The 72,089-nt window shown below is 35.4% G+C and overlaps 2 protein-coding genes across 3 annotated transcripts in view; one reads left to right on the top strand and one right to left on the bottom strand.

The window, feature by feature from the left end:
* Positions 1-20,808: 20,808 nt before the first annotated feature.
* tdrd3 (tudor domain containing 3) lies at positions 20,809-43,254 on the bottom strand. The gene is made up of 14 exons (XM_088913642.1): positions 43,007-43,254; positions 40,972-41,056; positions 40,339-40,404; positions 36,450-36,610; positions 33,823-33,964; positions 33,305-33,376; positions 31,397-31,546; positions 30,192-30,338; positions 27,795-27,951; positions 27,458-27,583; positions 25,554-26,398; positions 24,896-25,021; positions 22,107-22,243; positions 20,809-21,051 (listed from the first exon to the last, which is right to left on the bottom strand). Exons 1-13 carry the CDS (start codon positions 43,042-43,044, stop codon positions 22,127-22,129), a joined length of 2,232 nt encoding a protein of 743 aa, XP_088769768.1. The 5' UTR covers positions 43,045-43,254; the 3' UTR covers positions 20,809-21,051; positions 22,107-22,126.
* Positions 43,255-55,310: 12,056 nt separating this feature from the next.
* Positions 55,311-72,089, top strand: part of diaph3 (diaphanous related formin 3) — a 458,904-nt gene continuing 442,125 nt past the window's right edge. For both annotated transcript variants that reach the window (XM_088913166.1, XM_088913165.1), the window contains exon 1: positions 55,311-55,519. In XM_088913166.1, coding sequence (XP_088769292.1) covers positions 55,367-55,519 — 153 coding nt within the window. In that variant the 5' untranslated portion in view covers positions 55,311-55,366. The remainder of the gene's footprint in view (positions 55,520-72,089) is intronic.

Genomic DNA, 72,089 nt, shown 5'->3' with positions numbered 1-72,089 from the left:
GGTCTCCTAGTCTCCTTCCAGTTTCCCCAATGTAGATAGCTGGGCATTTTTTGAAGAAGATACAGTAAATGAGTCTGCTGGAGGTACAGGATGTTGTCTGTGTGATCCGGAATTGACCTGAGGGCCCCTGAATGAGTGTGTTGTTAGATATGTATTTGCAGGTGATGCAACGAGTTCTGTTTCAGGGGAAGTACATTACCCAGCCCACTTTGCACCTAAAGCCCAAACTGACCTGGCACTTCCAATAAGTGATTACCCCTGAAATATTTCTGCAAAAGTAATATACATGTAGGTGGTGGGGGTGTTGATGGTCTGTTTCTGTAGAAGATTATTTTTTTATCCTGCTCTGAAGTGAGGAACTGGTAGAGTTGGGAGTTGAGGGATCTGATGAGATCCCACCTGAACTTCTCCGCATAAATAATATTCTAATAAATTTAAAGATACAAATAAATCAAAGCAATCTCCATCCCTGATCATCAAAAACACAAATTTTACTGTAACCATAAACCCAGTTCAAATCTAACCTTAAATCTATCCATAACCCAAATTGTAACTTCCAGCTAGCCAGAAGTCTAGCTTTTAGAAGCTAACTTTTAAATTAAACTTTATATTTTATTTGTTATTACATGGGCTTTTTAATAATGACCAATGAAATAAAACCAAAACTAGAAATGAATAGACCTTTCCCAGCTTTCATTTATTTCATTAGTCATTCGTTAAGGATAATATTTATTGTAAGAATTTTTATATTACACAATAGCATTTATTTGCATTTTGGAAGTCACCAAGAATAAATGCGCAACAGGTGAGATCATGTTCAGTTTCACAAAATGAAGAAAATTACTATTACGCATACTTTAAATGTTTTTATACTCCGCAATGCTTAGTGGTGGCTTGTAATTATGCAACGTTTAATACTATAGAGAAAATATTTAACTATTTAAAAGGTGTAAATTTTTAGGATGCCTTTTTGTGCAATAAAAACAAATAAATTTTAAAAACACTCTAAACGTAAAACAATTTGATAATATCCATTGTCCAGTTACATTAATCTATACCTTACCTTTAATATAAAAGACAAAAAAATCTATAAATAATGTAGTTCCTAAAGTCCAAAATAATCCCCTGAAAAGCAAAAGCCTCTTATACATTTTGCTGGGTCTATATGCACTTACTATGCTGTATGAGTTCCAACCAACCTGTTATAACTTGCACAGATGTAGCCTTAAAAGATTAAATGCTTTTAGTTGTTTCATTTTCAGTTCTGCCTTTTAAATTGCATTATTTCTCACTTCAGTTATATTAATAAGCAGTTGAAATATACTATATACTTTACATTCAGAGGAATAAGCATATTTGAACCACTTGGAAATAGGAGAAATCTTAAAACCCATGAAAGTGTAAAAATACCACTAAAGGTTGTGCATACATGTACATTATATGCAATGGAACAAGTAAAGGTTTATTCCATGCTGAAAAGAGAAGAAAAGAAACACAACACAACACAAAATCAATAAACATCCCAATGTCCAGTTTTCTCATGCCTATTAGCTCTGATCGTTCTGCCATTGTCACATAATGAGATTAGATTAGTCATTCTTATCTAAAGTAATCATGTACTGTATAATTTTAAAAAATGCTAATTTCCTTGAACAAACAGTGAGCATTTCTATCTATTTGAAATATACAGTGATATCAGTTTCTGCAACTGCATATAATGAAGTTCAAGTAGCTAGCTGCGTTATCATGCATAGGCTGGAAAGCAACAAGTAAAGGTTTATTCCATGTTGAAAAGAGAAGAAAAGAAACACAACATTTCGTCTGTGGAGTCTTTTTCTTCAGAAAAGTGAGACATGACAAACTTGACTTTCTCCCACTTATGTGCTGTTGTCATTGCTAATTACAGAAGACACACCTGTTGTTCATTTACAACCTGATCTTGGAGTGGTGACAGTATTGTATGGTTGGAGCTGATGATAGTAGTGTATGCACAAATTGTAATTTGGAGGACCCCCAAAAAGCTAAGGCCAGCCCTGTTGACAATGTACAGTTTATTCTAGCCATGTACTACAACGGCCATAATACAGTACATTATTTGCATTACCTTTTGGCATTAGAATGTGATTTTTTAATGTAACTAGAATGTTTACTGATTTGAGGGAATGGGACAAAAAGCTGTTGCACACTCTCATTGCATTATCTCTAAAGAGGTCTTTCAAATTCATAATTTACATACCTGTTATCTTCATCAATCAAGAACAAAGAAATAACCCTGCAATATTTACCCAATCTTTGCATATGTATCTGTATTATGGTTATTATAAATAATGTTAATTTAATTGATCTATTATTGTCTATATTTTTGGCTGCCCTGCGTGTTATTTTTGTTTATTCCATGAGTCTCCATGTGACTCTTTTAAATGCAGGCTTGACCAGGAAGAGCAGTGGGCAGATCTTAGGGCATTTAACCCGGTACTTACAATGTACAGTAGCATGCTAAGCATGTCTTAGTCTTTGTGAAGTGTCCTTATCTGTGTATTATTGCATGGCCTGTGTGATTATAGGCCTGTTTTTTTTAAAATACTACAAATACATTTCTTGGAGAAATCACAATTTTAATGTATGTTTTTTACTTTTGTAAATATTTTTCTTTTACTAGAGAACTTTTTAAGCAAAGAGTCACTTCTTGCACTTGTGTGATCACACCTGGACTTACTGCCAGATGTTATTGTCACACATGTCATACAATGTACTTTCTTAAATGAGTGGCTTGTGTATTATGGAAATAAGTGTATACATGTATATGTTCAAGTGTCTAACATGTAAAGAAACTATGTGTTGCAAAAATTCATAATGCAATCGCTGGACTATTTCAATTCTTGTCCTCCACAATTTTTGAAAACCTGTCAAGAAAATGATGCAACCACCCAGTTCTCTATCATATGTTTTGCATCACAGCCAGAAAGCCCACAGGCAGAAAAGAAGGAACATTCGTTCATTATTATGTTCAATAAAAATGCTCTGGAGATGCTTTATTTTAAGATAGATTAGCATCAAAGGTTTTAACAGGTGACAGTTTTATATTGGATTTCAAACAGCTGTTTATGATATAGAATTTACATATATAACTCTGATATCTTTTTCTTACCTCTGGTAGTTTCTGACATGCTCTGTTTGAACTACATCATGTGTAAACAAAACACTTTCCTTGTTCAGTCACTATTCCATTATATTTAATTTCTAAATTCACCAAGATCCATATAATCCAACTGAAATTTTTGTAAAGTGAAAAGACTTTTATGGAATAAATTACTTATTCTAAAGATATTGTTATTTCTTTGTCTGGTTTTCTCAATTTAGTAGTTCAAGATTCAGAACACTGTAACATCTGAATCAATACAAAAGAGAATAAGGACTTAACTGACATTTGCAGTGTTGAGCCTGTCGTCATCTGACATGCTACAGCCTCCACAGTGTCTCACAGGAGGACTAGCAATGTTTTCTCCCTGATACCACAACAAGTTCACAAGCATTCTGCTACTCATGGGCCATTGTTAGACAGCATGCTAAGGTCTCCTGTCCAACACAAACCTGCCAACAGTCAACCAATTGTTCAGCACCAGTTGACCAGACTGGTCAGTAGGCTAATATGAATAGTAAAAAAACAATAGTATAGTTTTATTTGTGACAGTTTTTTAAGAAATGTTTAACATCACTCATAGGTTAGAATTTGCCAAATCCCATCATTTATTAGTACAAAAAATAACACATTTATTCTGCTTGTCAAGTCATATGCTATCTATCTTTTTATTTCTTGACTTACTGTACAGTACATATTTCAGTTTTAAAAAGTTTACACTTTTAAACTGTAGAGGAATTAGTATATTGGTTTGTGATGTCCCAATTGCTTTTGATGTTTTATCTATAATCTATTAATTGATTACACTGATTAATAAAGTTGTTATGGTTGTGTATTATTACCACATAAACATTCAAGGTAAATTAAATTATTTTAATATTTTCTGCAGTAACCAGCTGTGTTTCAACTTGACTTGATTTAAAGCATTTTAAAGATTTGAAATCCTAACATAAATGGAGAGCACTTCCCTGGTTAAGCATGATTTATGACATTGTCAGATAAGTGCAGTATTCAAATGTTCAGACATGTGAGAAAACCTAATAAATATGAATAATTTAATACTGTTTTATTATGCTACTGACATTATACAAACCTATCTAAGTGTCCTATACCCAGTTCCCATTAAAAGCCATTGTTATATTTCTGAAAATGTAAAAGCACTTAACTTATTTTTAATTAGAAGCAGCTGGGGAGTGACAAATAAACCAGAACAATGTGTGCAATTTAAGCCCTTAAGCCCCAGAATTTATGCAGTTGCTCTAATGTGTTATATGGTTATAACACTGCACCCTTTCATTTAAATTTGACAGTATATCAAAATACATCCTAGCATTGTGTTTGTCTATTTAATTGTTTCCCTACATTGTCCAGAAGATGTAAATGATGTGTCAACATGAATACCTATGTTTTTCATAAGTAGCCTCTGCTTGCTCAGCGTTCTCTGATTTGTATTATTATTTATGTTTTATTACTTGCATGCAGTAATCTGTACTTGTCTACAATGAACATAGTTGTGAATATCTTTTTTAGCTTTTACAGACATGTGCATACTTGACTAGTTTACTAGCTAATCCAGCATCTACATCATTGATATCAATTATGAAGAGCAGTGGTTCTTGTAGGGATCCACTAATAAAGTCACCCCAAATTAAATTGGTCACAAGATGGGGGAATGTCAAAGCCAGCTGCATGCAGTATTTTATGTGATTAGATAAAGGTACTCATTCTTAATGAAGACATCTTGTAAACGTGCACAAAAACAACTACAGTCAGTATCACATCCAAAAAACATCATTTCACATCACATGCATAAGATGTAAAAATCTGAATCGTGAAATATAAGTTGGCAAATTATTTTTAAAAGTATTATACAATTCCTAAAAAAACATTTTAAAAACGAACAAAATTTTTAAAAAGTTGGGACGCTTATACACATTGTAGCTACAAACAATATTTTAGCATGTCAATTTTTTAGGTCTTGAGTCCATTCCTAGTGTACCAAGTTCATGGTTGTCAAGATCAGATAAAAATAAATTATATGCATCTGTTTTGTGTACAGTGCTAAGGTCTCATTGACACAATTGCTCTATTAAAATGGCTAAGGGACTTTATGGAAAGGATGCTGGATAATTAAATCAGCATGAGTCAATGGCTGGCAAGTAAAAGCATTTATGTGATTGTGAATGACTTTATACACATGTATCAAACAGAGTTATGCCATTTACATTTCAAAGAGCCATTCATAACCCTGATTCATTTTCTTGAAAAAGAGATTAAAAGAGAAAAAATCAAAGCAGATTAAATTTACATACCAGAAAAAAACTCAGACAGACTTTGGGAGACTTTTGGTTTCTAACTTGGAGTCCACTGCATGTTAAAAACATAAATTAATTCTAATAAGTGTGCATTTACTTTTAACAGAGTATCAAGAATAAGGCTTCTTCATTTAAGAGGCAAATCATGAACAAATGCTAATTTTATCCTATGTGCTATCATGCCCATTTTTTTTCCAGCCACATCCAGCAGCCATGATGGGGTTTTCTGCATATTTATTGCATACCTTCATTTACCTACAGTATGTTGTCCAGTTTATAGAATTACAATGATCTAGATTCCTTATTTACTTTTGTTTTCTAGAGTAGTTATTTTAGTATACATTTTTTTCATTTTTTTAATTATTGAATATTCTGCACAATTGCAGTGTTAAAATGTCAGGTGAACTGTATATAGCACAGGATTCCAACCTTGTGTAGCGATGCGTTGGTCTGGACCCTATGCAGATGGTATAATCCGGAAGTAAGTGTCTAACATGTAATGACGACTGTGCAGTGGCACTCGGGGGGGGTGTGGCCATGGCGAACAAGTCCAGAGGAGTCCAGGGGGTAATCCAGGGAGAAGTCCAAAAGTCCAGACCTGGGTGATCCATACAAGACAAACAAGACAAGGTTTAAAAACCGGAACAGGATCCGGTGCAGGGACGGGGAATAAAAACAGGTTAACGAGGCCAGGCACTCCGAACCCCGGACCCAGATGGTCAGGACGCCATGGTGAAACCTCTGCTGTCGGGTCACTCCAGGACCCGCTGGTAGGCGGGCTTCTAGGCATCCATCTTCCAATGCAGAGCCCAGAATAGTGTGAGCGTCTGGCTTAAATAAAGAGGGGCAGGATAGAACGTAGGTGCACATAATCAACTAAAAATGTGAAACAGCTGGAGTACCCTTAAGAGGAGGGATTACGATCGTGACACCTTGCACTTTTTTGCACTTGCCAACACATAGCCTCTTATTATCTATGTGACATTCTTGGGGGAGAGAGGGAGCTCGCTCACTGTATTTTGCTATGTTTTTTATCTAAAATGTAATTTCTTTCATACTACAACTGAAACAGATAATTAAACAACACATGACAGTCATGCTTTTGTTTCATGGATTTATGGAGAGTGATAAAACTGGATCTTCTTTATAGAATGTCTACAAATTCATACATTTATGGACAGCTAAACCCTGATCGAGTCCCAGCCTTGGGAGAGACATAAAGGTGGAAGACACTAGAAGCTTGAGATTCATAGAAATTCTTTGTGAAGCTGGACACAGAATACAAATAGTGCAGAGGCATGTAATAAATGGTTTTTGTGAAAGCATGTGTAGCTAAAGTAGTAGCTCGTGCTGGTGAGATACCAAGAGACGAATACTGTATGGTGGCCTTAGGACAGTAGGTGAGAAATTCCTTCACCTTGAGCAAAGAATACAGAAGTCAGAAGGACCTTTGCTAAGGAACAATTTCAATATTTGGGCTCCCAAGCCAGTTCTGTCTTTCAGCATTATTTATTCCATACTATTTATTTTTCCATCATTATATTATTTTGGCAAGGTGGCATGGTGGCACAGTGGTTGGCATTGCTTCCCTTGGGTTCAATTCTGGACCTGGGATGCTGTCTGTGTGGAGTTTGTATGTTCTCCTTTTGTTAGCGTGGGTTTCTTTCGGGTGCTCCCCAGTCCAAAGACATAATACTGATAAGTTAACTGGCTTCTGGGAAAACTGTCCCTTGTACGAGTGTGTGTGCCTTTTGATGGACTGACGTCCCATCCAGGGTGTACCCTACCTTATGCCCATTGCTTTCCCCATGACCCTGTGCTGAATAAAACAGGTAGAACAACTGTTATTTTGACTGTCTGGTCAGTTTTGTTTAAATCTAAATACAAATCTTGTAAAACTGTCTGGAATTCTTCATTGTACAAATCAGCAGCTTCTGCTAAACATTACCTTTTAATAGGCTGAAGGCTGCATAAACATGTGACAGGCTCCTGGATATTGGCCAGGTCTTGTATTTGTACAATCCAGTTCTGTCTCATTTGTCTAGCAGTGCATGTGTACACAACAGAGACTATCAAAGCTTGTCTGAGCCTGGAGTAAGAGGAAATCATTTTTTGTGATAGATTAATGGTTTTGATCATAATTTATGTGACCTTTAAACTTCTTGTTGTCGATGGAAATCTTACTACATACAGTATAACAGCTTCAGATGCTCAACCCACACGTATAGCACCACATCATTGTGATCACTTAATTATTCAGCATGATCATTTTCATTCCCACTTGGAAAGGAAATCTCACAAATTCATGAAATGATCTAGGATGAAACTAGCCTTCCTCATACCTAGACTTTAACATATCAAAAAACTGCTGTGTGAGGAGTTGGTTAGATGCATAAGGTAACTCAGAGTGAATGGAGGACATCAAATTTGACCATCCAGAGGTTTTCTGCCAAGATGTGCCATACTGTTGGCAGGTCTGGGTTTGCAATAACTAAATGATACCAAAGCCAAATGTTACTGAATTATTCTAAATTAACCCTATCTAATGATAATCTGGAGCAGTTTTTCTAACGTTTCCATATATTACACATGATTGCACAGCCTCATAAACAGTAACCAATCCTACAAATACATTTAGTATACAGTAAACTATAGTGATGGCATACATTGAAAATTGGCCTATACATTCACTGTAAAGCAGTACAACATTTTTACCAAACCACAGAAAAAATATCTATGGTATTTATAAATCTGTTAACAGATGTATGACTAACAGACGCCAGGTAATATACAGCTTTACACAATTAAACAAATAATCTGACAATGAAGTGAAAAAACAGGACCAGCTGCATTCTGTACCATTCAGCAGATCATACAATTAAAAATGTATAAATGAAAGGATCTAACATTTCCTTAAGGTTAAACTTTAATCTAATTAGTCCAGCGATTACCAACTTCATTTCCTGATCTGTCATGTAGTGGGGCTGCTGACGCTCAGTAGGAACCATGCAGCACCTGTGCATCTACTCCTGTATAATATTAACATAAAATACACACCATTCTGACAGCCTGTCATATATTTGGTTTTCTTTCACTTTTTTTGGTCCTAGTTAGAGAATTACAGTACCTATTGAACTATACATTTTCATAGGACTAAACCAACTGGCAGTAAGTCCAGGGCTGGTCACAAAAGACAGATAAAATAAGCAGGAAACAAAAATAAAGGACAAAACCAGTGTTCATTTACAGTGTCCATGTACTGTAAGTGCTCTTAGTCTCCATGGAGATACTCATTCATAAATTAGCTTCATAAAACATTTTTGAGGCTGTTTGTAGTGAAGTATCTTTGCACTCTAAGACTTCGAACAATTTATAAGTCTTATAGCACTAAGCCTAATTTATTAATCTTCATATTTTTTAGATGTATTGCTATTTAAATGTAAAGTAACAATGAAGCAGCCTCAGTACGTACTCTTAATGCTATATTTACATGAATGAAAACTCCATTGATTCTGCTGCAGCTGTTCACATGGCAACAAGAAGAAAAACTAAGAATCTAGGGAAAGCTCAGCAGTTGGTTCACAGAACAAGCATTCAGTGTTTACTTCAGAAGATTTCAGAAAAGGAAGAGACAAGGATATTCAGTTCATTAATGAGTCCTGTAGTTAAGCAAAAGCACTACTCTGAATATTATTGATAACAGGAAATTCAAATTGCCTTTTGAACCACAGTAATAAATTCAGTTTATCGAAACAACCACAGAACCACAGACTTAAAAGGTTATCAAAAACTAAGTGATAATTGAATTTTCAAATATAAACATTCTCCTACAAAACTATGAAGAACAAAGAAGTATAATTTTCATTAAAAATAAATCATTGGTCTTGAAATCTCCATCCCTACATTCTAATAACAGAACAACAGAATAGTAGGACACTTGAGGAAACAGAAATAAAAGAGTCACAGGATATTCAAGATAAAAGCTTTAATTTTATAAATGGCTTTTCAAAGCACTTTATAGAACAACAACCAAAAAAGAAAAAACATTGAGAGGAGATAGTAGATGGGAGTATAACATACAGTATGAAAGATTCTGTGTCTAGATTTGAAAGAGCTCTGGGAAGGCGACTCTCTGATATCTTAAGGGAAAGAGTTCCAGAGCTTTGGAGTGTAGCAGGAGAAAACCCTGTCACCCATAGAGTATAGACGGGCTTGGGGGACAGACAGGAGACCAGAATTACATGAGCCAAGGTTACAAGGTGGGGAGCAGGATGATATTAACTCAGACAGGTATTGAGGAGTCAAGCCATGTAGAACCTTATAGGTGAACATTAAGAATTTGAAATCAACACAAAACAATGACAGGAAGCCAGTGCAAGGACTCCAAGATAGGAGTAATGTGATCACTTGCACTAGACCTGGTCAGGATTCTGGCTGCCGAATTCTGGACATACTGTAGTTTGTTCAATGTGGATTTAGATACCCCAGCAAGTAGGGCATTATGGTATTCAATACAAGGAAAAACAAATGTGTTGACCAGCTGTTCAGCAACAGTTAGCAACAACATAGGATATAGTCTGGCAATATTTTAACAATATGTTGCACATGTGGGTCAAACATCAAGCCTTGATCAATATCACTCCCAAGTTCTTCAATTTTGATTGAAACTCAAATACAGTACCATCCACACATAGAGTTGCAAAAACATTAGTTTTACACAGTTGATGGGTTGTGGCAAAAAGCATGACTTCAGTGTTGTCATAGTTCAGATGAAGGAAATTTTGAGTCAGAGATGCAAGTAAAGAGACAGCCACATCAGTGTCAGGTTTGGTATCAAATCAAAAAGATTTGAGTATCATAATTTAGACCATGTGATCTTAATAGCTGACCGTGGGAACATGTAAATGCTGAAAAGTAAGGGGCCCAGTATCAAGCCCTGAGGAACACCTGACTTAACGAGTCCAATTTCAGAGCAAAAGCTGCCAAGACAGACAAAGTGACAGCAATCAGAGAGATAAGACTTGATAAGGATATCTTATTTAACAGAATCAGAAGCCAGAAGATCGTAAGTGACTTTAGTTTCTGTGCTGTGAATTTGGAAACCATATTGGATGGGTTTAAAGAGGTTATTTTTAAAGAGATGGTTAATGAATTTTACCAGCATGTTTTAAAATTTTTGCGAGGATAAGTTGGATATAGGGCAAAAATTGTTTAGGTTGTCCAGAGCCGTATTTGTTTTTTTGTTCGGCAAAGGGTTGACAGCAGCAGTTCTGACGGCCGTTGGTACCACACCAGTGCTCATTCATTATATTCAGGACAAGGACTCTAGGACTCATGTATTATATTGAGGACAATGCAGCAAAGAGTAGTGAAACAGGATTGAAATAAAGTGGTGGAGATGGGATCTAATAGGCAGGAGGATTCCAAAACCCAGTTTACTGAAACCAGTTTACTGAGGGATGCAGATTTAAGCAGAGAGCAACTAGAGAGAAAGGAACCAGGTTAGGCAAGCAGGGAGGAGGTAACATGCATTGTGATCATTAAGATTTAGACAGAATTCTGTCTGTCTAAAGGTTAATGTTCAGTTATGGGATGGTAACCTCCATGATCTCTAAGCTCCGCCGTTCTGATCAATGATTTTAATAGTCTTATGGTGACAGATTTTCAACTTCTTTCAATGTGGAAAATAACAATATTTAGAATTTGATCCTGAAAGAATATTTTTTAAAGCAGTCACAATCTGATTGGATATGGTGGGACAACAGAAGGTGGCTTAACAGAGAAAACAACTTCTTTTTTCTTATTTTCAACATGAAATTAATCTTAATTTGTTCTTTTGAAGCAACCAATTGCTAACACAGCTCCCTACTCAAACCATTTTTAAAACATTTCCTACATTACATACTGTATTTACTGAACAGAAGATACATACAAGTGTAGACTGCAGCAAGGGGAGTCTTTGTTTTCCTGTCATGGTTAGCACAGAAAGCTAAACATTTATTTGTACGTATGTACAGAATGAATCCCATATATCTCTACGACAAAGACAGTCACATTAGTAGGATGCAGGGCTGGCCCCTGGCGTAGGCGAACTAGACACCTGCCTAGGACCCTGAGGCCACAATGTGCAACGCAACATATTTTTATTTAAATATGGCATGTTCAACATGTGAAACAAAAATTCACTCCAGTGGCTCTATCTGTTGCTGCTGTGCTAATTTAGGCTGTTAAAGTTTGATAGTTATAAATTATAATATATTAGTTGTGAATGTAAGTGTAGTAGTTTAACTGTCGATGTAGTAAATGACTTTCATCTTCTCTGTAAAATGACCATGTCAGTGCAGTTTTAGTTTTTTAGGATTGTTTCAGTGTATCACAGCTGAACAATATAACTTTGAAGTTTTTTTGTGTTTATATTCAGGTAATGTTACAGTTTCATTGAGGAAATTTTGCACTGCTTCATATTGCAGCAACAATAAAATCATTTAATATAATTATCTGGGTCTCCCAAGTGACTAAAGGTGCTTTCCCAAGAACAGGCTGAGCTATTTGATCATGAGTTCAAGCTTAGTTCACCTCACTAGATGACTGTAACCAGGATTCCCCAAACAGCACCTTTTTACAGTATTGTGTCCGCATTACTAGACTGGGGCATTAGGACCCACACAGACTGCAGGGTAAGTTGAATTAATTAAATGAGATGTTGTCTGGAAAAGAAAAAAACAAACTTTTCTGACCTAAGGTAACTCAACACTAATGTAGAGAGCGAAAGTATTTGCTAAACATTCCATGCTCCACTTTTTCACTTTCAATTCCAATTTTTTCCTTGGTTGCTTCTGTAAGCAATAGATAAAAAGATTTAGGGAAGCTGCAAATGTAAAAATTAAGAGCTATGTTGATAAAACAGGGTATGCACACAGTAGGCATTGCCTAAACGTCATAGTTTAATCCTCTACCACACTTATTCAATCTGAAATGTGATGGTATGTGCACCAAGCAAAAAGGTATGTACGATTCTCCAAATGCATCTCTCTCCATTTCCCTAACTATTTTTGGCCTTTGATGCCAGTTTGTGTTTGATGCTCATTATTGTGTCTTGACTGCAAAGCTAAACCAACAACAGTTAAAGAAAGAGAAATGTGTGATAACTCTTTCATTCTGTAGTAAACAGCATCCTGGTTCAGAGACTGCATGAAGAACACAGAGTGATTCATGCATTCAGAAGACAGCTGCTGCAGCAAAGCAGGCTAAGGGAGCAGCAAGAGAACAGCAGGAGAGGGTTCACCTCACCACACCACAGTGACCTCCTGACACCAGGCCCCCCAGTGAAGGCAAAGCAGAAACCACTCAAGCAAAATCTCCCATCTTCTTGGTTCAGCAAAACTCCAGCATCCATAGCTTCTCCTTCCCTGGCAAAATGCAAAGGAACTCCAATATGTTGGCAGGGCTAAAACAACTACAGCTTACATCAATGCATCAAGTATATCTGCCATTATACAGACCATAATGAGTAATTAAAAATATATTTTTCTAAATATTAGATTCAACCCAGAGTTGATACAGGACACCATTGATTTAGAACATGCTCAGATTTGCTTTCTGGATGCCACTGTGATGTAAATCACAAATTTAGAATAGAAAGAAATCAAAATCCTCAGTCATTAAACTATTGTTACACTATTAATGGTTCAATAACTGATAATCATTTACAATTAGGGCAACTGATAGAATTAAAAATGCATATAGACAAATGCTTGCTTTACCTACTGAAACAATGTGAAACAATGAGAAGAAAAGGGCATATTGAAAAAACAAATCTAAATCAGACTTCCTCCTTGATCCTGAATGAAGGACTGTATTATCCCTCACACTAGGATATTTTTCATTCCAGGATGCCATCACGCCTAAGCAACATAAAAAGTTTAGGCTTGATTCTCTATTACAATGAGAGTTCCATATTTTTAAATAATCTGAGGATTCTACAAGACACTTTATATGTGCAAACAATCATTGCACACAACTCAGCAAATCTATGTTGGAATTCATCCCAATTCTTAATGTTAAAATTTTGGAATATTCTGATGCATTGTCCTAAAAATCTTAGACTTTTTAGGGCCAAAGATTTTAGGCATGTTTCCTGCTGAAGCATTTTTATTTTTCCTCTAAACCGATTAAAAGGAAATCTGAATCTCATTATGAACACTAAGCCTATATAAAAACCACTGGCTACAAAAAATCCAATCCATCAAAACAGTATCAATGTCACTCCATGTGGAATTGACCCTGTTAAGTAAACTTCCTTTCTATGACTGCTTCTCTGAACAAATTAACACACTAGGGTGACTTGTAGTGTAGAACACCTGTGGGGAACATCCCATTCTCTAGAAAATGAAGTGTTATTTATATTCTCTGAATCCCAGCACTACATGGAATGAAACAATTCAGCTTTCATGCTCTGGCTCAGTATAATGTTTACTGCCTGAGTAATTTGCTCACTAATGCCCGTCCCCAGGGAAAGACAAAAAGCTACTTATAACCAGATCAGAGGCTTTGAATATCTTTCTGGTCGCATGGTTTTGTACAGCAGACTTCTGCTGATGAAACACTGCTTTATATGGAGGAAATTTTGGTCACCAAAAAACATTTCTTAAGTTACAAAAGCTTATCATGTTCTAAAGGGATTGTGTGAGAGGGATTGTGATTCCCTCATGGGAAAGTCAACTGAAATTAAAGGGTTCTTTAGTCAGTTACACAAAAAAAGACCTACGAAGACAGTGAACAGTCACAAAATACCAAAACCAACAATGAAACAAATGGAGCATTAAAAATAAATGCTGGAGTGCATCCACAGGATACTCTTGAATTGCTTCTTTTTCTTTATTTATTTCCATTTCATATGAAGGGTAACTCCACTGCAATTTTGCCCAAAAGTAAAATAATTTTATACCCTACCAATACACAACACTCACACTTTTGTTTATATATAAACAAAATTAACCAAGTAAGATCTAAAGCATGCTAGTTAAAAAGACCATAAAATCTCTGCTCTGAAGGAAAATCTGTGAACGAAGGAAATATTATAAACTTAAATCACAGCCATTATTCTGGATGTCAGGCTCTATGGTCAAGGCAGCAATGGTTTAAACCATTAGCCTTTAGATGACTCACGGTAGTAGTGCATAATCAGCCAAGCACTAACAGGATTGGGCGAGCTTGATTTGGCTATGGTAATGTCACCTTGCCACGTGACAGTGACCCCTGCAGCTTGGCAGGAACCTGTACTCATGAAATGCTATTCATGAGAGCTTAATCAGTCCTTTGTCCAACGACTATAGCTCCATCATTGCAGCTGTTGACATTTAGAGTGAATACATGGCAGACAAAAAGATTCCTGCATCAGCACAACAGAGATGATACAAGTACAGTCTACAGCAGTTAGTTGAATTGAATGAGAAACAGAGATTCCATACTGGAGGTGTAAATAGAAAAATTGTGAGTTTAAAATAAAAAAAGTTTTTTTTGAGTATGTGATGGAAAACAGAAACAAATACTTCTCACTCCTCACTCGAGTTACTGTCTGTTTAAGTAAAGATTTTTCCTAAAGAGTCTCAAGGGACATAAGTATACATCACAATTCTGTAAGGCAGCAAGACAATGTCTTGACAATCCATGTGAAGGAAGATGGGTCTAGCAGTTCATTAACACAATTATTAATATTGCAACAGCTATAGGTGAGAAGGGGGAGCTTAGATCAAGTTTGTGACACCTGACAGAGTAAACGATTCTACTTTCAAAGCAGAGGGGATGTTTGCTGAGATGTAGGGGTTCCCTGATAAAAAACAATTGTAAAGTTTACCTTGGTGTACCTAGGTAATTAAGTTGTAGGTTAATGCCTGTCAATGAGCAGTCCAGAAACACACCATATAAGATCACATTAAGACCACAGAGGGAGAAAGGAAAGAGAGAATAAGAAGAGGACTAAGATAGAGGGGAGAAAGAAGAACAGACAACAAGATAGGAGTTGGAAGCTTGAGCCAGGTGAGAGCCCCTACTTCATGGACAACAAAACAAACAAAAACTGACTTGAGCTAAGTATTTGAACCTTCCTAGAGAGAGCTTGCTACTGTGTGTTTTAGGGAACTTGGATTGAGGCAATACCTTGGTTAGAAATAGCTTTCCTATGTGTGAGTGCAATTTTAGAATAGGGAGACAGGCTCCCATTTTATTTTATGGCATCCGCAGTGTGGAGAGAGTTTTAACTGCAGGTTGTATTGCATTTATTTTAAAAAGGCAGCTTATCTCTTCTTTGGCCTCTGTGGGCATTATTTTTTTAGTTTAATACTTAGACACTTGTATTTTACTGATTTGTTGAAGAGGCAGACTAAATCAGATAATACTACTGTGGTTTCTAACATTATAGACCGACCATTGGTATTAAGATATGAAAGCAACTGAACTTTCTTAAGTTAAACTATGATATGACTGAAATTAAGCTGATCGGTCCTGAGTAACAACTATACAAAATTGGTATCAATGATGCCATGACAAACTGATAGCAGAAGTTAATCTTGATGTTGTTTTTGACTGCGTTGTTGTTTGAAAGCAATGTTAGTAAACTCACAAGAGTATTGTACTTTTATCTGCGTAACACTGCCAGGTTAAGTTTCCTTAGTCTACTATACAGTATCTGATGCTAAAAATTGATATATGCCTTTATTTCATAAGATTAGACTACTATCATTTCTTCTTTATGGGCATGTCTCATATACTTGCTTAAACAGCAAGCATGCAAGTCCAATCTTTAAAATTTAAACTGCTTTAGCTTCCTGTGAAATTAACAATGGATTTTAAAGTCCTTCTAAATACAGTATTAAGAAACTAAATGGTCCATCTCCAAGGTATCTTAAGGTCCTACAGTATACATATATTCCATCACATAATGTGAGATGTGCCAATTCTGTTTCTTTTCATTAGACCCAGGCTCACAATGTACAACTGAGTCCCCTCTTGTGTAGCATGCATTTCAGCTCAAATTCATTAGAGATTCTATGCATCTAGATATTTTGAAAAGTCAGTTAAAGACTTCTTTTATTGCTATTGCTTTTAAGGCATAGTGGCTATAGAAAGTCTATACTCTTGAATATCATGTATTTAAATGAGGATTATTTCTTCTGATACACAAACTATATTCCACCCTTCTAAGGGAAAAAAAAAATTTATTGGGGGGAAAAATTATATTAAAAATGCATACAATGAAGCCTCCACTCTTCTGAGTTAATAGTGGAAGCACCTTTACAGTAATTACAGCAGTGAGTCTGTTGGGAAAGGTCTCTATCGACTTTGTAAACTTGATTTGGCATTATTTGACCATTTGTCTTTCCAAAACTGTTCAAGATCTGTGAAATTCCTTGGGGAGCGTAGATGGACAGTAATCTTCCACAGGCCACATTTTCAAATGGATTTAGATTGAGGCTCTAGCTGGGGCACTCAATGACATATACATTTTTGTTCCTTAGCTACTCAAGTGTAGCTTTGGCTGTGTGCTCTGTGCCACTGTCATACTGAAAGACGAACTTCAATTACGGTTTTAGCTTTGGGTAGTCTGCTGTGTTTGTTCCACCAAATGTTTTGTTTTAGGCCAAAAAGTTGTGTTTTGAGATGAAATTATTTATTAACTATTTTCCACATGTTTGCAATATCACGTAAATGCTTTTATGCTGTTTTGTTAACTAATAGCTTTCTTCTTGCCATACTGCACTACAGGCCAAACCTGTGGAGTGCCTGGGATATTGTCACATCCACACTTTTGCCAAAAGTTGCATTAAAGTTATCATTTGCCTCTAAGTAGCCTTTTTGTCTCCTTCATCTTCAGTCATCCAGTTTGGAGGAATAGTCTCCAGGTAGGGTCTAGGCATGAGTGGTGGTGGTGTCATACACCTTCCACTTCTTGTAGTCTAGACAATGCTCCAAGGGATATTCAAGGCCTCTGATCTGTGCCTTTCCACAACTTTGTCCCAAAATTCTTTTGAAAGCTCCCTGATGCTCATTGTTGAATCTTGGGCTTGAAATGCACTACTATCCATGAAGGGGAACCTAAAGGAAGTGCCGATTTTGTCCTGAAATCATGTGAATCTAACGATCTAACACAGGCGGAGGCCAATTAACTTAGCAATTGATTACAGCTGAAATTATTTTGATTTGCTATAACAAGGGGCTGGATACTGATGCAATCAAACTATTTCAGTTTTTATTTTTTATTTTTTTTAAAAAGCTTCAGGTCAAAATGGGCAACAAAAGGTGAAAATGTCATAAGGGGTTGTAACCTTTCTATAGGCACTGTATAATTGTTTTCTCTAGATTTTATTTGACAAATTTACTTTTTGTGAGTTCACATTTTGATATTACAAAAAGAACATGTTTATACTGAAGTATTGCACAAAAGAATACAGTACTTAAATAGAGTACTTCATTATCAAGAGCCCAGCTCACAAAGTCACTTAACAACAATACAGTCCATTTACTGCATTCCTGAGAAGACGACACCGATCACAAAAACCTGGTAAATAACATTCAAGTGCCAACTTGTAATATTAAGGACATATCACAAAACACTAGACTAAATATCTAACACAGACTACAGATCCAGTATCAAAGGAACACAATTACCCATGTAAAGAAGGGCTGAGATAACATTCTGGAAGATAATTCTAACAAATACTAGTGACAACAATATATTAAATAAAGCATAACATATAAAATAGAAAAGTTAGCTTTTTTAACCTTTTTTAATATTACTATAAAGTGTTTAACATGGAAAAAAACATCTTATAGCCAAGAACCTCACTAAGCCATGACAGGTAAGCCTATACTGTAGGGCTGTCTTATAGTCATTCCTTTAGGAAAGCCCTATAGGTTTACCTCTCAAATTGGAAGCTTTCGAGTGACACACATTTAAACGCTAAAATATATGTAAAATTCTAACCTTACAATCATAACAGCTTATATTTTAAAGACATTGAAACCCAAATGACAAATGATACTTGAGTAACTGTAAATAGATATAATGGGGGCTTTCATGCATTTTTCTCTGATCCTTCATTAAAATATTGAGACAAGACTAATTCAACTGCAGTAGACCGATTAACGTTAATAACATACTGCACAGTTATGTTCCACTTCTAAAAGAAAAAGCTATATGGAAGCAACGTTTTACAGCATAAGTAACATACCAAATTCTAATTTTATCTGTAAAGCCAAGGAATTTTATAATTCCCCTAAAGGATACACCAGTAATTGTTGTATGTAAATGTTTGCAAATGTTACGTAATGCAAAATGCAAACTCTCGGTAAACTACCTTGTGATGAGTGGTGTGATACCTCAATGATTCTCCTCATAAAATCAATCTGCAGAAGCTTCACTATTAAGCTTCCAATTCAGAAGCTTAATAACCATTTACTTCACTTAGAAATGTCTGAATTGTTCATTTTTAAACAATCCAATGTAATTACCTATTAATTGCAGTTACCAACAAACCTTGATGCTAGACTATAACATTTAACTCAGCTAATGCCTCTAATAAGGCAATTATAATGCAATGGACAAACTAAGAATAATGTGTATTGGGAGATCACTTCAATGCTAGAATATAAAACTGTGTAATGCTTCACTGTATATTTATGCAAAGAAAAAAATTAAATCTACAAAAACTGAAGAGTAGTAGTACATACTGTATTATTGCATTACCATGATAATGAAAAACCATTATATCTTAAAAAGCTACAGTGATCAAAATGTGAAGAACAACTAGACAGATTTCAAGGTTAAAATGTTAGCAATAATCACCGTTTTAAATGTTGATGTGGATTAATCCAATTCCATTCAGTCTTCATGGGGTATTTCCATATCAGTTTAATTTCATCAAAAGCAAAAAATATAGAGTGAACTGAAAAGTCAATTACTTTAACAAATGGTCACAATTTCCCTTAACTGTTTTAAATTAATTTGCATTAATTCATACATCTCCAAGGAATGAGCACTCAAAAAGAATTGAGAAATTAGCAAAGGGTAAATACCTTCTTATATAGTACTTCACACACAATTTTTTCATTGTAACTTGTCACTTTAAACCCCAAAGACAAATTTTTGAAACAATCCACTAGACATAACTGCAAATACATTTCAAGAATATTGCAGTTATATTCACTATGACCTATGTACAATATTTTTGTTTTTAAAAATAATGTAATGCTGATAGGTTCTGCACTAAACTTGTACATTTCATTTTACTCTGATGTTTATGAACATAGGCAGTCTGTATGATACAAACAGCATATTTATTGCACTGGCTGACAAGTCTGTTAAAGAAAATGAAGGCATTCAAAGTCTGTACAATAATAACAGAGTTGCTACATCTACAGCACTTGGAAGTTTTAAGTTTAATGAGGAAATATATTTAACAAAACAGTCCTCAAGTTTCATCTGAATAATTTACAAATTTAATACAATCAGATTCAGAACTGATTTTACTCAGTAATGCTGTAATACTGCAGGCAATTCACTGTTGTTTGTTTTCAGCAATTATAGAAGGAATTGCAGTCACACAGGTTTAGTTACATTTTTCCATAATTGTCACCTCAAGTCATACAGTTGTATTCAATAATTATTTATATAATATTTACTTGTCAGCAACTGGCCATGTTTAGGTTTTCCTTCCAAAGCTGAATTATACAAATTGTATCCCGTTGCATTGTTGCATGAAATAAACTTCTAAATTTTCTAGCACTTTACAATATACATTTTCCTTGTCTTACCACCCTGTACAAAATATTAAATGATGCAAAAAAACAGTTGTGTTATATAACAATGCTTTGTTAATGAACTGTCTAAATAAAAAGTAAAAAGTCCCTACCTGCATTCAGGTATGCTTAGCTTTTCATAGCACATTTAGAAAGTGCACACGCGTTCATAGGAATTAATGTCAGACAAACAGAAAACACTGAAATTACAGACCCAGTGCTGAGAGTAAGAGACCATTTAAGAGCCTATTGTTAATTGTCCCTTGAGGTGTCACTTATTTCTGGTTTGACTGCACTTAGAACTTGTATATATTACACTGTAATATTGATTAATTCCTGAGTATTTTGGCAGCAATGCTTAGAGGAAAAAAGATGAAAAGATTAAGATGAGCAGACAGAAAGGTGAATTATACTGTCTTGTAAAATAATTTTCCTATTCCAACAACTGAATCCAGTATGGCAAAGCAGCAAAAATGTTGATGGTGAAATGTAAACACTCAATATCTCAAATCAATTACAGCACCACAAAAATCAATGAACAAAGTGCACACATCTTGAAAAATGAAAACAAAATGTGTAATTTTATTAACGATCATCAATCTACTGCACATACAAACATATCTTTGTACATTACACAGCCTTTCATGTACTTTTGTTGGTTTAATCACAAACTGTAAAAGCCCTTTCAATTTTCACTTCTTTACACAGCGATATCCAAAGAGGGGAAAAAGCTGTCAGTTTTACTGGAAGAAATTGCCTCTGCCACATCCAGAGTCATTAGGTTGTATTTCTATTAGCCACCTAGAAAAAAAGTGACAGTTTAGAAACTCACATTTGTCATCTATTTTTTATCCCCGACAAAACCCCATGTTAACAATCACAGAAGCAAATAGATTACACTTGTGATTGCTCTACTTGGAAAATTTAAATACCAAACGACCCATTACACTTTAATATTATACAAATTAACAAGACTTCCCAACACTGGCATCTTGTTCATCCTACTCAAATTGCTTTTCCTATCTCTAAATAATTGCACACATCCATTTATAAAATATAAATTTTTCCTTTTTAAATATAGATTTTTAAAAGTTTTTAAAGAAATGTAAATAATGAAAATGCAGATCATGTTTGTAGATTATTTTGCTGAGAACTAATCTTGAACAAAGTAGATGTTACAACTTTGAAGAGAACTCTTCAATCACTCTTCAGTTTGTTTTTGTGTTGTCATAGTCATTGGCAAAAATCCAGCATTTAAAAAAAATCAGTTTCTGCAAACCCCCGAGAACTAGTCAAACCTTTTGAGACATAGAAAACACAAGTTCCCCCAACCCCGAAAAAAGAAAAAGAACTGTTATAATGTGTATAACGTGCTAAATAAAAAGTTTTACTCAGTGATGCATTTTTTTCAGAACCATTCTAACAATGCTATCAGATTTAGCATGCTCAAAAAACCCCACACATTTAAGACTACAGTTTGGATGTTCAAGGATTTGAACATATACAAATTTTAATTTCAATAGAAAAGGAAATAAATAATCAACAAAAAATTATAAAGCAACCTGACATTTCCTTTTTTCTTTCATTTTCTTTGTTTTTTTGCTTTAAATGTGTGGAGTAACTTGTGTATATACATTTTATTTGATATTTCAAAGAGTCATGATTTCACACTTTGATGCTTTAAAGCCTGAAAACTGTGCAAGGGTAAGAATACTTTTGCAAGGCACTGTATATGCTTAAACTGTCTTGAGTTTACCAGTGTTAAAGGTTCCTTTTTTCTGGAAAGCAAAACAATTTAACTTTAACCCGTCTGAAAATTGGGCCTGTGCAATGACTTGCCATGCTATATATTTTACCTTTAACTGTTCCTGACACATCAGTCTCTAGCTCTAGGAGGTTGATAATACTGTTGTGTGGGTCTTGTACGCCTTGGTTGCCCATCACCACCTCGACGATATTCTAGTGAATGTTCATAATATACATCATCTTCATCCTGTGAGCAAACAATTCATTTAAATTGAATGGTTAATCTAAACACTGCTGCACAAGCAAAAAACTAGTATATGCATCTATTAAATCTGATTTTTCTAATGTCACAATCGTTTCATCCAACCTGCAATATACTACTCCTTTCAAAAAAATAAATGTATGTTTTTTTTCCACTATATGACACACAAATAAAACAAGATTGGGGACAACATTCAACTTTTCAGTATTCTGGTTTAGGCTTAAGGCTTAATTCCATGCCAATGTAACATTCCACAAGTATTCAACATTGCTGATGTGATCCCTATAAACATACAGAATAGAATTAGTTCAGATATGCAGTATTTTGTTACATATTGCTTATTTTTGTGTTATATGCAGCATTTAAACTTCTCTGAAAGGGACAGGTAAAGACTTATGACCTTTTCATTTTGGTAAATGTAGTAAATGAAATGGTATTAATAAATTGCCTTTTAAAACTATTTTTTATTTTCTGCAAAGTAATATTTCTTTTTTTAACTCCATTGCATATCCTGTGAAACTTCCCAGTTACAAAAGGCCTTATAAACATTCTCCTTTTAATGACCATGCAATGTCAATTCTGCCTAGCAAAAGTCAAAAAAGTGTTGCAACAGGAGCATACTGGGTATGGTTTATTAAAAAGAGAAGGCTTTTTATTACAGTAAAAGGATATTTTCCATATTATTCAGATCTATTCCTTTCACAATAAATTGGCAAAACAGCAAAACTGCTTGAAATTTTAGCTACTAAGTATTTTGTAATATATATAGATCTATCTAGACATATTACCTGTAAAAACCAGAAAGTTTCACAACTTTACTGATGAAGAAAATGTGTTGGACGAGAAAGTATAAGTGTAGTGTTAAAAAAGTGCAGTTTGATCAAAATTTAATGTACAGCCATCTGAACCATGATGAGTTTTACTATACATATTTGTTGTAATTTAAAACTTCTAATGAAAATTTTCAATATCAAATTTTATCGTTGGGTATTTTAATGCATTCTGTACAACGAAAAGGCTTGAAAATACATGATTATGGCAACACATTACTACCAGGAGAAATAAAAGTTAATTCTTGAATCGCTTACATTGTGTAAATTATCATGTAAATGGCCTGTCAAGGAATGTGATTCTAGACATTTTCATGGTAAGCATTCAATTTATATTTCCAGTTCAAAGCAGAGTTATAATGGTTACCTAGATTAATCACTTATTATATTGCTTAAGTTCTCCATTGTGACTTCCCCGTTTTAATGTTCACTGTCAACAATACACACTATGTAAACTTGACCTCTTAGTAAACAACATCTGATTTGTTATTAACTAATCTAATTACACAAATATCTGAATAGTTTTCTCCCTATTAGGAAGTTGAACATTTGGTAATTGAACTTGCAGTATAGACCTAAAATGTACACTGTGTGTAGATTAGAAATATGAAAAAATGAAAAAACAAAACTTGGCTGAAAAAGAAAAGCTGAAGTGTAATGGTTCCAAAACTTTGATGTGGACTGACTTAATTTGATATTGATTAAGGACAATGGAAGCATAATTTCATGTTCATAGCAGGAAGGCACAAAGTCACTTTTATGAATCAATATTTTTTTTCAACTAAAAAATGCCATTTTTACTCACAAAGTAAACACATTTCATAAACAAACCCATCTACACACTCACATTCTGAACTTATTCTATGTAATAAAGGAAAATAAATGTCCTTATTTTTTTAAGCGTTTTAATAAAAACCAAAGTTAGAGAAAAAGTATTGCTAGGTAAAGATAGCAGGTCCACATAACCAATGAAACAAAATCCATTTGCTTTAAAATTTAATTCAGTTTAAGGCCTAAAACATTGATACGAGCGTGGGAAAATATTAAAATAATCACTTAAAACCATCACCCTTCAGACTATAGTAAAGGGTGTTCACTTTCAAGGATTAATTAAATAACATCGAGCACGAAAGGTGAGTGCTTTCAAACTAGCAAGAAATATTCATAACCCATAATGAAACACTAGTGTGAAAAGAACTTTAAAATAATCTCAGGTCACTAATGTGGCCAGTATACTTATCCTGTACTCAAAAGTAGTTACTAATTATTTGCACAACACTATTTGTCCCACTGCAAGACTCCTATCAGCAGAATGCTATGCATGTAAATGAGTATTGTTTCAAAACCTAGTAGCATATATTTAGCAGATGAGTTATTTCCTGCAAAGCAGTAATAACACTTGCTGCCTCTGTTGACAAAGCCTAATTTGCATAAAGTCACAGGGAACACCCTTTAGCTCAGCAGAATCAGAACTAGATTGAAAACCCCTAATTTGTATAATGTTTTACCAAGTTAAACTTTAATTCACTTGATAAATGGCTAGAGGAGCTATCACAAACGTGGCTCTCTCACTCACAATCTGAGTGTAAATAACTGCTGTTCTGAGCTACATAAGACAGAAGACTACAGAAAAATGCATCAAGAAGAAAAGTGTTATTTATTGAAGGAAAAGATCTTGATTAGTTAGTTTGCTAACTCATCAAAAAAGTCAGTTCTTTGCCCATCACATTTAAAATACTGCCCATTCATCATTGCTTACTTATTACCCTGACAATTTTGTTTGTCAGATACAAAATGGAATACCTACCCATGTCTCAGCCTGAACAGGCTTGATGTTATGGAGAAGCACTTCTTCATAGTTTCCATAATCACTAAATACAACTACAGCCGTCGTTCCTGAAGGATGTACAGCATCAATTCTGGCCCGGTAAAACTTTTCAAGACAAGGGACACAATTTTTAAGGTTCTGTTTTTTATCATCGCTATAAAAATTATAGCATCAAATGTACACAAACTCTGAATACAAGAGACAGTCAGCTGGGTTCAATACCACAGCTTCACAGTATGCTAGTGAACCTCAATCAGTCCTGTGCTGAATCTTATTACACAATATATTCAGGGTTACACAAGTGAGTCCAAAGAATAAATCGCATTGTTTTGTGATATATCTTAGTTTAGACTGACTCAGTTTTTAGCTAATTGATACAAACCAATCTCCAAGAGTGTGAAAGATCTTAATCTCTATGGTAGTTTAGATATTCAAAACAAACCTATTGGGCATGAATAAAACAAACTAAGACAAGAAAAGGATTCTACAAAAGTATTAATATACACCATTTGAAGAATTTCATTTTCGTATTTCAACTGTAATACAAATACAGAAAACTGTTAAAACACATAATATTTAAACACCGTGTACAATGGAAAATATGTATGCATATGAGAAATACTGATTTATTTCTTACCTTATTGTCTTCCCAGTAAAGGGCAAGGCACTCATCTCCTGGCTTCCAGTTAAGCCCAAGAGGACTGGGGTCTGATGAAACTGGATTTTTTTCACACTTGATTGGCCCCGACCTCTTTTTGGGCCCAGAATTATAAAACACATTTTTATTCTCAAAATCATTAACAGAGTTGATGCTTAATGGTTTAATTGGACCAGTTCTTTTAGGCTCCGACTCTCCATTTTGGATATTAAGAGAGTTCACAACAGTACTAACAGTGCTTAAGTCATGTGTCACAGTACTATTTTTATCAATCCATGAATTTGATAAATTCAGAGTATCAACTGCTTTCGATGCTTTTTTTTCAGGATTATCAGAAGGCTGCCTTTCGTATTTCTGACTCTTTCGATTTGTTTCATATTTGGACTCGAGGCGCAAGTTTCCCTTGAATTCTGTCAAACTGCTGCTGTCCACGGACTTTACTTGCATAGAATGATCTTTTGGGCCCTTCCTGAATGCGCTGTCTGGTGCCTGCGGGAATGCTCCTGGCACTGCCTGGTCTCTTAAGCGGAAACTACCAGAATGTGATCGACCGCCCTTCTTTCCCTCCTCCAGCCATTTATCCGATCCTCCAGAGTTCAGTTTTTCTGGCCCTCTCCATCGGGATGCAGCGGAAGGGTCCTGGACTGCCTTAGAAAAGTCACTCTCCCTTTGAAACCGGGGTGGTTTATCATTTCTTTGCTGCCTATTATCATTTCTTTGAGGATATTTCGCTTGCATTTGTTCTTTTGCAAAATGATCTTTTCCTGTGTGAAATGCCTTGTTCTGTTGCTCCTGATGGTTTTGCATAGGCTGATATTTTTGCTCTGAAAAAAAATTACATAACACATCCACACATTTATCTCACAATACACAATTTTTCATAAATCTCTTATTTTGTTATGAATAACCCTGTAGAAAAAAACATGACAGTAATGATCATTAGCTTTTATCCAGGTGGCCTAGGCTAAACCCTCATTTGGAGTGGCAGAAAGGGATCTCAGTATGGCAAATTCTATTGATTTGGCACTCAGACCTGACTGGTTTTGATACAATAAGATTTCAAAGATATGGAAAATGCATCCGATTTGTCACAGGTTTTAGAACACACTGAAACATACCCTACGAAGTATTAAAACAAAATACAAAATAAACAACAAATCAGAATAAGATTAAACTAATGCATTATCATTCATTGTGCAAAAATCTAAAAGACCTAAAAATAAAAAAACACCTTGCAGGTATAAACATTTTCTTTTGTACTATTTTTATTGCTACCATTATTTTATAAAACCTATTCTGTATAAGTGAACAAAATAAAATTATCTAACAATTCACATTTATCAGCCTCTTTCATTTTCTCAGAAAACATGTTATTGTTGCAAGGCAACAAAGTGATCTCAAGGACTTTAGAAAATCTGTCTAACAGAACCAGTTTACACAGCTTTCTTAATTCCTTCAATTAAGCCTTGCCATCTGTCTGATTTTCTTTAGGTTGGACGTTTTAAAAACAAAGCTGACAATGCTAGATATAATGTATATAAACCTGTTCTGGCAATGGAATGCTTCCATGGTTCAATTTGTTTTAAAAAGTGCCAGGTGTAAAAGCAAACAAATTACATTTGACAGTCATGCCAAATAACAAGTATGAAAAAATGTGAACTGAATATTGACTAAAATGAAAGCCTAATTATATTTGTTCCATTTATTGCTCTTTTAACATGCTCTGCAATATTGAATCAAATAACAAGGTAGAATTTATGCATCACAGCATGTGAAATGTAGTATTTAACAATTAAGACTGCTACTTACCAATTGACACATAAACAAACTGAAAGTACTCAACATAAAATGATATAAATCAAAGGCAAGAAAACACAGCGCACCATCAATGGAGAATGCTCCCATCTTTGATTCCAAGAAATCAAACAGAGTACTGGGCCCAGAAGGCCTACCACCCGATACTTCCTCATCATCTTCAAATCTTGCTTTTCCTCTGCCTCTCCCCTTTCCTGTACAAAAAGGCAAATTTATTTGACCAGGGAATATAAAGTGCTGTTAACAGTATGGTATTGTAGGGGAATTTAATTAGTTTTTATTTCAATAAGTTCTACTTTGATCTAGTCTTGCTTAAAATTTTGATTTCGGTCACTGCTAAACGACTCATTAATTAACGTTAATTAACACTATAATTAAAATATTAATTTATTCTATTTATAATACCTCTTGGTGGTGGTCCCTGAGAAGGCTTGGGCTTATTGCTGGTTAATAGAAAATTCAGTGCTGCTTCCAAGTTGTTATTATTGTCCATAAGAGCCTGCCTTGCAGCTTCCTTATTGAAACCCATTTCCATTATGTCTCTTAAAGCTCTTTCATCCACCTGTTTAAAATATGCAAAAAGGTTTGCAATCCAAATATGTAAGGAAGATCTGTCAAATGTAAAACTCAATAACACACTTTTTGAATGTTAGGCTTCTTTCAACTTTGCTAGACTTCAAAATGCTACTCTTTTATAAATTATGATGGGTAAATGTCAAAACAACCATCAATGAAGAGACTTTTTAAAACAGTATTAAAGGTTTCATTAGGAATTATAATAGAAAAATTGTAATCAAAGACCTGAAAATCAAATTTCACATTTTCCTGTACAGACTTTTCTCTTTGAACATTATGGTACACCACAGAAAAAGCAAACTGTAAGATCTTTACTAGAAATGTTAAAGGAATATTTAAATATTGTAAAAACATTTTTCTTCCATCTCAGAAATCTTACTAGACTATGCCCAATGTTGTCTCTGTAGCAGAAAAGGTCCTCAACATGCATCTGTTCTAGAACCGATTACTGCAATGCCCTACTTGCTGGTGTATCTAAATCCACACTGAACAAACTTCATTATGTCTAGAATCTGGCAGCCTGAACTCTGAGCAAGTCACATGCAAGTGATCTCATAACTCCTGTCCTGGAGTCCTTGCACTTGCTTCCTATCAGGTTTTGTTGACTTCAAAATCCTCATGCTCTTCTACAAGGCTCTACATAGCTTGTTACCAATACCTGTCTGACTCATCTTCCTACTCCCCACCTTGCAACCTTCATTCATCTGATTTTGGTCTCCTGTTAGCTTATCCTCAATAAGTGACAGAGCTTTTCCTTATGTACCAAAGCTGTGGAATTCTGTCCCCTAAGGAAATCAGAGCTTCACCAACCCTGAGCGCATTCAAATCCAGATTCTAAACCTTCTTCATTAGAAAGGCTTTTATTTAAAGGGGAACTGCAATGCTATTTTTGTATATCAGGGTTAGAAAGAATCAGCATTGATGAATGCATTTCAAACCACAATGAAAGTAAAATGTACACAGTAACGTGTAAAACCTCCAGTTTACACCACAAAATAGACAATTTATGCAGGTATGCACAGCGCCATATTCTCCAGTATGGGGAGAATCCAGAACGAGGCAACAAAACATCTGGTAATGTGATGTGCCCTTATTACATTGTGAAGAAGCAGGCTTGTGAATACATTTATTTTAATCCATTATAAAACATTCTCCCGACTTTGAGATGGTTTTACCAACAAATATTACTTACTTGTTAACTCTACATGCAGACCATGTTGGAAAATTTCTGCCTGCTGCACAACCTGTAGTTACTTGCTCAAACACTGCATTACATTTGTTTTTACAGTGACTAGTGAGCAGGAAGGGCCGCATCACCGTGAGTGGTGAGACCAATGGCTGGCAACAAGATGGAAACTATCCAGTACTTTCACAAAGTTAACAATTTTGTACTTAATTCGGAATTTGTAAATTTTGTGATACCATCAATTAATTTATTTTGCTACCGTGATTTAAAAACAGTCTGAGAAATTGGGACTGCAGTTTCCCTTTAATTGGTGTCCATGTCTGCTCCTTGTATCGTCTATTGTTTTTCAAATCCCTTGTGTTCATTGTGCAAGTTTTGTTAACTCCTACAATGCTTGTACCATTGATAGCAAGGACCACCTCACTCCTACTTCTACTTCTGCACTACTGTACAGACGTATAGAGTGAAAATTGGTGGATGGCTCTTCACAGTGAGAAGTGCACACTTGCTGGCATGAAGGAGACATCAGTGAAGTCAAGCGGATAAAAAATTGTAATTCCAATTTAAACACAAAAGAAAATAAAAAGGACATTTCAAATTTAAAAATAAACCTAAATGAATCATCACATATGAAAGTTTAAATTAAATGGCAAAAGTCAATTTCTGATCACATACCATCTTCACCTTCCTTCAAATTAGCAGAGAATTTGCAAAATTCAGGTAAATTACTTTTGCATTTGATTAAATATCCATGAATCTGTAATTATCACACAATGAAAATCTGAAAAGGTAGTGCCAGAATATTTTTCAACAATTTTTTGCCTGTCTCTGTTCACAGGATAATGAAATACCAAAAATTAGAATATTAGTAATTCACAGTATGGGTAAAACCATCATATTACTCTCCTCAGTATTTCTAAAAGTTATGTTATATGCTTGGTGTGCTAAGTTGGGTATGTAAGAATCTTATGCGCAATTCTTGATTTAAAAAAAAAACAATATTCAATCTTGTCAAGAGTCAGCACTTCAAAGGTCCTTACCAACTCTCGATAAACACCTTCTGCCCTGCTTTCAGTCCATGCTGGCTTTTCCTCACGTTTTTTCTGAAAAGTGTCTCTGTTTTTATAATTCAGACTAGGTGTACTTAGATTGCCACCAGCATTTCCTCCACCTCCAAAGGTTCTTGTCTTTTAAAAAAAAATAGAATAAACAAAGATTAAGTTGCTTTCTGTAGTTATCCAAAGATAAAACTTCACACTTTGAAAAGAGTACAGCTTTAGCCTACTTCAGAGTATGACGTCACAATTACAGAATTCATTCTAAAAGAATGTCTAGTTGAGCTAGTTACAATGTTATACCCCCAGAGGTGCAAAATTCTCCTTTGTTACTAATTATGATGTATTTGACTTACAGCACTATTAATCAAACAGGAAGAGAACTGGGTATATAAATTAGGACTGTAAACTGTTCTTTCCTAACCAACCGGGATTCCAGACCAGGACGCCTTTTCTTTGCATGTTCTACTTGTGTCTGCGTGGGTTTGTGTAGGTGCTTCAGTTTCCTTCCACCTTCCAAAGACATGCTGGCGAGGCCAAGTAATTTGTCCCCTTATGTGTGCACATGCACCGTAATGGATTGGCGTTCTGTTCCAGGGTATAGTCCCATCTTGTGCAATCCAGGATAGGCTCCAAGCTGCCACAACACTTAACACGAAAAAGCAGCTATCTGACAATGGACGGATTCTCAAAATGTATGTTATGGTAAAATAATTTAGACACAAATGCATGCTGAAATAATGTTGAAATTTAGCAGCATCCACCCCATCCATATCATGACATCCAGAAACAAAATTTCCTTAAAGGCTTTTAATTTTGTAAATAAGCCAAGGTGTTTGCTTTTCTTAGTCAAAATGACAAAATGACTAGTGAGTCAATAAAATTAGCAATCTATACAGATGGTGAAGTCTACATTTAAGGTATATTCTTTAAGCAAATAAAGTCTCATTACTTATTTATTCATATTATATGTTTTTTTTTGTTAAATCTGGTTTTGAACTGAATGCAGTTTAATATATGTGAATAAAAATGTATGTGCAACTATACATGATGATATGTTTTTATTTAAATTTTCATCAGTGAAACTCAGTACCTCTTCTGCCAGGCTATATAGATACAGTGGAAAGTTGTTGAAAGATCTTATGCAACAATCAATGTGGGTCTATAAAATCCAATATAGTTTTGTATACCTCCTTGCTCTTTGCCACTTCTGCAATAGCAGCAATCCTTTGTTTTTCAAATTCATCATTTTCATCAGCTGGCTTTACAGCATTTGTGACCTGCAGCGTCTTTCTTTGATCAAGTTCTCTGGTGTCCATTTGCTCTTTAGAAGCACATTTCTGTAATGGAAAAATGAATTATACTGCAAGGGTGCAAGTTAAGAAGGAAAACAACACTTCAGCTATTCTTGCATGAAGAATTTTTAGTAGACACCAATAACATTATCCTGATGAACTCTTCCTATGGCAAACTATTTTGGCTGTTTAGCATGGTGTACCATAGTAAGCTTTTTCAAGTATGTGGTATCTGGTTTAAATTTAAATTAAGAACACCTCTTCACACAATCACATTTCTCCTCATCCTGAAGAGGACTTCAAAGTTAAGAAGGACAAATATTCTTTAAAATTTACAATGATGATGATTAATAGTCAACATAATAAACTATACTAATTTTGCATTTTTATATCCGTGTTCAACTCATTTGGCACTGGTCAGGCCATAAAAATGGTAGCTTATGAGATTTTTACAAAAAAATAGTTACTGAAAAAACACAAACTATCCTTCCATGGTAGTTAGAAGGCAATTACAGCAAATGGACATTAGGTAGTCTGACTCGACTGCCTTGACTTTCCTGTGGGTCTACAGCTGTCAGATAGAGAAATAAGACAAAACACTTATCTCAGCTTGGATTAGGGTTAGAACTGAAAGCACAAGGGACTGGTTCACACAGTGTTGTGGGTTTCTGGAACAAATCTCCTAACAATGCTTCTGAAGATTCCTTGGGATCTTTGAATAAGTTTGCCTTCTTCTTTAATAGTTATAACAGGTTACAGGTAGAGTAACAAGCAAGAGTAACAAGTGCTATATATTCTCCGCTCTTTTGTAAACTTCCATAAAATTGCTTTACCGGGCTCAGCCAAGTTCTCCAAGCTTTACCTTTTGAATTTCCTGTTATCTGAAATCTTAAAGGTATCCAAGCACAACTTATTCTTTTGAAACTACCCATGAAATGGACTTAATTAAGTGGAAAAATATGCAGAGGTTTCTGAAAACAAATTATTCCTTTTGCAATCAGATGTTTCCATGTTTTTATGCTTTGTAAAAGATATTTACTTAAAGGACATTCAATCAGTCACACAAATTGATGCCAACCTGATACAAAATAAGCTCACAGCACTTAGGTCAAACCATTCTAAAGCAATACGAGGGTGGGAAATACTGACATCAAACTAAAACAAAACACAATGCAGTGAACTCAAGTGAAAATGTTGAAGCAAACAACTACATTATATACTATATTCTGCAAATGTAATGAAGAACCTAAGAATGTGTCCACAAAATATAAACCGAGGTGAAAAAGCATAGCAAATGCATAAAACTACTATGCCAAAAACTGCAATCATTTCTACATCAAATGGAGCTGTCCTGAAAGTCCTAAAGTACAGGTTTAATTGCATTTAAGCTGATTATTTCTATTTTTCTATTTCACTATGACAGGCAGGTAGAAGGGGACATTATTCCATTTTTCAGAAGCAATGTTCAAACATACATTGGCCACCTATGAAAACAAAAAATAACATTGCATTGCAAACTTATACTTGCATTAATATTCTATTTTATTGTATTACAAATGATACATTTTTTAAACATGAATATTTTTAATCAAAAATTCAATCTCGAATGGAATACTTTGCAACAAAGTAAAATAAGTTAAAGTCATTTCAGAACCCCTCCAAAACTATTACAGCCAAAATCAATTACTAGATACGGTAAATCATATTACAACTATATGTCAATGACTAGAGCAATAGAATTAATCCAGCTGCTTAAAACAATAGAATGCTTTGGCAAAAAACAAAGAAATAAATTAAAATTACCTGACCAAACGGGACAAATGGAGGTGGGCCACCTTCTGCACCAATGTTACTTCTACTATGTTTTGCCAAACTCTTATAAATGAGATAAAAATACATTCTAGTTATTAAAAAGATCGAATGATTTTTTTTTCATTAGATCCTCAAAAATAAATCATTAGATGTACTGGTGCACATTTGAATAACATTAAAAAGATATTACAAACCACAAACTAATTTCCAAGAATAATCTTGGCTATAAATATACAAAGATATTTTAAAAGAACAGAAACACTCAGCAGTTAATAAAGTTGCATCTCACAAAAATGACTGGTGTCATTGCTAAACTGAACCATTAAAATGACAAATTTCAATTACTGTGACAGTTTTAATATGTTGTTGCTCTCTCAGAAGCATAAGATGCATCTTTCAGGGCTTATTGCAAAACAAGTTGAAAAAGTGAACCACATTATCAGATTACGCCTTCAATGTTATTCTTTCAATTATAAGCAACTATTAAGCAAATAAAGTGTATTCCTCACCCTCTGCAACTCCCACTTCTCTATCATATGATCAACTTCTCCTCCAAGAATGGCAATCTTTGTCTCATCCAGAAGCAAAAACCCATTCTTCAACAGCACTGTTCCAAGAAGCTTCACTTTTGTTCCAGGAGGGGTGTTCATACTGAAATATCAATTAAAAACAGAATTCTTTATATAGACAATATTCATTCTTCATTATGTACAATAATTGAAAATGTCATCCTTTCAACACAACAAATTAAAAAAAATAGTTTCACACTTGTTTTCTCAACATAAAGACAGGAAATGTGTGTTTTTTAAGAAATAATGTTGAAGTCCAGAGAATTCAATCACCTTAAGGTCCAGATACAAGATGTGAAAAGAGTAACAGAAACATGTGCACTAAGTATCTATTATGACATTTCAGTTCTTGCAGAAAATGCATAAAAGAAACCAATGCTTACAGTCTGACATTATTTACATATACCTACAGACATACATGTATATTAGGAAGCTTACAAAGAAACTCTTTGAAAGATTGGCTTGCCCAGCTCATATTATACTTAGTCCAGATGGCCCACTGGTAAGCCCTTGCAGACTAGTTTCACAGAGCCAGACCTACATTAATAAAGCTTTACTGCTGTTTTAAACTTTAAAAAAAAATCACAATGATAGGATATTATAAAAAAATCCACTCCCCTAAGCTAGAAGTGTTCTTTATCTTAAAAGATAACCAAACTGCAATTCATGCGTGATGACTTGGTTAAAGAACAGCAGGACTTTTACAAATCAAAGTCAATTAAATATACCAATACAACTACAATTAAGAGATTTACACAAATTCAATAGTCCACCGAGGATTCTTACTGAAATCTACCGCAATGTAAGAAAAGTAATTTGAAAAAAACATTGTCTTTTTGTGGATCTGTTAAACACTTAACATTAAAGAACTGATTTTATCAAGGAGCTAGACTAATGAGTTAGAGTCAAAAGGTAACTCACAAAAGAAGCTTGTTCACATAACAGATAACCTAGACAGAACTGGACTTGTCCACCTGTAAAAGCTGGCAGACAGCCATCATTGGCATTTGATTAGCATTGTAATTATCACTAGGATCCATATTAACAGTCCACAGGTGTTACAAGTTAAAATTGCTCTTAACAGTGACACTTTCAAGTTCAAATTATTGGCATGACCGATGAATTCAAGTGTTGATAAAGCAAAAACAATTAACAGAACATTTATAGATGTTTACAGTGAAAACATATCATTTCACAAGTGTACTAAGGACTGTGTTCTAATGTAGCAATTACCTGGAAGCTAAGAGGGTTGTTCTCAATTCAACAGGTTTGTATTTTGGCATTCATACCATGTATGACTACTCATTAACACTGACAAGATCTCTCCACCTATAGCCGTGCCTTTTTAGCATTTAGCGAAGAAATATTCCTGAACCAACAGGTTCTGTTTCCTAAGGGTATTTCTTAAGAGCATATCTAGAACCGATACCTAAAAAGCATAGTTAACATTCCACTGTTTATGAGTTTTTTAAAATGACAATAAAAATATATAATGGAGCGATTAAAAAATAAACTAGAGCATTAAAGAAGTGAATTAAGAAATATTACTTGCAGTAATAATTTGTTTTATCTAAAACATCCACCATGAGCTCACACAAATAAGATAAGATCACTTTAAGGGCCATATACAATTTCTTCTACTAGGAATTTGTCTTTTCGCATACCCCAACGTGCTCTCCATGAGACACACAGACAGGGAGAGAAGCTTGGGGTCAGAGCACAGGGTCAGCCATTTATACAGCGCCCCTGAGCAATTGGGGTTAAGACCCTTCCTCAGGGGCCCAACAGAGTAGGATTCCTCCGCCGGCCATGGGATACGAACCGGCAACCTTCCAGCCACAGGCGCAGATCCTTAGCCACAGAGCCAGCCACCGCCCAAAATTAGAGCCACCATCAGGTCCAAAATTATCTTACAAACAGAACTGACATCTGAGAATTGATTGATTCTTGGAAATCTCATCTTTTTAATACTCCTTAGCTGGACTGCAAAGCAGAAGAGTAAGACATTCCTGAGACAAGCAAAGTGGAAGGATGCTAGAAATCAAATGGAAAGAACTTAATATTTAAGAAACTTATTTTTCACCTATATTTTAATGAATAGAGCATGTCTGTGAAAAAAATGGGGGCTCCTGTAATTCTATGTACAGCTTCTAAAAGAAAAGTAACAAACATACAATAAGACTTAATCATTAACTTCCTGCATTTTAACCGACGTTTTATTAAAAGGTTGTGGTGATTTGGTGGCTTTTTACAAAATTATATGTAGACAGTACTTAATTTTACACAAAAAACACAAATGACCAAGAGATGAAACAGTTCATTTTTAGACAAATGTCAGACAGACCTTTTTAATCTAAAGCCTGCAAATACTGAGTTAAAAAACAGAACCTAGGCTATACATATAACATCTAGAAAAGATATTCAACTGTTGTTTTAACTTCAATAAATCCACATTTCAATAAATCTTAATACTAATGATGTATGTTACAGGTTGTGCTGCCAATAAACTCTGCCTCAGTACTTAATGAAATTCTAAGACACACTGAAAAACAAATGCTTCTCCTCACCTTATTTTAGACAGATATTTGAATTCAATCCCTATACAGTTGGTATGGCCATCTGTCATTTGCAGTCGTAGCATTCTTGGTGCTGCTTGTGATTCTTCATTGTCCTTAGGTGCTGCCACATTTCGGATTTTTTGTACTTGCAGAATACAAGGGCCATCAAGCTATGAAAAACAATAATCATTAATTCACCTTGATACCATTTTTTGAGGTTAAAATGTTTTTGACCCAAGATTAAACACTAAACTTAACAATAAAACATTTAAAAGAAACAAAATCCATACAACTGTACCTTTTAGAATGCTTTGATTTAATGTTAAAAATGACAATTATGCATTCAGAATAATCACACATTTAACTGTCAAACAACCATTCACACTGCTTATGGCCATTGTTACAATTTGTAAACCATGCAAAATAACTTCTTGGCTGCTTTTATCGATTCCTACATTTTCTTGTAAAACATCTAGCCAACTATGTGAAAAACAATACTGATTAGAATTAATTGCATATTTCACTTTTCTTTATTGTATACTATTTGTAATCCTTTGATCTTTTCTAAGGCAAACATGCATTAATCACACAATTGTAAAATTCTGCCATCTTCCATTTGTTACACATGATGAGCTAAATTTCTGGACTCTGGCTGTCAGAGACATCTTGTGGCCAAAGTAAGTACTGTTTTCATATTTCACTGTGAGTACTGAATTTTAACATTAAAGTTAATACTGCCTCATTCTCCCACAGGTGCATTTAACATCTTTATAAGACATTGGCAAAAAACAAAGATGAAGCAGTATTCAGTAAAAAACAGATGTTACATTTTATTTTCAGAATTATCACAGATATACAACATCTCTTGAGATGGTAACGGAGCATCTACCATTTTTTGCTTCCAAACAAATATAATGCCATACATAAGCAAAACAATATACTTCTTATACATAAAATACTGGGGTACTCAGCTACAGAAGAAAATAGAGCCACAAAAGATTGTGGTATTGATTTCACAGGATGTATACAGGTGGCAATGGAGTCACAATACCACTCAGCCAACAGCTACCAACAGCGATATGAACAGTTCTATACCACTTTGCAACCTGAACTGCACTTCCTATTGACGTTTTGTAAAAATAACTCCTTGCATTTGTGTCATGCTTTTAATTCCAAAGGTTCATGAATTACTTTACTTTTACATAAGAGGGAATCAAGTTATTCCACCTCAGAAGTACAGCACCCACCTGGGTGACATGTAGCACTGATTCTCCACCGTCTGACCAATTTATAGATTTAAACCTAAAAAATATGTTCTTTAGATCAAAAAGGTCTTTTCAATGTACAAAAGTAATGATTCACAGATTTTTTATCCATTAAAATAAAACAATTTCCTCTTCTATATTACCAAGTTTCTAGTAACTTGTTTCAATTTTATTCTAATCTGCCCAGTATGTAAAAGCAGCTGAAGAAAAGATCTTGGATCTGATGCCTTTTAGAATCTGCTCTCTATCAACATAATTTAAAAAGGATGATGGTTTAATGGTTCTCCTCTTCTGGATGCAATAATCCACATTGCAAAGTGTAAACTATTAAACTGTTGGTCAGAACAACCTCTGACCCGGTACAACACAGTCATATATAAGCCACTAACCTACCTGCTATCTTTTCCTTAGAATGATTCATCAATCCACAAGATATTTTCACCTTTCAATTTACCAATTATACCACTTCAGACTGATTTGTGTTATTCAATTCATTATACAGTACTTTGCTTCTGAATTTGGGCAGACTGGTTTACAAAGGGTTTTTGCTATTTTAAAAAAGCTATTTTTTGTCCTAGTTAGGTTTTTAACTGGGACAATGCACATTTTTTTTGTATTTATGACATGCCCCAAGATGCATTTCCACTTAAGATTTAGTGGTAAACTAGATTCCAACCATGCACAGGTGTGAAAAAGAAAAACAACTACCAAATAATACATATCTAACAAAGTAATAGTCTGCACCTGTACCACCTAGAAATTAACAGTTTTCATCCTCAAACAAAACACAACACTTACCTGTGAATAATTAGTCTTTTAAAAGGAGCAGATTTAAAACACCATATTCCCTGCAATATTCTTTGATGAATTACAAAATTAAAATATATTAACATACTATAGTTAGTATTAAGATAAGATGCAATTACTAACCAAAATTAAGTTTACGATTAATGTTCTCAGAGTGTAAACATCTTTAGGTTTTATCCAAAACCTTTAAAATTCTGAGCACCAAGAAATCTATAAAACCTTTCAATGAAAACATCTTTAAGTGAAAAAGCAGTAATCTGAGCAAAGATGTGTAAATTTCATTAAAGGCAAAATGACAAAGTGATGTGTAATGCAACTCAACTTTAAGACATCATTTCAAATGTGAGGCTGAGTAGACCTGATCATTGATGAATAACCTAGTTATTTTTAACCCGAAAGAGCTGTTTCATTTGCTATACAAAAGGTGTTTGACATGGGGGAAAAAACATATCCACATTTTGCAAGATAAGACAGGAAAAGGCTGTCTTTAATTACATTACAGGAACAAAAGAGTACTGGTTCAAGAGTACTTGCAAACAAGGTGCATGATTTACACAGTTTCATCAGTGGCTTTATAAATCAAAAATTGTCAAGGGCCAGGTAAAAAGTTCCCTTTCTTCCATTCCCTTTCCCGGTGTGTCGAGAATTAATGACACACAGCACTACTAGAGGGGCCTATTTCTCTGAAAGAGGTAAAAGATGCCACATCTTTTCTTCAATCAGTAAAATCAATTGGACCAGAGGGATTCCCAGCTAAGTGGAAGACAAGATAAGCATTCTACTAAAAATAACTGTTTCGAACACAAGGGAAGATCCAGAGTTGTGTACATCCTACAAGCCTATATTTCTCCTTAATATGGATACTAAAATTGGCTAAGTTGTTGGCTTTACAACTAGAAAATGTAATAAATATTGTCAATCCAGGACTTACAAAAAGAGATTATTTCATATCATGCACTATTTAAGCAAATTTGTCTAGTGACGCCAAAATTATTTGATCATATGGAATGGGAAAATGTTTGATGTCCTAATTTAATTAAATGGACAGTACAAATATGGTGTGAGGCTGCTAATCAAAAAACTAGATTAGCAGAGGAACAAGTAAAGGTTTCTTCCATGCTGAAAAGAGAAGAAAATAAATAACATTTCAGCTGTTGAGCCTTCTTCGAGTATAAACTTTGGGTGTCCTTTGCAGCCTACACACGCTGACACAGCTACCTACTTGAACTACATTAGCAAAGGCCAATTAGTTCACATAGAGGTACTAGGCAGGGCTGCCCACAGAATTTTTCAGTTATAATGTCATTTGCATTAGGAACACTACCAGTATTTAGAGGGTCAATCTAGAACAAAAACATCAGAAAATTATGTTGGGTGCCCTCTGTTGTGAAATGTGGAAAGCACTTACTCCCTGCAATTATTAAAGCAATAATAACACAGTCATATAGTTTGTGCAAATCACTGAATATAAAATTTATTTTTATTAAATTAGAAAATATTAAATATAATACCTATCACCTTGCATTGTGGATAGCTGATAGGCTCAATGCTCTTGACTGTTTCAGGTGGGAGCATAGTGGTAAATTACAAATAAGACAGATCTTATTACAAATCTGCCAAAGCAAATGTCGTGTAGAAACCATGAAAGCTGATTAAACCCAAACATAATTATGAAGCCCATTAAACTGATGAAAAACAGTGGGAACAAACATCACAATAGTTGGAAACAAGCAACTTATATGGCTTATAATTCACTGTACAAAGAACTCTATTCACTGCTTAATTTTTTCCAGCCTGCAACAACCAAACAGCTTGTTTTCACATACCTTTTCAACTCTTCCACTGTTGATTTCATTTGGTAGAAACTTCCTTCCAATGGGCCTCAAATCACTCTGGAAGTAAATTTATACTTATTGAAAACAAATACCTACACATTTTAATGTGCCTGGTGAATAAATCATATTTGTAACTTATTTTGTTCAATACTACTCTTGAATATTTCAAAACAATGTGGAAAAGAAAATACTAATTACATCCACCACAGAAATAAAGATCAATGAAATCAAATAGCTTTTTGTTCAGAACTGTATTATCATCAATTATTTTCCAGCTTTTATACCTATTAATTTCAATTAATGTCAAATAGTATTTAAAGACAAACTGACACCATTTTACCTGATTACACAAACTTGATTAGCAACAGCGGTCACGGATGTTTGGCAAGCTAAAGATTCTACAGCAGACTTGCAAATGTTTACATGTTTTTTGTTCCATCCCTTAGGAGCTCAGACTAAAGTCAAGTCGTGCCACAGTCAAACCTCAGAACAGTGTTCTCAGGGTTATAAATGAAACACACTTGCAGTCCGATGAAAGCTTTTAGTAGATAAAAACTCAGAAGCATGTGTTATTCTCTCTAGCAGGAGAAAAACACTGATACACTAGGTGTAAAACAAACCTACATTTAGTGCGATACGGATTATGTCATTAATGGAAGGATTTTCACAAGAATTTTTGCAGGCTTCTATTCCTTCATCAGAAAGATACCTGTAAGGGGAAAAAAAGAAAAAAAGGTTTTCAATGAAAGGAATTAATACCTGAGTTTCCAAATAAGGTTTTATTCTCAATGTTTCCATAATGGCAATTTCAGTAAAACTCCATTTGTTTGAAGATGTTACTTTTAAAGTAGTATAAACACCTTAAAAGGGCTGGTCACTTGTTTAATAGTGAGCATTATTTTCACAATTTGCACCCTGGCAAAATAATCCAAACATATTTAAATGCAAAACGATAACTTGTTTTAATGTTTAAACACCTAACACAAAAAATAAAGAAAATAAAAATGATTCAGAAATCATCAGAAAGATCAATCAGCTTATGAAAAAGAAAACCTTCTCCAGCTGATTCATAATATTTCCAAACATATCTAAATCTCTTTAATACATTTTTTTCCAATCTACACAATCATTTTCCAGTATGCAATTAGTTCTACATAAGGAATTACAGCAGCATCACCTAGTGGGAGTAAACTGTTAGTGATTTTAGATGTACTAAAATCTGCAAAACATTCTGAAGTTCTCATTTCATAAAGAAACATGAAATGATTTCTGTATTTATGAGATCAGGTTTATATCCTCAAAACATAACAGTCCAACTGCCATGTACGCGTCACATTTCTTCTTATTAAATTCAGTAAAAAGAAAGATTTGTGAGTAAATCCTAAAAAAGTCAGAAGCTGTTAAACAACCATGCAACAGTAGCATCAACCTTTATTAACAGTGTAATCAGTATAGAGAATAAAGAACAGCATGAAATGAATGCCTACAATTTTGACATCTTAACAAAACATTCTAACTTTTCTATTATACATTTCACAGTTGTATGTTAAACAAATAATCCGTTTATTTTCTACAAAAATGCTGCAAAATAAAGTTACAATAAAGGCACCTCATGTGCTCCAAAGGCATTTTTGCAATGGGAGGTCCTTTAAAAACTCCCTGCTAATTTCACAATTAAAAATACGTCAAGATTTATTCAAAACGGCAAAGGGAACGAGACTAATTTGAAAAATACCTCCGTTTTATGTGACTCCACAATGGAAATCTTATTTTCTTTATAATGTGATTGACAAATAACTTACCACCAAAAGTTTGATGAGCAGAGAAATTCTTCAACAACTATATGGATTTCACAAAAATCAGGGTCATAAAAGTTTTATGTACTGTTAGCATAACGAAGTCAAGTGAAGGTTCAAAAACTAGTTCACATGTGTTTACAATAAATAAATGATATATTTTTTGGAAAGACCACCTCATTACCGTTTTACGTGTGAAAAAATGAAAACAATACCAATAATTCTGGAAAGAACTTAATTCTTCAGCTACATTCTGTGACCATCCGTGAAAAGTTTTTTTTGTAAAATACCTCAACAAGCATAAATATAATAACTTAATAGCAGAGTCAAAGGAACACTACAAGTATTTTTTAAAATAACCAAAATAATGCATCGACTGATCTTCTGGTAACAAATAAGTGAATGTATTGAAGATTCTCTTAAACCAAAAATAAACGTGAAATCAATTTATCGCTAGAAAACATTATCATACAAATATTTACTACTGCTTTGTTGTTTAATTCTAATGATACGTATCCGATCTTCGACGGTTGTTTCCAACAACAAAGTGGAAAATAACAGAAAAAATAATATCACACCTTAAAGTTGAACACGAAGCACACACATCTAACGACACAAAATCAAATAAAATTCTTATTTGGATTTTCTTTTCATACAAACTGCAGTTGAAAAGTTATCGATTGTTCTTCAAGAATGAAACACCTCTAGGCCTACACGTTACCAAAGTGAGCATAAGCAACAAAAAAAGATTCTATTGAATATTTATTCTACTTGAAAGAAAGATTTAATAAATGCCTCGATTGTTTTCTTAATTGGCAAAAGGATTTTATTTAGAATTTTACAAGGGAAAACGAGCTACCTACCAGCCTTCTTTGGACAGAGCCGAGCTGATATCAGCCATTTTTCCACACACACGGGTGTTAAGTAATTTTTACTGCAGATCTTTTTAACACTACTTTCCGTCAGTTTGATGTAGTCTTTGGAAGACCCCTTAATGATGTTAAACTTTTTGACTGCATAAAATACGTTTTATATTTACATTAAAAGAAGTAATCTACGCGATGCAACGAAAATAACTACAACCACACTAGAATCACGAAGGTTGAAGTTCAGGGATGAAAGGTCATTGCGTGATTAGCGACGTAGATTTTCATGGGTGAAGTCAAGAGAGCGCCATATCTGTTTGTGGAATAAGTAGAGCCTTTATGTAATTCCTTGTAATATTTTTTGGGAAAAACACTTCTGTCTTTAAAGTCAGTACTGGATTTTATCCTGCGTATTACAACCGATTACCTTTGTTTAACAGCTGTTGAAGAAATACCGCAGTATTCGGCTAAGAGCAAAAATACAGGAAAAGTGGGACGTCTTAAGATTTTCAGTTTTTCATGAATATATTTCAAAGCCTCCAAGGAGACTTAAGTAACAATTAGCCATAACTAGTTGTTTTAAAGTAAAACATATCTCTTCTCAAATAAAGTGTATTTATGTGTTGCCTGTGTTGGAAAAAGTGTTATTAAATTACAAAATTATTGTGCAAATAATTACTTTTTTAAAAAACAGACAAGAAGTTGAGGTAATATCTATTTTTAAATTTTGATCTATGTAGCATGGTATAGTTATAGTTTATACGTAAATAAATGTAATACCTATCTGTAAGCATTTTCCCAAAACATGAATATGAAAGGTTATCCCTTACAAAATTGTAACAGTAATGCATTATTTTTTTTAAGTATCTTTCCCTAACAATGGGTGTGGCTATATATTTTATTAATTCAAATCTTACATAATTTGATTGGCTTTTTCCCAAAGTTATAATTTAAAAATCTTAAAATATGCACATGGTTATTTTTATAATTCTTCATAATTAGGGTTATGCTTATTTGATTTAATATGAGAGAAATCAAATTAAAAGGAGTAGGGAGCTGTTTAAAAAGTGCATTCTACTGTATAGTGATCTACTATAGCTATATTAGTATAGTAAACAAGTTATACCAGGTAAATGGTATTTATTTAGGTTACTGTAAAAATAAGGTAGTTTGCTGTTAGTAAAATAAAAAGTCATACTGCTGTGTACACATGAGATGTTTCATTTTGCATTCCCCATGCCAATTCGTACTTTAATTGATTTAGTTTGCACTAAACATAAAACTAAAATCCTGGTCTATCAATACTAAAATGACATCTACATTTGAAAACACTTTCATATTTTTTTCCAAAATATTAGAGAACCGTATATTCCATAGAAGAAATCAATCACGTTCATTGTAGTGGGAATGGCTCAGTATTCAGTATCCCCCATGATTCCTGAAAAGTGTAAAGCAGTAGCAGCCCAGCACTTTCCTTATTATGCTGTGCTAAGACAAAGATGGCTGATGTTAATGACTTTACAAGTGGCAAGACTGGAATTGTATGCGTCTCTGGTGCATTGTTGAAAGCAACAAAATACATTGCTGATTTATCAGTTCAGACAGTTTCAGGTTTACAGGCTGGTAGGTAACAAAACACAAACAGGAAGTACAATTCAGCTTGCAATAAGACATGGCACCAAAGGGACAGAGAGATGATTTCACTACTTGTGAAAATTTCACTGAATATCCCATATCTTGGTTGTGGTTTATTAGTAGATCTCCATAGACGCTTCTGGAGGTGATGTTGTGATATGCTGCTGCTGTAATTGTAATATAAATTTGCTATACATAGTAATAAAAAAGAAAAAGAAAAAAATAGTATAAAACGTAAAAAAAGAACATGAACCAAGAACATACAGGATAAACTGTAAGTAAGTTTAGATTTGCAGAGTGTCAATTTGTCTTTTGAAGAGTTGGAGGAAGCGCATTCCACAACAATGGAGCAGCAAAAGAAAAGGCGTGGTCACCAAATGTCAGAGATTTACTCCCAGGTACAGTGAGCAAAGGACCAACCTCAACTGAATGAAGCCTGAGGGAGTGTAAACATGAAGGAATTCGGAGATGTACAGAACCATGGAGCCAGATTATCTAAAACCATAAAAGTCAGTAACAAGATCTTATAATGGATATGTGACTTTATGGGTACCCAATGTAGAGATTTAAGTGTAATACTGATATACTGCCAGGGTCTGTGGTGAGTTAGAAACCTAGCTGCAGAGTTTTGGACATATTAAAACTTATTGAGAAAAGTGTTAGGGAGATGATAGAGTAAGGAGTTACAGAAATCTAGCCTTGATGTTAGAAATGTTTGCAAAAATTGCAAAAACCTAAAACAGAGGTCAGGGATAGAAGAAAGAGCTGAATTGTCAGGGATTTAATGAGCTTGTTAATAACAGAAAAGAGCACTTTATGATTTCATAGTCCAGAGCTAATTGTATCCAAAATATACTCTAGGAGGATCTGGCAGAAACTAGAGCAGATTACAGACATGTACAGTATGTGTTTATTTCATGCCTGAGTGTGATCCACTTGGCTGTCTTTTTATTTAAGGGGGCCAGATGCCATCCAGACAGTTTCAAAGAGCAAAGTTCATGTGTATACCATGGAGAGAATGCTTAAAGCAAACTAAGTGAGTTTAAAGGAGGGCAAGTTTATCCAAAGTATTAGTCAGCGCAGTGCCAAAATTACTGACTAGTTCAGCTGTTGAAGATGACCAGTCTTGAACAAGGGGTGAACCAAGGATAGCATTCGGGAAATCAAAGGTGTTCACAGGTCTCAATTAAGAGCAAGCTTTCTTGTAATAATGCTCCTATCAGGTATCTCCCATTGCTCAGCTTCGAAGATGATGAGCAGTAATGATTATGATAAGTAATGAGGTCTGCTTTTCTTTTTTCTTTGTCCTTTCCTTTGTCTCTGTTTATTTATGCTATGGTCCATTCCTCTGGAGGTTATCTTAATGATCTTATTAGGAATGTTCACTGTGGAATGTTTATTCTTTAATATGGAAGTACGAATGATTTACAGTGAAGTTAGTTAACCTGAGGAACACTCTAATTTTCTGTATCTTTCTCCATGTTTTCTTGGATCTTTGACCCAAGGACAGCAAAAATACAGCAATAATAATTGTTCCAAACCTTCTGAGTAAGCAATCATACCAATAACTGCAAATGTTGCTGTGGTTGCTGAAACATGGCTGTCCTCTTCAGCCACAATAATATAAAACGTAATGAGATAATTTAGTGTTTTTTTGTGATTCTACCATCTATGCATTCCTAAATATGAACACCAACTTATACATACTTTGAAATTGATCTCAAAGTAACAGAAGGGCTAAACAGGACAATCAAAAATGAACTAGGACTATTTTCAACTATTTGATAGCTACACAATTAATGGCTGTTTTATATAGTTAACATATAAAGCTGTAATGCAGATTGAGCTGTACTGGATGAAGAATCGAAGAACTTTCATTATGTAGTGCAGTATTTCTCAGTCCTGGTCCTTGGGGACTGCTTTATCTTCTGTTTTTTCTCTAGGTAAGCTTTTAATCACAGGTTAATTTATTTCAATTTTTATTTTTTAAACCTTTTTTGTTTTCAACTCTTAAATGGTTGATTGAGATTTATACATTTTATCAATCATCTACTAATTATTAAGTTTCACATCTGCCCTCGTTTAGGTGTGTTAACTGAAATGAGATCAATTGGATTTAAGCAGAAGCAAAAGCACTTATTCACTGTGGGATTGTCTGGTACTGTACATGGTCATTCTCGCCTCTATCTTTTCATCATGGACTGGTCATTATTAACATATTTTTTATTTTTTGTTGCCGCTTAAAAAGAAAGTAATAATCTATTAGCATTAAACAGAGACACATAGAAAACTGTAAATCAGAAATAATGAATTCATAAGTGACATGAAGAAGGTTAATTTAATATCATAGCACTATGACAGTGATTCTGAAACCTGGTCCTGGAGAAACTGCACATGTGAGTTTGTATTCCAATTAAATTCTTAATGTCTTTGTCTGAGTGACAAAGAACCATGAACCTAAATACAACTACTTTTTTAAGAAGGAAAAAATCAAACTTTTTATCCGAATTGTTTCTGCATTTAGTCCCTATTTTCAGAAGAACATTAATTTAGATTAAGTATTGCAAATACATTTTGTAAACAGAACCCTCTCTGTTGTCATATTTAATTGTTGTTTCCATATATCAATAAATATTGAACTTGAATATTGAATACTGGAGATAATGAGGATCGAACACTGTCACAATAAGCACTCATTAAACAAGGATATTTTTGAAACTCAGTTTTAAACTGTCTGCAAATATTATTAAATATTTACTTATTTTGCACAATCTTTTATCTATAGTCTTTCATATTTTAATGTTTTCTTCCTTTTTAATTGGCTTATAATGTGTTTTTATATGTTGTTGTATAACATCGAGATATGCATGGTGTGAAATGGCACTTTCTAATGAAATTTAATTGATTATAAGGTTTTGAATATGGATCTGCATCTGCATCTGCAGATAACCCTGGGGTTACGGGTATGTTTCAGACTATGGTCAGTATTAGAGTTTTGTTATTAAAAATAAATTATTATACAGTAGAGGATTCTATTCTACATTTATGTAGAATATTAACTATATTGATACTTTAGTAATACAGGTATAAAACATTCCCAAAACCTGTGTAAATGTTTTTGTCACCATAAACATTTACAATTATTGATATAGTTTTCCTCTGTTCACAAATGTACACATATACTACAGTACATAGAGTACAGTGGAGAATGAGAAAGAGTAGGCAGACTCCTCCAACCTGCCTATCTTTAAATCATGTCTCTTTAACAGGGAACACAGCCTCGAACCAGAGAGAGAGGGTTGACGTGTCACAGTGAATCAAGAAAGACCCTGGCTTACTAGATCCCGTCCTTCCCTTGGTGGCAGCAAACCAGCTGTGGGAAACCTGCTCACAGTCAGCTAACGACATAACCCAGGCTGGAATTTATGATCATAGAGCTTAAGCTGGGCTCACCTGGGTGCCTTTACCAATTGAGCCACTTGAGAGGTGCCCAATATATGACATTATTATTCCTTACTGCCTCCCATTCATGATTTATGAAAGGCAAGATTTATGGCTAATGGCTTTTTAACTAAGATAAAAACGCTAAAACTTCACACTAAACTCTGCATTTGGCCTTCGTAAGAAACAGGAAAACCTTGAACAGGATGTGATACTGTATGTATAATTTGCAGCCTGATACTCTTCCGTTTTTCTGGAAGGATCACCTTCAGTGGAAGTTGTGTTGAGGGCCACGGTGTGTGCGATTGAACTGCATGTTCTACTAGTTCCAAACAGTTTACATTTAGAGTGTTTATTCTTTGTCTGTTCTTCTAGTCTCACCATTTCACAATATAAGTTGATGTTGATGTTACAACAAGAACCCTTATATTGAGGTACAGTATATGGATTCCTGTTCAGTTCAGGATTGCGTTTTTGTGACTCACATGACAATAGGAATGTGGTTACTCGTGTTTAAAAGAGCTGTTGATACCTTATGTCTCAAATGTGACTCTTAGGCCAGAGAATGTGGTTCTGCTCACTATATAATAGCCCATACATTAGTCGTATGACCACCTGGTCTTAGGACAAAAAACAAATTTAAGATTTACAGCTTTGTTAAGTAAATTAATTACTTATTTTTGTTGCTTTATATGGTTTTATTTTTTTATTTGATTTGATTTCTATATCTTTCTCCCTTTTGCAGTCTTTTGTTCATATTTTCTGATGTGTTTAATATTTTTTTCCAATTTTTCTGTTATTAGTAATAGTAATTTGATATCCTCAAATCAATAAGCTACGAGCAAATGAGTATGATGGGTTGAATGGTGTCCTCTGATTCATAATCTTCTTATGCGCTTACAAAAATAAATATTGATTGAATTATGGGGATTATTTCATAAAGGGAAAATGATGGGAGTCACTTGAGAGCTTTGATGTTCCTTAAGTGAAACACACATTGCTTGTTGTTAGGATAGACTAATAATTTGAGTGGGGGGGGGGGTCCTTTATTTTGGACAGTGAGAACATATTGCTTTCTATTCATATAAAGAAAGACACCGTGGATGCATTGGCTACAAGCAGAGTCCTTCATTATTGCTTGGATTTTCATCTTTTTCTCAGAGATGGCTAGGAGAAAGGAAGTTTTTTACTGAATCAGATCTCACTGTTAAAGGCTGCAATTCTCAAAATTGCAATTGGGCCTCTATTCGTCTCACCTTGGTGGAGACACATTAGCCTACTGGCTTTCTCTGCTTTCTGAAATACAAAATTATTATAAATAAGACAGTTGAGAGAATGAATGCAGTGTTTGGCAAACAGCAATATTTGACACTTTTTCAGAACTTTGTCATTGCAAGGCCCAGGCGTCCTAGAGAGCCTTTGAAAGTTTTTGCAGCTGAAAACTCTTTTTTTTAATTATGGAGAAGATGGTTTGGACATTGAGCTGTTAAGCCATTTTGTTGCAGGTTCAGACCCCACATTACAGTCAAAATGTCATGAATATGGTACTACCACACTGGAGCAGTCCCTCACAATAGCAAGCTAATGGGAGAGCACAACAAGTCTTACAGATGACCTCCCTGAAGTTTGTTACTTCTCAGGGAGTCATGTCAGCTGTTCTATCTGCCAGTATTGGACTTATACAGTCAAGTGCTAGTCCTGTGCTTTCCCAGCCTGCCACATCTGTAGGGCAACATTTCCTTAAAGTGATGGAAAACATATCTGTAAACGTGACAAGGTTGAAGACTGAGGTTAAACAGATGAGAAAAGAACAGGAACAATTAAAACTTTCACTTACCTCTACACCTCACTGGTCAAAGAGAATCACTGCAGCTACTCCAGACCTTTATGACTATTGCCTTAACACATCCCCATATCGCTTTCCACCCTGTTGCAGATCTCCTGAATGCTCATCACCTCATGCCCAAGTCACCAGACCCTCCAAGCCATAACAGCAGATTCAGATATCACTACTGTCAACCTGCCCCACCATATTACAGGGATGAATGTGTCTGCTCAGAATTTCATACCCCAAAAACTGCAATGCTCATGGAAAGCCTGTCTCAACCAGACACTCCTCACATCCTTGACATGTAGCTTCCTCCTCTACGAAAACAGCTGAAGTTAGTCTACAGTACTCAAGTAAATCACAGCATCCACTGACATTATCAGCCTTTGCTGTACATACAGTACGAGTAGTCACACTAACCAGGAACAACATTCCAGTTTGCTACAGGATGACTTGCCATTGCTTACAGGTAATCTTCCATCTGTACAGCACAGTCACCCTTACCTACAAAAGGCTACAAAAGGATCAACACCAACCACTTGTCCCACCCCCCGACACAATTTACTACCAGGTTGTAATTCCTAAAGCAGTGAAAACTACCATACTGGAATTTATCCATGGCCACCTATCCATTTGTCTCATGGACACAGAAAAGACTTTGCATGATGCTTGATTGATTTGCTACTGGCCATTCATGTATCAGGACATTGAAAGATTTAGCGTGAACTGCCTTGTCTGCCAGTCCCAACATTCACCTGCTCCCATAGACATGAACTTTTGTAACCAATATCGCTTGACATTTTGAAACGATAGCAGCAGACATCACAGAGCATCCACCTTCTTCAAGAGGCAATTGTTATGTTTTAGTAATAACGGAATACTTTACAATTCAAGACCAATACACCAGTGTCTGTTTGATGAATATCATAGATAACATAGTGTCCCTAATGCTATTCATACTGACCTGGGTTGCCAGTTCGGGTTACCTTGCACGGAACTCTACAGTCTGCTGGGCATAAAACACGAACCAGCCCATACCAGACCATGGCATCACAGTCTGGTTAATTCCTTATATGTGATTGTGTTGTAGTGGTGTACTGATCCAGAGATAGATTAGAAAAATGTAAAAGTTTGCTGCACTGTTTTTCCTGATATGAACTGAGTACTATATTTATACTGAAAGGACCTATGGGAAGGTACCTAGGCAGACAGTTTTTAATTCACTTCCTGCACCTTTTCTGCTGCAAAAACACCAGTCTTAACGATTGTGTAGGCAATGTTACATGGACAGGTATGTGAACACTGTCATAGTGCCAGCCTGGAGCTCTGGCTTAAACCCATATTAAAAACACTATGGGGCATGGAGGATTGTGTCCAGAATACATTTAGATACATCAAATCAACTTTTAAAAGTGAAAATATCATCATTTTAAAAGAATGCTTTATGGAATCTGTCTTCTGATATGATATATACAAGTAAAATGTATCTATCCATTTTCTAAACTGCTTTATCTATTACAGTATCTAGTAGGGGTGCCACAGCCTATCCTGGTAAACAACTGCTATTGCAAGGTAGGATTGACCCTGGATGCTAGTCCATCGCAGGGCAGACACGGATGCAAACACGCACTGAGATAGGATACAAAGGGAACTATTATTATTAAGTGTTGTTGTTGTTGACGTTGTTATCAGCACCATTATTGTTTACACTGATACAAAATTGATATCACTCTAACTGTACTAATTTACTTGGTTGACACTTTTTCCAGAGTACAGATTTTATGATTTCCTTCTGTTTACATATGAACCTTGGTACTAATTTGTACGCTGGCTAACTTCACACAGAAAAACTGCATTTACAGAAAAGTTATAACTATGTGTTGATTCTTTAGATTTCCAAATTATACATGAGAACATGAAACCTTTTGATCCATCTAGCTCATCTGTTTTCCTGTAAAAAACACGTGAGATGCTACTTGATCCAGGAATCTTATCCAGCCATTTTTTGAAGGAAATAGGGCTATAAGTTTCAACAGACTGTCTGGGCAGTTATTTCATACTCTTACAACCCTTTGTGCTAAATAAACATGTCCTGTCCACTTGTGTTCTCTGGTTCACATTTCACTGTTGATTCTGAAGAAGTTCGTTTGTTGACTTTGCCGGTGCCTTTGAGGATTTTGATTACTTGAATCAGCTTGAAGACAAGCAGTGTTGTCTGCTGAAGACTAAAAAGGTTAAATTACATTTGCCCGGCAGAGTTGGATATTTCTTTGAGCCCCAGAACATACAGTATCTTATTGCACTGATTCCAGAGCAGCATCTTTCCTGTATCTTGGTGAAGGAAGTTATATACAGCATTCTACTCTTGCATTATACAATTTTAACGTCACATCCTTTGATTAACATTTTGCACTTTTATGTGATTGAAAATGACGAGTCTCCACAAACACTGTAAACACCTAAGTCATTTCCATAAGTAGACTCTTCAAAATTGGTGATTACAATGCTACAGTATATTTTTATTTTATATTTTTTCTGCTTGGGCGCAAAACCCTACACTTATCTAAATTAAATGTCATTAAGTGTTGCATAAGCTAAGTGTTTGCTAGTGTCTTAATATGGCCTAGATTTATTTGAATTTCTTTTACTGCTTTTGCTTCAAAGGTGTTCGCCAATGCTCCTAGTATAAGAACTGAATATGATTAGTGTGCTAATGCTGATTATACCAGAATTACTGAGATAAATTAGGAAGAGCAGTAAAAGTAAGGTCAATGATCCAGGATCCTTGACATAGTCCCTTTAATTACATCACCCCAAACTGAGCACTTACCCTTTGTCTGTAGCATGTTTCTTGTCCATCAACCATTATTAATTCAAGTACAGCATTACCCTGAATGATTGCAACCTGCAATTTAATATTGCATATTTTATGAAGATTTTCATCAAGAGCCTTTTAAAAATTTGAATATACCATATTACATGTTCCCTGTGTGGCTAGCATTACTCTCAAGTTACTTAAGCATGGCCTACCTTTTTGAAAACCATGCTGACTATCCCATTGGATTCTATTTCCATAAAAATGATCCTCTAAATTTAATGAGATTTAATTACATTTAATCAATTTAATTTCTAAAAAACATTCCAGTATGTTTTAGAACTGTTGGAAAAACCAGCACCCAAAGGAAAACCATGCAAATACATAAATAGTACTTAAATAGTGTAACGCTTACGGCCGACAGGCACTGTGTAAGAGCCGGCGTACCAGAGCAGGTGACGTCACCGCCCTTCCCTGTGATAGCAGGACTACAGCTACTGGGCTGTGGAGAGATCTCTCTTTAGCCCACCGGGCTGGGTCCCTGCTGAGTGACGCAGGAGTCCCAGGTTCGAGCCCCGGACGGTGAGGGTCCGACCTAATGCGCCAAGGGCGCCTGCCTGAGCCCCCGTTGCGTTACAATAGTACCCCAGGTCCGGAATTAACCCAGGCCCCCAGCACTGTGAGACAGCAATGCTAACCACTACGCCACCATCACACCCATTTTCACAACCTTACATGAAAAAGGGATCAGACTAATTGAATTTTTTATATATATATTCTTTATATATATACAATTTGTATTACTGTTTATTTTTCTTGAGCTACAATTTGAAGAATTCAATTTATCTATTTTTTCCTTAATTAAAATTGGCAAAATATCTTCAGGCACTGGGGATTTGTTTATAATAAGTGCCTCTAGTAGCTGTTCTAGTAGGTGCCTCTCCAGAGCTTATACTATTTAACATGGAACGTAGTCCTTCCAAAGCCTGAGGCAGTCTGTTAATTTTTACTTGGTGAACAACTGAATGGAACATTAATTTAGGAAATAATCCATTTACTTTTCACCGTCTTAAAAGATCTAGTTATTATTCTGAATTCATATTACTTCATCCTTTACTATTCTTTTTCTGTTGTAATAGCCTCTGTTGCAGAATTATTTTCTGTCTCACTCTTGACCTCATATCATTTTTATACGTGCTTGTAATTCAATATATTTTGTTTAACTGAATCCTATTTTTAGAAAAATAAAAAGTGCTTTCTCCTTCTATTTTTCTTAATTTTTCAAACCAATTGAAACACTGCTTTCTAGCCTTTAGTATTTAAAATTAGTATTGGAATTAATGTATTCTGTGTTCAAGTACAGCTTTAAACAAATTCCACACTTTTACGGTCGCTCCGATGTCTTTTAGAGGTAAAAAGTAGTGCTGCCCTAATAAGCAGCAAATGTCTTGTTCCAGGTAACTTGCTTTAATTAAACCAAACCTCATAAAACTACGAATTTTACCTTCCAAATGTGTTCAATTCCAACATTTAACAGACCATCAACCTGATTTACAAACGTGGACATAACAGGAACTCCATAAGTGACTTAAAAATCTGATTTGTCTCACCAAAATATTGGGCTACCACATTTGAACATTTCTGACGATGTGGAGCCTCTGTCAACTGGGTGGGGGTTTGCAATGGGGGGTAATTCTACCAGTTTTTTATATCTAGGATTATCATGTTTAAACATTCAGAAGAGAGAACACTCCATCGACAACGGATGGTGGTGGTATTTGGTATTTGCATCAGTATCTAATAGTATTAGAGGACTAAAAAACTGGACGTATGGTAACCTTACCGAAATATTACATTATTTTGAAATAATCTGTATCAGACAAACTTTTGAATATAAACATATATATAGCAATTAAGCGATTTAAGTTAAAAATCAGAAAACGCCTACTTTCTATTTTGCTCCTTATGAAAATCTTCTTTGCTGGTCAGGTGACCCTTGATTTGGTTGGGCTGAGACCCTTGTGTTTGCGCATGCGCTGTTTTTCAAATGCACGCCGGCCGTAGGTAAAACTTCTAACTTCCGCCCTTCCGCCTTGAATGCTCAAACTATAATGCGTAACTAAGGTAAACAGTGACGACACGCGTGAGTTACATCTGTCTTAGCGAATCACATTCCCGCTACTCCAAAATGACAATCATCTTTGCCCAATCAGCGCTGACAGAATCCGCACGTTGGCGGGTTTGGTAAGGACGCGGGGTTACAAGCAGCAGTGTGGCGGGATTTTTCAGATTAATGTCAGAGTCAATTTCATTCTCTGCAGGTAGATTAGCGTTTTGTGAAAATCTGTGTTTCCTTATTTGTGAATTATAAGCATTTTGTTGCGTTACATTATATGGTGGATGAGAAAAGAAGAAGAAGAAGAAGAAGCAGCAGCAAAGCTGAAAACCTTGTTTGCTTTTAGTTTTTCCTGAAGAGCAACTAGTTGGTTGAGAGATTTCTGTGAAATCCTTTGGTAGAGCATACCTGGAGCCGACTAATTGGTTGCTTGTGGATATCTAAATATAACAACGTTACATTGACTTTGAAATAATATGTGCTAGGAATAAAACTAATAATACAGAGGGTTTGTTGGATATTATGGATAATTACCATCACCAGCGTTATGATTCTTCAGCCCATGGAAGGGAAAACAAATTCAGTCGAAAGAAAGTTTTCTCTGGGGGAGTCGGTACAAGTTCCCAAGGAGGGTCTTCAGGACAGCATGACGAAGGGCAGAGAAAGCCTAAATTCGTAAGTATGGGCTTCTTTATTTAGGGGTGTTCCTTGTTATTGATAAAAGATGCTAAAGTGAAAGAAATTGCTGTTGGCAAAAACCGACGAATCATTGTAGCTTTCTGTGCTGCGTTGTTCTGTAATAAATAGTTTTGAGGTGCCGAGGCCGGTTTCTATGAACACATTCAAGGTTTGTTTTTTTCTTGGGTTTCCACTTTAGGTGTTTACTGTTTAAGAGTGTCACACGGGTAATTTATCAGGAACAATATACTTATTAATACTTCAGATTAAATATTTATATTAACAATTTTCTAACGCCAGACCCAGGTGTTAATGTCGTACATTTCTTGTGCTGGAATAAAAACATTTCAGACCCTCATTCCATTGAAATAGGTTAGAAGAAATAGCGTTCGTACACGTACCTGCTCTTAAAAGAGCGCTGTTTTAGAAAGTCTTGAGTTAATTACACACCATACACACTTTTTAAAAATGTAAAACTAATTTGGCGTTCAAACATTTTAATTTGATACACCGTGACAGCGTTTTATTTTGCTTAACGTTTACAAAGCTGAAGGAAGTGGCTTCTAATTGTCAGGGCTTCGTGTAATTGATTTAAAATAGAAAGAATACAGTAGCCTGTATATACAAGAATACAAGAATCTCAGGTGCCTGATGTGGCGCACCAGAGCTGAATGCTACTGTATATACTTCTAGCTTTAAAACTCATTGAATTTGAAATACTTTCAGTGCTGTAATGAGTAAGCTAGACTTTAACACATATGCTTGCTTACATTCCTGAAAATAATATCTATATACCTGTACCAGTATATGTTGTACAGAGTATATTATTTAGTTAAGACTAACTTAAGAAAAAAAACACAAAATACATAAAAAACAGCTGAACAACAGCCAGACAAAACAGCTAAAACTTGCTTATGCCATTTTACAGTTCACTTGTTAAGATAAGAATAAGCTCCTACAGAGTTTTTTTGACTGCCTTTATGAAATTGCAAAGCTAACAAGGCTGTAGCTCTGTAACAGTCAAAGTGGGTGGAATCAGACTAAGTATGTACTGTACAAAGTTGCCTATATGACTCATTAAATAGTTGAATCCTCACAGGGAACAACTCTTGAGCACAGCCGCCCTTTTCTGATTAACTGAAATAAACTGGGCTCTTTGCTTCTGAAAAAGACCTGAGTAACTGCTGTTTTTTTCAAAATCCTCATAATTAATAATGGTCTTAATGAAATTAACTGAGCACAGGAGGGAGCCAATCAGTGTTTCATTGCAACTGAATATTTTGGCATGTTAAATATTGGTGCAATACTTTTTTTGATTGGTTAATATTTTAAAAGAATGCTGTGGAGTGAAAAGTGGCCTTTTTTATAAGGATGTAATCGTTTTCCTTTTCCAAATAGATGTTTTGTAGTTATTTACTTAAAACTTTATTATTATAAAATATGAAGACATCTGGTTTATAACTGCACAGTAGTATCAAAAAGATGCTCATAAATGATATGGTGAATTATGTTATTTGTAGGATATGTAATAAAAATCTTTTACTGGTGTGTTCCAGGAAATGTACTGTACATTTTGTTCCAGTAGATAAATTGCTTCTTTTTTTCATTCTCTGTTGAAGGCTTTGCTGGTTGTACTGCTCATTTATCTCAGAAGACTCTTAGCTCATTCAAAATGTAAAATTAGCAGGGGGAGGCAGATTAGTGGAGTTTAATCCTGCAACATTTCCGTGATGACCTGGCTGGTTGTAATGTGTCTGAGCTTCACTTTGTTGAGCTCCAAGCAGATCTACGAAGATGATTGCTCTCCCTAGTCTGAGTCCTTGCTAAGCTACTAGGATGTTCGCTCAGGATTTTGTGCTGATGTTTTTAATCTAACTTGGTATAAACAACTACTTGAAAAAATGTAATGTTTTTTTATATATGATATGAAGTACCCAGATCTCTTTGCCTCTGGCAAAGGCAAACAGATCTAGGTTCTTTGGAGGAATGCTGTACCGTGCCTGCAGCAGAGTTAAAGATTTTGTAAGAATTTTGACATGTAACTGTCATGGGTGGTAATAAAAAGAAAATAGCGTGCTGAATGTAAGTTTTTTGTAGTATCTGTTAATGAAATCTGATATCAGTGCTTTTACCTAATGCCAGTGGGAGCTGTCTTTGTGATCTTAATCTTTTAAAGTTTATTTTTCCTGAATATAGAAGAACATTAAATACAAAAGGTATGTTTTTGTTTACTGGTTAACTAGGGAAAAGTGATATAAAATATTTTTAAAATATCCGCATAAGATGTTTTTCTTTAAACTACTTAATGGGAACAAATCACTTGAATCAGTGGGCAAAACTGAATCTTTCAAAGTGTTGAGTTTTTTTTTTTAATTTAAAGGTGACCTGTGGCTCTCCAGGAACAGGTTGGGCTAATCCAGACTTAGGTCACCTTGTGTAGTTATGGACAAACTGCAGAATGGTGTTGTTCCAAAGAGTAGCTTTAATTCTTTAATTCTAACTATGAAACCCAAAAATACTCCATCTATGTTAGATGCTTGAAAATGTGACTTTATGTGAAGTTGTTAGCAATAGTCATATTTAGTTTTGAACAGTTCTTTCAGAATTATATAAAATGTCAAGTACAGATAAGTTATAGCAATACTGACATGCCTTTTTCTTTTTGCTGTCTTTGCTATTTGCGTAGTACTGGTAATTTTTAGTAATTTTCTAACCAAGGGGAGAAATGTATTGTCTGAGAGAATGAAACATTTTTTTTTACTGTTAAATACATTACAGTAACCCCCAAAAAATTAAGACCTCTTTTATGTTGGAGTAAACAACATGACAAGATTGTTCTGGTTGTTTTTGAGCTCCATCTATTCTTCAGAAAGATTCAAGTGGTTGATGTTATGCACCCTGAAACTAAGAGGAAAATTATGCTTTTTTTCTGTACACTTCTTAAGCATGTAACTGTATAAAGATGATTAATCTTGCACAGCTGTAAACTTCATCTTTTTTTTCTGCAATAGATAAAGTACTTTGTTGCTTTCTTTTGGCTCAGTTGTGATGACTTTGATACAAATGGTTAATGTTATCATAGCAAATTTAAATAATTCCTAGGGTAAAACAGTAATTCTCAAAAACTACTCAGTCTTCTAACTTGACAAGTTTTCCTTTTACATAAAAAAAATGCTCAATCTAAACTCCAGCAATTGTTAGTTTGTAGTTCATTATAACTGCTTCTCAAAGTAGTAATTTGGATCTGTTATGTTGTAAATGGGTGATTTATGCTGCTTTTCCATGTTTACTTTTTAAAAATGTTTCTTAGCCATAATCTGTAAAACACTTTTGCTATTAGAATTATTCTAGATTTTAATATTTAGATGTGTACTTGCAGAGGTAGAAAGTAAAGAACTAAGTGAAAATATGTGATTGAAAGCAGTGTTTAGAATTTCAGCTCGAATAGGATTTTTTTTTAGTTTGTGTGAGGGGTGTTATTCATCCTTGATTTCATAAAACAGTCAATAACACATATGAAGCAAATTTATGTTTTTAAGTGAAGGCAGTCCATTATGTTGTTATTTTTTTCCTTCTGTGACATCCTTCCACAGAAAGTAGTGGAATTGGCCGTATCAGTAGATTGTGCCATGTTTGAGTAATCCCCCTTCCCCCAGCTTTGAACTGTCATTTTTGACACCCCCCAGATTTTTGCTTTTCATTTTCTGATTTATATGTCTTGTAATATAGTAATGAATCTGGCAGAGTTATGACTTCTCTCTGTCTTTGTGATGGGATGGTGGTGTGAAGCAGAGCATAGTTTTAATTAAATTCATAATTTGGACAGATGACATTGGTATAGACTAACAGAAGTCATTCTTTCAGAGGTGAAGTTTAAAATGTGAATGTGGACTAGACCTTTTGCTGAAGGTCAGAAGTGTGGAAGTGGGTCTGTACTCGATATACTCCCTTAACATATTGTGAATATTCTGTCTGGGGTCCTGAGGAGATTTATACTAGGTGTGTTGAGTTAAGCTATAAATAAGCCACTCACACGGTTTACATCAAACTTAGAAATGCATTCAAAATTCTGTAAGAGGTAGAGAATTTATAAAGCAGCAGATTGTCTGAAGTATGCTAATAAAGTATTGCAAGGTAACTTCACCTTTACCCCAGTTTTTGTCTGCATTTGGCTCTTGGAGAATCTTTGTATATTTGGAAGAAGGTAAACGTTTGTTGTAGACCACCACTTTTGATCATCAAATGTCCTTGATCTTTTTTGTACAATGTTTAAGGGAGGTGTTATTTCCATAAGGCAAGTGGCTGCACCACGAAGTGTCATTTCTGCTCGAATTAACGTATTGCTATTTGTCATTTCTGTTTGAAAAGACGATCTTTTCAATTTTGGGCCCATACAGTAAAACCTTGATATTCACAATGGTTTGATACCTTGAAGTGTCTGTGAATGTGGGGAGGTCTAATAGATAAATGAAATGAGTGTATTGAAATTATTAATACACAACCTGAGCTTCATATGTTTATTGTAAGTACATTCCTACCTTGTTGCTGATCTGTGTTTCAGAGCCATAGAACATAAAACTATAGTGCCCTCCAGAATTATTGGCACCCTTGGTAAAGATGAGCAAAGGCAATGAAAAAATGTCTTTGTTGTTTATCAGCTTGACTTAGCTTGGATGACTAAGGGTGTTTGGCCTGCGTATCACCTCATATTTATACCCCAATAAAACAGGAAGTCATGGATGACCACTGAAGAGTTCCTAAAGACTCAGGTGTGCTTAAAAATGGTAAAATATGAATGGGAATATATGTTAATTAGATTGTGTTCATAGGAATTTCTAGGGGTGCCATTAATTGTGACACATGTTTTTGAGAATTTGTAAAAAAAAAAAAGATTTTTTTTCTTTTAATAATTGTACCTCACTGAAAGGTTAGATTTCTCTCATTTTCACTGTAAGATCAAGCTGATAAACAACAGACATTTTTTCATAGCCTTTTTTGCTCATCTTTACCAAGGGTGCAAATACTTCTGGAGGGCACTATATGTCCTTCTTGGTTTTTCTCTTCCTCCTTCATACTTTCTCCTCTCAATCTGCCTCAGGTGTCCTCTATCTAAACTATATACATTATTGTCCTTACCTTCAGTCTTTCTTCTGTCCCCTCAGTTTTTCCCCTGTTCTCTCGCTCCTCCTCTTCATTTCTTACCATTTGCATAATCCCTGAGGAGGCCCAGGCTCTGAACTTTTTGAAAATGAAGTGAATTTCTGAATTTTCTTTTAATTCTGTTTTGTTTACTGAATCCATGTTCACACACTTCAAACTGGTTTGACTATGGCTATTTTCAGTAGCTTTTCCATTTCAGTGATTATTAATTGCAGAAATATTTTAAATATCAATTTGTGGTTTAAAATATTTATTGTAAATAGCCCAAACAATTTACATTTTTCAAAATTAGTTTGAGACAATATTTAATTCTCAACACTTTATTCAGTATGCAAAAAATCGTTCTGCAAATCATTGTCATTCTTCTATGCATGAGCGCTTTGGATTTTTTTTGTTATTAAACATAATGTAGAAAACATGTTAGTTTACCCAAAACGTACAAGTGTGTGTAAAGGCCTATGGGTAATTTATTTTTGTTTCCATGGTACATTTCCTCAAGCTGCACAGAAATCAGCAGCTTTAGACACGATCTTTCATGTTGTTTCAGAGCAGATGTGTAGTTTAGTTATGCTTCAAGATAGCTTTGGGTAACCCGTGTAATTGCTTTTATGCAGATAAATTACCCTTTGGAAAAAATATTGTTAGTAAGAAACTAGGGACTTAGGGCCTGATGCTTATAAGATCAAAGATTGCATAAGTTAAGAAAACAGCAAGTAGATTGGGAGTCTCTATGTCTGCATCTCACATTTATAATCGAAGGTCATTAGGGTCTTTTAGTCTTATGTCTTTTGTCTGGATGTCTATAGAGACTCCATGGGAAAACAAAATGTAATGCCTGTAGGTTATAAAATCTAGACCTAGACTAAAATCCTTTCTTCTTCTGAAGTGCTGTGCTCACGCTTCATGTATTGTACGTCATACTATAGAAAACATTTTTTCTCTTCATAGTATTTTCTTCAATAGTTCTGTAAACCACTTTACTGGTTTTTCCTCTAAAGACCAAAGATTCAAGTGAAAGAGTGAAAGTGGAACTGGAGTACCTACTACTACAACACTGGGATTCTAAGATTGGAACTCGCCATCTGTTTTCAAGGCTATGGCTTTAAAATCAGGTGAGCTAAAGCACTAGCTCCTTCAGGTTAGCTGGTAGGGATTTGGGGATTTGAGCTGTGCTTTGAGTTTATCAAACAAACTAAAAAGCTTTTTGTTGTCTTCTTGGAGTTTGATATAATAGGAAAGGTTTTAGATTTTTCTTCCCTTTGTATATCGGTCCACAGAAAGCTTGAAAATGATTTTCATGATACGTTCTTGGTTTTAAGAGCACGATTATGTGGGAAGATAGTATACTATAAGTACTTCTTAAGCTCTGGGATGTATAAAGTGCACTTATGGTAGTTTATTTAGACTGTTTGATGATGTTTGCCTTTTTATCTCTATATATTTTAATGATCTTTTTCTTATTTGAATTTAATTAAGCGAGATTGAAACATACTACCAGTCACTCGTCTTAAGAGTTAACATTTATTAATTGTTTTAAAAATTTATTAGGTGATATTTGCTTTGTCTAGTAAAAGTCAATCTGAATGTGGTGTTAATTAGATTTGTGGGCAGAATTGAATAATCTCTGAAAATTGTTTAATTTGCTATTTTATGGGTACATTAGAAATGATTGAAATTAAAAAGTTTTATTCCTCATAGTTTCCTAAACTTCTTTTAATTTAGACAGAGCATGTGTTTAATACAAACTGAAACCTGTCCTGTCAAGTTATTCATTAGGAGATGGATAAGTAGTATAACATATACTGTACATTTCATGAACGTTTAACCGTCATATTAATGTGAAAGAAGAGTGAACCTGTTACACTGTGAAGCCCTGGGGGTGTGTGCAGCCATAGTGGCCGTGGGCCACACCTCTGCCCTTCACTGATTGCTGAGGAAGCAGAATATGCAGAGACCCTGGCTGTGGTGTGAAGTCACACAGCAGCAGGTGCTCCAGGGTATTTAAACCCTGTTCTGTTTTTCCTCTGCGATCCAATGTTACTCTGCTCTCAATCTACCACCTGGTGCTTCCCAGCTGACTACTCTCTGTCCTACTTTCCTGTTTCCTGACACGCCCAGACTCCATCTTGGAAGCTCCGTCTGTTGCTGTGCTTTCCAGTATTGATCCACTCTGCCAGTGTGGCAGTACAACTGGGCACTCTGCACTGGCTCTGATATTTAGTGGACACACTGCCTAGCTCGGTCCAGGGCGTGCCTTCTACAGTCTTCTCTGACAGCATGGACTTGGTCTCTGAAGGAGACTCCCCTGATGAGAGCGTGGTCCGCGTATTCTGGCTCCTGACAAACATTTCATTTGACAGCCCTGGTGATGTTGTGGCCTGTCCTGCCCACCTCCAGGCTGAATATGCTCTAGACTGGGCTGGACAGGGTGACCAGTACTGCCCTTCCCCTGGATTGTAGTACAGCCTCAGTCTCTGGTGCTTTCCATCAAAGCTCACTGGGTATTCTGGACCAATTTGGGCCTCCAGTGGGCATACTGCTCAGTCCTGGTCCAGGGCATGCCCTCAGCGCGCGCTTGTTCAGCCTGGCCTCGGGAGAATATCTCCCTGACAGCGCACCCCCTGTTCAACCCTGTTTCTGGCGCATCTTCGGGTGACCATCCCAATGACCTGCGCACTGTCTACACTCCTGCCCTGCGTCTGGACACTGCTTTAGCCTATCTGCCCCTTGTCCTGACCTGCACCAGACCCGAACCTCCGTGAGCACACTACTTGGCCCTGTCCATGATGTGCCTCTCTAGTCTGCCCTGACAGACAGTGCATGCTCAGTCATGTCTGTGGAACTGATTCCCCTGAGAGAGGAAACTCCTTACAGCCTGTTCCTGGTGCACCCCCCGGTGAACTGCCCCCAAAGATGTATGCCCTGTTCTGCTGACTGACCAACCCTGCCCCATCCTTGATTCTCCCCCACCCCCCGTTTCCTTCCCGATCTGAGGAAAGTGAGTCCATTCTGCAGAGCGCCAGCCACTACCAGTGGACTTTGACACCCTTAGCCTTGGGTCCCTGACGCCCCTTTGCCCGCCCTCATCTTTCTGGTGGGTGGTGTGTTATATCAGAACCTTATTATGTAAAAAAAAATGTATAATATATAGATATGTATGTTAACCTTTCCCCCTGTAAAGGCAGTTTATTAATATTTGAATTTTGTTTATTGTATGTTTTGGTCATTAACATTGTGGTAATCAGGACAAACAAAAGATGTTTATAGAACATTAGCATGTAAGATATTTTACCAGTCTTCCCTAGATGGAGAAAGAAAAAAAAAACAATTCATTATTAAGTTATAAACCTCATTATTTAAATCAAAGCTTAAATCATTTTCTTGAAAAAGAAAGGTTCATTGTACTGTACTTAATGTGTATTTGTACTTTGTCATACATCTTAGTTTTCAAAAAATGAAAATGTAAATTGTATCGTTTCCTCTTGATTTCCAAGTTGGTTTTTCGGAAATAAGGTGATGAGAGAGTAAGCAAATGCCAGGAGAATTGTTTCTTGCTTTTCAGAATTTCAAGTTTTTGATATTGTACCCTTTACAAGTGTCTTCAAATAGTATTAATTGCAATAGAAACCTGCCCTTCCCCCCATGAATCTTATGACCGCTGTAATGCAATTAGAGGGATTAAGACTTCTAATTTATCTTGGATTTGCGCCAGACGTAAACGAGTAACTGTTGACGAAGGAGAGGGAGTCTAATATATTGAAATAATTCTTGTCTACTGTATCTAATTTTTTACATGATTATGCTGCCTTTTTGTACTTGATTATACTTCTCCAAGAAGGTTTTACACTCTGAGTGTGACAATCTTGAAAATGAAGCTGCCACTATCTTTACCCTTAGCAGTGTTCATATTATAGTCTTTTCACTTCAGATCTATCAAAAATATATATTTTCTAGTATTGTATTAATTTTAAATGATTAGGATTGAAGGGGTGGCACGGTTAGCATTGCTGCCTTGCAGCCCTGGGATCCTGGGTTCAATTCTGGACCTGCGGTGCTTTCTGTGAGGCGTTTGTATGTCCTTTCCATGTTTGCTTGGGTTTTTGCTGGGTACTCTGGTTTCTTCACACAGTCCAAAGTCATAATTTGGGGGCGGAGTGGTGGCACTGTGGCTAAGGATCCGCTCCTGTGGCTGGAAAGTTGCCAGTTCAAATCCTGCGGCCGGCAGAGGAATCCTACTCCGTTGGGCCCCTGAGCAAGTCCCTTAACCCCAGCTACTCTAGGGGTGCCGTATAAATGGCTAACCCTGCGCTCTGACCCCAAGCTTCTCTCTCCCCGTCTGTGTGCCTGTGTGTCTCAAGGAGAGCAAGCTGGGATATGCGAAAAGACAAATTCCTAATGCAACAAATTGTATATGGCTAATAAAGTGATCTTATCTTATCTAATTGGCTTTTGGTAAGCTTGTCTCTGGTGTGAGTATTTGTGTTTTATGTCTGTGAGCCCTGTCTTGGGTGTATCCTGCCTTGTACCCGTTGCTGGCTAGAACAGGCTGTGGCTCTCCCGCGACCCTGGCATGAATTAAGCAGTTAGAAAATGGATGGATGATTATATTGATATGTAGTTGAAACCGACAGGGAAGTTTTAAATCTGAAATGTTTAAATTGTCATGTTGCTTTTTGACCTGAAGGAATTGCCTCAGTCTTTGATATGATTTGCTTCTGATCTGAAATATGCTTTAAAGAGAGACTGTGTCCAAACCAATGATACTGTTCTAGGTCACTTATATATACATATGTAATTTTTTAAACATGCCCTTTACAATAACAGAAAATAAAAATACATAATATTATAAATTGGTACAAAGCTGCAAGCCATGTCTTGCTTGTTTGAATCCTAAAAACTACAGTCAGTAATGCAAAAATGTCATGATTTTTATTTTAGCCTTTTAATACTAGTCAGTTTCTGCAATGTGACTAGTGGCTTTTTTCCAGATTTCCATAATTGTGCAAAGAACTCTGTCCTGTTTTTTTTGCTTTGAATGCTCTTCAATGTCGAGATGGGTCCCGGTACCGTTGTTTTTGTAGCCCCCAGATTTTCAAGAATTTGAATGGCTGGGTCATGTCCCCATATAATCTTGTCTGTTCCAGGCTAAAAGGTTAGTTCCCTTAATCTGTCCAAGCATGACATTTTCTTGGACCTTTAAGGACATTGTCTAATTGCCCTCTGCTGTGTTACTTCTAGACCAAGTTAATTCTTGTATTTTGCAGTGCTATCATGTAATACCTTTTATTTATTCATGTGTAATTTAATTTGCCTGGATAGATCTAAATGGTATGCAAGTTCTTTTTTATGGTTTGTATTGCTGAGCTATAATATAGATGAATCATTTCTGAAAACTTTTTTAATTTTTCCCAAATAAAAATCTACCCAATCCTGGTCCTGGAGGGCCGGTGTGTATTCATATTTTCTAGGCCTCTTTAATGGAGCCGGACTTGAAAAGCTGGGAGAAGTGGTTTAATTGGTCCAGTTAAGCCAATAACAAGCTGATTAAGGTTATTAAGAGCTGGGTTGGGATGAAAACCTGCTGACACACTAGCCAAACCAGCCTGGACGCACCTGGCTGTGTTTTTGTCCAATTGACAAGTTATGATAAACCTCCCTCAAAATATTTAGACATTCTATCTGCGCCATTGGAAATAATACCACTAAATGAATGGATGTCTTAAGTATCTGTTCAGAGGGTTGCAAAACTGTTTTGTGGTCAAAAGTATGTATGGTGTGTTTAAAATAATATGCCTGTGTTTTGTTAAAATCCAGAATATTGAAGCAAAAAACATGCAGGTGTAGCTATTTTACTCAATGATTCATTTTTAAAGGAAAAATCATTTGATTGTAAATTGTAATGATTGTAAAGGAGTCCATGTATGCATCTTCAACAGTATTTATTTAAAAGTGCAACATTCTCTGTTCTCTGTAGTATGGTATTTTTCTGAATTTATTTAATGTGGTTTTAACCATGAAAAACTAGAATGCTTAAAATTAGAATAAACAAAGGCCTATATAAGAAATCTGTGTGGCCCGTCGAACTTATTTGGGTTTTGGAAAAAAAATGATCCGAGGGTTTCATCCAGACATTTCTGTGAAAGAGATTGGGGTGTTCAGCTTCAATAACATGGCTAAGTAGTTTTTTACAGACTCCCACGTCTCTTTGTGTAGCGAAAGTGCCTACTTTTATCAGATTGTAGTAAATGTACTTCCGTGTACTGTACTTTATATTTACATTATCTGGTTATTTGTGAAATAAATTATTTTGGTTGACTTTGTCAGCGCTTTTGAGGATTGCTTTTGAATCTGTTCACCTCTTTCTGTTAAAGGTTAACATGGTGCCACTATCTTTTTTTTGGATTGTGTAAAACTTGTAAGCAAAGTTCTAAATGAGGTACTGTGAATTTTATCATAATTGATCACAATTCTGTCATAATCGATAATGTAATTGTATATTTTAACATTCTGTGAGCCCTTCTATTGATTCTTCAAAACCGTTTTACAATTCGTATCTCTAGTTTTATTTCTATTATGTGTATTATGTGTATGTGTTTGTATTGTCCACAGTAAATTACATATTCTAGGTGTTAGTACAGTGTTTGAATTTCCATGCATCTTGTGTTGGTACCCCCTTAACAGGTAGAATGGCTTAGGAGAACCTCACAGGCTACATGGAGTCTGAGAACCAGGCTTGGTGTAATAAAATCGCTGTCTCACCGTAATGAGATCCATAACCTACTAACCTCCACTTTTCCCCCCCATTTGTTTTCTAAAACTTTATATGGTTCTTTCAGCCTGATCTGGTTGCACCATCCATCCAAGAGCTCATATTTCCTTTGCCAGTGGAACACTGACTTTAGGGAGAGTGAGCTACCTGGTACTATAATGGTATATACTTCTTGTCTTATCCTGAGTCAGTGGGTTTGAGTAAGCACTGAGCTTTACCAGTGACTTAAATTGGTGTTGAGTCTAGAACTAACTTAACCTAAAGTCTTGCCATGGGTCTAGACTGGGTATGATCTCATCACAAGACTTGATTCCTTCTCCTTTGTTCCTTACCTATGTATAGAAAATTTAATGAAAACCAGCTGCATTGGATTTTTTTCTTAAAACCTTGTGTGAGTGCCTGTGCTTTCTCTCTAGTGTCTGTAGTGTAGCTACAGACCAGCATGGACAGCTCTGAGAGCTCATTACAATCTTCTACAGTCTGTGCTAGTCCTCCTATTTTGGTATGGTGCAGGTTTTACTGGGTTATTACCTAAACCAGACTTTGGATCTAAATTAGGAAGAACAGTGATCTTAATTACTACCTATTCTCTGTTATTTTCATTTAAGTAAGACCTTTGTTTTGGCTTAGCCTGAGGCAAGATGTGAATTTCTTGGAAAACACCTGAGTGAAATGAATGTTTCCCCCCTCTATTTCCTCTTTGTCGTTATCTTCTCTGAGACATTTGCTCATCCTCCACTATTTTTTTTTACTGTCACAAGACTGAAATAACGTTTTATTTATTTTAGTGCAATTAGTGTTCTTTTCTTTATCTTTCTTGGACTTCCCAATATCCCTTTTTAATTATGTTTGATAGGTTGATTGGGAAGATTGCACGGATATCTTTCAGGCTCCTGTTCAGTGATGGATTTTCACTGCATGGAAGCTCAAGGAACCACCCCACCCACTTGCGGATCGGATAAGCCAGATTTGAACCCACTGAGAATTTCTAGTCCCAGCTGGGAAGTCACATAATTCAACTGATAGCCACGTGTTAACAGACGGCCTGAACTGTGAAGATGTTTACTGGATAAACACATCTATGACCTCATATATTTAATTTTTCTTAACCCTCTTATTGCGTATTACATAAAATAGGATAATCCAAAGAAATCAATAACTGTTTTTGTATGTATGCATTTAGAAGAATAGATTATACTGATTTGGGATATTTGAGTCACTTTGGTTAATTGATCCTTCATGACTGACTGTGCTACTGAAGTGACTTTGATAGCACACCTGCTAAATCACCTCATTAGTGAGAGAGTTCAGTGGGTACAAGTGATGAGGTGAATGTCAAGCTGGACAAAATCAAAAAGAAAACAATGCCTTTGTGCTGTTGGTATGTTGAAAGATGGATTAAATCTTTGTACAGTTTGGAGATTTCCATTTTTTTATACCCTTATAGTTTCCTCGGAAATGTGGACTGATTAAGCATTTAGGATTTTATATAGTTTAATGTACACAGTGCTTTATGGGGAGACTTAGCTTTAGCTGTGGAGGAGTGAAATGATTCTCATTGACAAACCTACAACCAAGCAGGTACCAGAGCCACAGGGGTCGCTGGTTTAATGCTTGGGAAATTATGTACTAGGAGCTGGAAACTGCTGGTCATAGTCAGCTCATGACGTATTATGGCTTGTGAGGCTCATCATTTGCCTGGCTTTGATTGCAGTTTCTGAGATGCCGCACAGCAGCTCCTCATATAGCACTGTATTTTACTACACCCAAGGTCTAGCCACCTGTCATGGGAAAATTTAGCCACTCAAGGTTTTTAGTGGATTATGATAGTTTAATGGGCCTCAAGATAGAATGAGCACCATTAAGGCAGGTTTGATATGACAGTTTTGACTAGCTGGGTCAAATTGTGCTCTGAGTGCCTTAACTGGTTGTATTGCTTTGAGACAGAGGGTTTTTTAAATGTCTGTTAATTAAGTCTAAGGGCTTGCTCTAGATAGATTCTTCTGACTAGTAACTTATAAAGAACCCATGTGTTTCTTTAAGGATCCCATGGTATCCACTTCAGTAAAGTGATTGTACTCTATGCTCGATACTCTCACAACCCTTATTTGGGGAAAAAAGTGGCTTACTCTCTTAGTGTTTGCTCTGATGTCCTTTGTTAGCTATCAGCACAGACCTTAGCCTTCCCTGAATGGGTACCGAATCCAAACTGTGGTGGTGAGAGTGCTGAATTCTAGCCATGAGATAAACCGTGAACCTCTAAAGACATGAGTTGGAGGTGTGTAAAGTGCAACTACCAGTGTACATGGTGACATGTATTTCATGGTAGCAAAACATTGATATGCATTCTTGATTGTTTAAGCTGGATTTTTGTCTTTATTTTTTTTATTATTATAACAAAAAGGTTTTATAGCATGACTATGATATTGTCATTTGTCTGCATCAATGGCAACAGAAGGCAATTTAGATTAAAAGGATTATGGTAATCAGACGTTTCTAGAAAGCATTGTGGTGTGTACAAGAACTATTGCATTGTCTTCTCATTATTTTAAATTACTGAGTATTACTGTGGTAGAAATGCTTTGCATTAGTTGTTTGTAGGTTTTTGTTCTTAGTGTCTCATCAAGAGAGACACAGCAATTGATGTATGTTTTTAACATTAGAGTAGTGTCTAGAATTACTTTGATATAAAAGAAGGAATTCCTCAGTGTAAAATAAGTCGGTGCATGTAAGTAAATCCCTCAGAACACTGGCTTTAATTCAACAAAGAATCTGCATTTAATGGGCAGATGATTATGGGAAAAGTGTCAATGCAAGATAAAACAATCCTGTCAAGTTGATGATAATGGCTTTAACCCCACAAGTAGTGAGACATCCACGTTCCCTGTCAAAACAAATCTGAGCCTTACCTTGGCCGATTCTTCAGAAGTAAGCTCACTACATTTTTTGATCAGAATGAAGGATGGTCTCTTTCAATATTTGAGTATTTTGCAACTACTCCCACCCTTAGGATGGGATTTGGATGTAGAACATTGATTCTCCACCACTCCCTGTGCTACTGTAAGTTTAAATTCCCTTAGTTCTATGAAATGTTTCCATTGTGAGCCAGTGCTTAGTATGCTTTTTAACACCACGATAAGGATTTGTTTTCTTGTGCAATGCCCAGCTGTAAGGGTCACAAGGCCCCCCATGTTGACTTATCTTCTGGAAGCAACCTCTCATGTCTGACAACACCTTTGGAATGTGATGATGGAGCTTCAAGAAACCGCAAGTCTGCGCTGTAACTATTTCTGACATTCTGTCTATCCCCTGGTGATCTGGTGAAAACTGCACTGATTAGTTAAATCTTCTGCTTAAACTTTCTTTTGATGTATTTTTTGCATTATCTGTTGCTGGCTCCTTTATGTGAAAGTTTTTTTTGGCATTCACTATATTCTGTTTTATACCCACCCAGTTTGGAATTGCCAAACTGGAGTTGTTTATAATTCTGCTGTACCACATGTACCACCAGAGTAGTATAAGGACCTGTAGACATACCGTTGTCAGAGCCTTTTTTGTTTTCAAATGATCAATTACGTTTTATCTTCAATGACAAATCATCAAAAAAGAGAAATATAGCTTGTTTACAATGCTGCCAAGTCTTCCTCTTCAGTAAAATGGTGTACCAAGCCAATACAATTCTCCAAGAAGAAAATACCTGAAAAAACAGGGGTGTGATGTTACCTGAGGAATCCTAGTCTGCTAGGATGGCCCAGGCTTGAAACGTTAATGTCTGCACCATGAGGCTGAACCTACAATACATGTCAGGACCTTCAATACTTGAACCACTTGAAAGCACCCTCAACGTAATCAACTTAGTTTAAAGATAATGACCTGGGAACCAGCAGGAGGAAGATTTTGACTGTACCTGCTTGCTGCTATAAAGCATGCAGAGAAGATTCTGTCCAACTTAAGCTCACGTCAGCCGTGTTTGGGTAACATGGTGGTCCCATTATCCTAGCAGCATAGTCTAGACTAGATCGGACTATACATGGAGTACGGAGATCAAAATGCATAGCATAACGTCTTTGCCTAACACCCTAAATATACCCTGGATAAATGTAATGTAGTAGCTACTTGTAGTAAACCACATACATATTGTTGACTGTTTCTTTGTAATGTTCTTATGCTAAGGATTTTTTAAAAAACAGTTAAATTCTTGAAGAAACTTATGACGCCTTAACCTAGATTGTAACAGCTGTTTCTTGTTAATTTGTCCATGCAGGTGTATACCCTTAAGTTAAGCATGAATTGAATTGGAATCAAGAACCTGAGATGTTTTTGGAATAAGAAGTTACATGAGATTCATGATCCTTATATAGTCCAAGACAGCTGTATTCATTGCATTTGTATATATATTTATGGAAACTAGTTGTTTGAAACCAATGACATGTTTAAAAGTGTTTGTTTAGGTTGTAGGCTGATGACTACTGATATTAAGCATTGACTGTAAAAAAAAAAAACCCACGTATATAGTATTTTTCCAATCATGTTCCCTGTTATGCAGTGGAAAGCATTAAATGTTTAATAAATTCAGCTTGATAAATATCGAGAAACTACAATGCGTTGTCAGTGCAGAATTGTATTTTTTACTGAAGG

Source organism: Atractosteus spatula, chromosome 4 (genome assembly GCF_055471065.1).
Source record: "Atractosteus spatula isolate fAtrSpa1 chromosome 4, fAtrSpa1.hap1, whole genome shotgun sequence".
NCBI lineage: Eukaryota > Metazoa > Chordata > Actinopteri > Semionotiformes > Lepisosteidae > Atractosteus > Atractosteus spatula.
Note: the sequence above shows the minus strand (reverse complement) of the source record. Positions and strands in the feature narration are given on the sequence as shown.

Coding starts and splice junctions, on each gene's coding strand:
- tdrd3 (XM_088913642.1), bottom strand. CDS start 43,044: ATGGCTGATATCAGCTCGGCTCTGTCCAAAGAAGGCTG. Junction 27,584..27,794: donor TCAGGGACCACCACCAAGAG/GTATTATAAATA, acceptor CTTTTTGTACAG/GAAAGGGGAGAGGCAGAGGA. Junction 26,399..27,457: donor GGGAGCATTCTCCATTGATG/GTGCGCTGTGTT, acceptor ATTTTTTTTCAG/AGCAAAAATATCAGCCTATG.